At 39.4% G+C, this 72089-nt stretch overlaps 3 protein-coding genes across 3 annotated transcripts; 1 reads left to right on the forward strand and 2 right to left on the reverse strand.

Moving 5' to 3' along the window:
- Window positions 1-5119: 5119 nt before the first annotated feature.
- Window positions 5120-16138, reverse strand: LOC106649058. Its single transcript, XM_014366326.2, has 4 exons — window positions 15456-16138; window positions 6076-6196; window positions 5872-5983; window positions 5120-5797 (listed from the first exon to the last, which is right to left on the reverse strand). The coding sequence occupies exons 2-4, from the start codon at window positions 6179-6181 to the stop codon at window positions 5677-5679; spliced, it is 339 nt and encodes a 112-aa protein (XP_014221812.1). The 5' UTR covers window positions 6182-6196; window positions 15456-16138; the 3' UTR covers window positions 5120-5676.
- Window positions 9343-11116, forward strand: LOC106649232 (zinc finger protein OZF-like). The gene is made up of 4 exons (XM_014366535.2): window positions 9343-9504; window positions 9576-9656; window positions 9726-9840; window positions 9910-11116. The coding sequence occupies exons 1-4, from the start codon at window positions 9476-9478 to the stop codon at window positions 11011-11013; spliced, it is 1329 nt and encodes a 442-aa protein (XP_014222021.1). The 5' UTR covers window positions 9343-9475; the 3' UTR covers window positions 11014-11116.
- Window positions 16139-24607: 8469 nt separating the features above from the next.
- On the reverse strand, window positions 24608-29446 carry LOC106649192 (zinc finger protein 729-like). The gene is made up of 2 exons (XM_014366478.2): window positions 26772-29446; window positions 24608-26551 (listed from the first exon to the last, which is right to left on the reverse strand). Exons 1-2 carry the CDS (start codon window positions 29389-29391, stop codon window positions 24690-24692), a joined length of 4482 nt encoding a protein of 1493 aa, XP_014221964.2. The 5' UTR covers window positions 29392-29446; the 3' UTR covers window positions 24608-24689.
- Between the last annotated feature and the right edge of the window lie 42643 nt (window positions 29447-72089).

The following is a 72089-nucleotide window of genomic DNA, read 5'->3' on the forward strand; positions in this document are numbered from 1 at the left end:
TCGTGTCCATTCGAAGCCCCAACTTTGCCTACTAATGCATTCGTAAAAAGGTATTTGAGAGCTCGAACGACTACAATCGCGCGAAGAGGATGTGTCCTCGGTATATAACTGCCTTCTTTAACTTTTACGCACACACATATTTTATATTCAGAGATCTTCCTCTCGTTGAGCTTTAGCATATGCGTAGATTTTTTTTCTTTTTTATTCTCTCCCCAACGAAGGTACAAGAAACTTTTGAAACTCTGAATTGGTCCGCGCTCCTGACAGCGTAGTACAGCGTAGTATACTTTTTCTACCACCGAACGAGAGTACCCACTCGTACACATTATATTATATGCGTGTGCAGTCCGCGGCGCAGGTATATACAACAATATCGCCGAGCGCACGCCGAATCGGTGTTTCTGCTTTGCGTTTATATATGCAGCTGTCTTGTACTTTCTTTCTTCTTACGCGGACGGGGGGATACGTTGCGTAAAACGAAATTACCAAAATGCGCAGCGGAGGGTCGCTCGTTATTGGACTTTTCTTTATTTTGTTTTTGTTTTCGTTTTTTTTTTTTTTTTAGGTAGCTACCTACGTGCACATTTTTACAACCTCGAATTTCACGTGCGCGGGAGTCGTATATTTTAAGAGAGATTTTTAAGCGGTGAAATGGCTCTTTTACCGTAGTAGATATGCTCAAAATTAATAATGACTTTAAGGGGACCTTACACCTCCAAATTAGAAAAAAAAGTTTTTAACATAGCTCAATAAAACTTTTAGCGCATGCTTGATAGTTCTTATACTACATCAAAAAAATGTTGATTAATTTTGCTAAAAAATATTACAATAATTTAACTGAAATTATACTTAAAAATTTGTAAAAACTTTTAATAGCTTTATCTTTTTATATGCAATACACCAAATGAGCTGAAAATGTACTTTGAAAGATACCTACCTAGTAGCGCTTCAAGTATCAGAAGCCTTTCAAGTCGAACTAGCTTTTTTCATTTCTTCGTTTCGGATGTATGGAATAAATCTTGAAATCAATTGCTGCAATTAACTTACCAAGTTGAATTGGATTTCAATCAGGTCAACATATTTTTTATTATTAACAAACAGTTTGTAAACCATTTTTTTTAAACCAAGTTTTTTTTGTAAATAATTTTATTTTGTAAACAAAACTTTACTTCAGTATCATTTTTTATTTTATTCTTATTTCTTTATACTTTATACGATCGGCGAGAGCAACAGCAGCATCAGCATTAGGGCTTCACGATACGATACAATATCGATATTTACTTAAATATCGGTATCGTATCGAACTTTAAATTGTTGTATCGTATCGTATCGAAATCGACGATATTTTTTTTTAAATTTATTGTATTGTATATCGAAGTCGATACGATATCGATACGATAATCGATATTATATCGAGAAATATAAAAGATTTAGGATTTGATTTATTTTTAGTAGTAAAAAAAAACAATTATTTTCAAATAGCAATAAAGAATTTTTAATTATTCATTCAATAATTAGTAACTATTTTTCATATTAATCATAACATTTTTTAATTAAGTATTATGGAATATTTTAAGTTTAAATTAAAACAAGAAATTATTTGATTTCGCAAATTTCTTCTCTGTTATTGCTTCGCATCCACCTATTGATGCAAATCAATTCTCTAAGGCTATCGTCTTTAAGAGAACATCTTGTTTTAGTTAAAACCAGTGATGCCTCCGAAAATAATCGCTCTGCTGGCACAGAAGTGGCCGGTATGCACAGAATGTCTCGTGCCATGCGAGCTATGATTGGATACTCATTTGCATGTAATTTCCACCACAACAAAATATCTGTATCAGAGTCAGGTCTTGGATCCTCCAAATATTTATTAATTTCATTCATCCAAACTATAGATTTTTTCGGCTTAACAAATAGAATATCGAAATCAAGATCTTCTTCACTTTTTCGACATTTTTTTAAAGCTGGCTCTTCTGTACAATCATCTATAAAATACTTGTCATAATATATTTTAAATACTGATTTAAATTTGTCTAAAGTTTCATCGTGCAATTCTCGACTCCAGCCGGTTTTTTGCAAGCCAATGGCTTTCGATCGTGGATCTAATATCAAAGAAATGCAATAAATCCAATTGCATTTTTGATAATGATTGATCAACTTATCTCTACCTTTTTGGAACGCTAAAATGAGTATTCGGTCGATTTCGTTTAGGTGTTCTTGCTCGTCCAATTCAAAAGACTTTTTTTCAAGTCTGTCCAACAAACAATTAAAAGCTATAACTGCTCCTGGCAACGTTACATACTTCTCACCACTAATTCTTTCTGACACTCGCTTATAGTCACCTAAAAATTCTAATAATCTTCCAACGAGAATCCATTCTGACGGTTCTACACAAGTTAAGGTATCATATGTTTTACAAAGTTGATCCAGCGCATCTTTCATTTGGTAAGCATTATTTAACATATCAAAGGTACTATTCCACCTTGTCTTCGAGTCAGATAAAGGTACTTTGTACTTGATGTCAAAAACTTTGCAACATGCTTCAAGTCTTAAAGAAATCTTTTCTGAATTCCTTATTTTTTTTAGCAATTTACGTATTTTATTGACAACGTTAGAAATGAACTTTTGTTTCGATTCAAAATCCTCTATTTCATAATCTGGTATATTGTCTAAGTCATCATCATCATCTTCTTCTTCTTCTTCTTCTTTTTCTTCTTCTTCTTCTTCTTCTTCTTTGTCTGAACAATTTTCCCCATCACAACATTCAACTTCCATTAATTTTAGAATGTCTTGCACCGATAAATTAAGGACGTGGGCGAGGCATCGGAAGTGTTGATCATCTGGATCGAAATCAATTTTATCATTTTTTAAAATTTTGCTGAGTTCAGAAGTAAATTTAATATTAGCAGCAGCATTGTCCACCGTAATGCCAGCTATTTTATCATGGATATTATAAAATTTAGCAATTTCATAAAAGGTGTGTGCAATATCTAAACCGGAATGTTTTCCTTTAGATGGACTAAAATCAATAGCAAACGAGTTTAAAGTCCAATTTTTGTCTATGTAATGAACAGTCACTCCATAGTACGATTTCCTGGTTTTTCCAGACCAGGCATCGATTGTGAATGCAAATTTAGATTTATTTTTTTCTAATAAATTTTTAACATTTTTTTGCATTTTCTCAAATTCCTCTTTGATCATAATATTTGCTTGATTTTTACTGGGTACTGGAATATTTTTATTGAAGAAAGCAAAAAAATTTTGTGTTTCCCGGTCATCGAAAAAACTTTTGGGTAAGTTCTTGAAACATAGCCATGTTACTATTCGCCGTTCAGTAGTACATTTATTCTCAGAGACCTAAAAAATATTTCATTAAAAATAGTATTCTTGTGCAAAAAAATAATAGAAATTATATTACTCTATGGTTTATTCACAAAAAAAGTATAAGATTACATCAATTTGATTAATCAATGAAAAACTTATTTTCTCGCTAAGCCGATTATCTCTTCAGCATTGCAAAAGTGCCGAGCAAACTGTACAATAACAAGTTCTTTCTTGCACGACTGTGATCAAGTATGGCCATAGCTCTATATACTCGATCGCACGTGATTAATGAATGTATACAAATTAAATTATTAAAGTTACTCACTATTGAAAATCTATCCAAAGTTGATTGTAGTTTCGTATTGGATGATTTTTTTCTTGATGTTTCAAGAGGGAATAGTTTTTCATATTGCTTTCTGTGATGGTGCTGAAGATGTGATTTCAATCCAGTTGTGTTGCTCGCTTTCATTGGTATTTTTGTTTTATAATTACCACTTTCATCTTTTCCGCAAATCAAGCAAAAACCATGCTTCATATCTTCGACTTTTTCATAATGAAAAAAGTCCTTTAACGATTGTTTGTCATCGTCTTGTTGCACTGTCTGCTTTTCATTTTTTTCAACGACAGCAGTTTTCTCGGATTCGAAGCAATTAGAAGTAAAAATTTCTACGTTACCTGCAGAAATATTTATTTATATTGGATGTTATTTCACGCGAATGAATATTTACATTTGACAAACAACTTACGAAGATCACATTCTAGGCAGATTCTTTTTTCACTCGAACCTTCTTCTTCGCCATCAACTGATTTTGAACACTGTTCGTGTAAATGCACAAATTTACTGCATATAATACATGAGTGCTGAGATGGCTCATGTCCATTAACACATATAGGGCAGTTTGTCATGTTTTAAAATGTTTTTATAATTTTTATATGAATTATTTCACGAAACAACACACAATACGTTATCTTACACGAAACAGCAGCGACTGCTGTAGTCTAATTAAACAGTAGTGTAGTTCTGCTTTTTAGGTGCAAGTTCAAACGCGAAAAAACGACGACGATGTTGGAACGAGCAGCAGCATAGTTCTGCTGTTAGTGCGGATCTCCTTAAGCAGCAGCATAGTTCTGCTGTTAGTGCGGATTACAAGTCCGAACACGAAAAAACAAATGAACGTTGAGAGAGAGAGAGAGAGCGTAATGCAGTCGCACATTATACAACTGACAACATACGTACATATATAAATTTCATGTAGAAGGTCACGGCGACTACTCTAGCGGTAAACTGTGTTGTTATTATTTTTGGACATACAAATTTCCTATGATCGGTTGCTTCTCAAATGCGTCGAATAAGTTTGCATTGCAGAAAAAGTCGATATCAATAATTACGATATTATCGAGTAATTATTATCGACGATACAATATTATCGACACATTTTGTTAATGAAAATATCGTATTGATCTTGATATCGTAATATATAAGTATCGTATTGATATCGTCTCGTATTCGATACGATAACGATACGATATCGATATTTTTATCGAATATCGTGAAGCCCTAATCAGCATCAGCAGCTCGGCTCTGCTCAACTGTGTACACAGCTTCGCTGCCAACGAGCGCACCTACGCTAAATTGGTTTAATGTCAAGTCATTATCGGCCGAGAAACTCGGTCGGGCTCAGGCCCTTCGTGTTTTACCATAGTTAAGCGTCCAACTTCCGGTTTAACTGCGAGATGCGCGCAGATAGGACGACGTGTGGTGGCCCTTCGCTTTTCACCCTGTTGTCTGAGTTTCGCTCGGCTTCCAGGATCTCTTTCGTTACATTATCATACGTTAAAAACCATCGGCCGAAACTTTGTCGTCGTCGTCCTCGTGTACTGTCATCGTGTATCGCGTCTCGCGTCATCCTCGCCTGTGCAAGCGAGAAATGATGCGTCGCACGTTTACAATGGAACGTCTCCTGTATACACATTTTCATATTCGCTCGGCGACAGGTAGAATAATAATGATCGTATACACCGACGACGAACGACGATGTTTACACGAGCGCATTTTCATTCGATCGAGTCGGAATTACACGAAAGCATTAGATTTACATTTGTTTTTTTTCTTTTAACATCGAGACGAGTAGGCGTAGGAAAAATAAAACTTGAATTTTCCAACTGAATTTCCATTTCTCAATGACGAGTACGCCGCGCGCACGTCAACGAGTACTTTCATTCCGAACGCAGTCCCGTAAATATACATAAAAACGATGAGTTTGCGAAATATATATCGGTGAGATCGTACGAACATGACTAGCGTCGAACAGTCTTCTTTGGCGATTCTTAGAAATACTTAATTTTAATCGTTCATCCTCTGGTTATTTGGATGGCTCTCGGCCTTTCCTTCGATTCCTCGAAGGGATCGAAATTTTTTCCCATTTGGTGTCTTTTGTCTATTTTTTTGCGAAAATAAGTCACGTCTAAGAGTCTGCAAAAAATATATGCTATTGAACGAATTGTAGCCTTGAAATAACTTGAATTTAATTGGTAAAAAAATGTTACCTAATGGGTTTTTGTACGGGATTGCAGCTACATGACTTCTCGTAGGTCCATTTGCACTCGTAACTCTTTCTTATCATGCAAACTCTACCGATGGTTTGTGGGAAGATCAAACCTGTACATCAAATGAAAATATTAATTTTAAAAAAATGTTTCATTCGCCCATTCGTATGCGTGTTTCATTTATTTTTCTTTTGCGTCACTTACCAGGCACCGGCTCGATATCGGACTTTGGCGATCCTCCCCGGACTAGATCGTTGAAAAATACCACGATTAAAGCCAATAAAATATTGAACTTCGCCCTGTAATCCATTTGATCGGCAAATAACTGCAAAATCAGACAATCAATCACTGATCGGTACGAATAAAAAAAATTGAGTGGAAAATATTTCTTTCAACTCACTGTGCGGTATGTGAAAAATGCAAAGCATCACAGCAGCAGTGCTTCGTGCGTATGTGGAAGTGCAGTGCTCGGGTTCCAATCGGAACAAAAGTAATTAGAGCCGAAGTAAATTACAAAGCGCGTATCAATTTGTACCGACTGGATGTACGCGGTACAAACGTGTAATGCTCGATTCTTTTCGCTTTCCTCGACTAAATACCGAATTCGACGACAACACGTGCACTCGTCGTCGTCGTCCCACTCGTTCGCGATGATTTTCTCCGTTTTTTTTATTCATTAATAATCGTGAATCCCCTTAGTCATACGTACTTTGCGGAAAGATAAGGCGAGCAAAAGAGAGTGAGAGGTATCTGGGAATTGATTCCGAAGAAAAATATTTTATTTTACTCATTGTGTGTACACAAAGTGCGCAAAAAAAGGAAAAGCGTGGAGCATGTGTTACGATATACAGAAGAAGAAGAAGACACCACTGCTCGCTACACGTGACGATTCGTCACCGAGAATAACATAATATACGTTCGTACGAATTTTGCAACGCGTGATCAATGGTCAATTTTCTATTTTAAACCGAGATACAGCGTCGCGCGCCGAAGCTTTTTAAAAGTGCTATCTCGGTTCTTTGAACTTTTTTTTTCTTCTCGCAAACAATAACATCGACACGTTGCGTGTAGCAGCTCTGTTTATGTTTACGTTTTTATCGCACGTTTTTTCTGCAGCCGCTCGGCTACGCGCACACTTATCGCCGCGCGAGACACGGGCACTGGCAATTTGTGCGCCGCGGCGCGCGGAAAACGTTTAATTTAAAAATGAGTCAACCGATTCGCTGTTTTTTACCCCTTCCCTAACTCTTCGGGCAATCTTTCGGCTCATCGTTGCCGAAAAAGTTGATCATCAGCCTGCGCCTCTGCCTGCCTGCGATTATATACCGCCGAGGAAACAAAAAACGGAACGAAAACACAATCTTTATTGTGCCAATTTTTTTCCCCTTTCCCGAGAGTGAGCATGACTCGTGGTAATTTTAAGCCCATTAAACGGTACGCTCCGCGTTTTTTGAAGAAAAAAAGAAACAGAATAACGCGCAATATTGGCCTGCATATAATAACTCATTTGCGCCGCGCAAAGCTGCGTTACACAGCCAAGTGTCGAGCGATACGCGCTCGTTCTTATAGCGAGAATCATTCATCCGCGCGGCTAGAAAATATCACACGCACGCACACGTAGTTTGAGCAATATTCGCACATTAAAGAAGATTAAGTGGGACGTTCGCTTTAATTTCTCGGGGTTGAGCTGCGCGTCCATTACACGAAAGAAAGATATAAAGGGAGAGAGAGAGAGAGAGAGAGAGAAAAAAAATGGAATCAAAGGAGCGAACGCGAGAAATTGGCTGGTACTACATTTATACGAAGTTGATGTAATTCGCTTTGACTTGCGAAACACGCGGCTACTATACAGCCGAAGCTCGTGACGCCGCCGCTGCTGCTGCTGTTGTTTTATTCACAAGCTCCACGTGCAATATTTATGTAGTGTACAGGCACACACTTAATGCGAGTGATTACCGATGATGCGCCGCGTACATACGTATTTTATAATATACCCGCCAGCTCGCTTTGCAAATACACTCACGCGCGCGGGCAAGAGCCTCGAAACTCATGCTGCTGCTGCCGTTCGATCGGATTTTCCGATATGTCGACTCGCGAGACGTACCTCGAAGAGAGAGAGAGAGAAGCGTTCGAGAGCTTTCATCGAGCTAATTTTTTAATTATTGACCTATATTTCGAGGAGAGTAAAAAATTTAATTTTGAATGGTTCGGTTGTGTATAGCAGAGCGATTTTGACGCGCGCGGACATCGGATGCTTGACACACATTAATTTTGAGATCCGATGTAGCTCGAGACAAAAATTATGGAAGGCTGTGTATATTAAAAAATATACCGTATCGTTCGTCGCAATAAATGTAAAAAAAATAGTATTAATAACAATAATAATCTCGAGATCCTTTCAATTTGTAGTATTTATTGACTTTTTTTTTAATGACGTACTGCAGGAGCAATCGCTATTCGCTAGTATAGTTGAAATAACACACACGTGCGTCTCAAGAGCTCGAGTCCGATTGGCCTGGATATAAATCCAAACCAAAGCTCTATAAGGCAGCAGACATTATCCACTTTCGTATTATCCCGAACTTCTTTCGATTTTCCGCGCATAATTTCAAAGTCATCGATCGGCAAAAAAAAGAACGGCAATTACGCTTGTCTCGCGGGCGCGAGGATAATTCGTTCTGTCAACGCACATCCGCGCGGACACCAGCTGCTCGAGTTTAAAGAGAACACGCGATCGCCGCTATACACGCAGTGGAAGCCGTCAACTTGAATATATTTCCGCTCGTTGTCGTCGGCGATTATGCGCTTATTTTTCACCGAAAAACGTGCGCGCGAGCCGAGTCGACGCTTTTTGATTGTATCCGCGCGACCGTAGATTGCAGCCTTAAATTTTAAAAGAGCTCGCTTGAATTACTTTTTCGTGTGTACGTAGTTTGCTTTAACGCGCAGGATTGAAGCGTGATTTTTTTGCATGCCTCGCATTTGCTGCGCGATGAAGTATCAAATATTATATCGTTACAGCACCGACTTTTATCTACACTATACCACGCCGATGCATACGAGTTTATTTCGAAGCCACTTTTTAGAGTAAAGTACAGGAGATACTGTATTTTGTAAAATTATCAATGAGATAGTTATTTTACCATCACCTGTAGCTCCAATGACTAATTGAAAATCATTTTTGATACAATATACGTTGGCAGTGATACAATGCAATTATATACTGTGTTATATACTGTGTTATATACTGTGAATTGAGTTCAGAGATTTATTTCTTATTAGTCTAAACACACAAATTACATTGCAAGCAAATCGTGCGCCTGAATGACCGATATTTTCTTAACGACTTCGCTGTGAATTCTGCATATGGTTAGTCGACGGTAGAGGAGGGGATGTATCGACACGAAGTTATCACAATCGCGGGATAACCTCGCTAATACACGAGTACAGTGCGTTCAGTCGCTACCGAGGAGCTGCATTCCTATGTATAGCAAGCAAGTGTTTACAGTTTCGCAAAATCAGAGTACAGTGTTGGCGTATATAACCTCAAATATTTTCTCTGTGAAAATCGTGAAAATTGATAGTGAATCGTTTGATCAAGCGAATGATGGAAAACATAGAGGATACAGTTAGGTATGACATTTTTTTGAGCATTTTATGCTTTTTTTAAAGCGATTGTTTCATCAAAGTTTATTATTCTTCAGGGTGAAGCAAGAACGGATTGATACTCGGCCGGATGCAGGCGACGATTGTAATTTTAATTCGATGGGCTCTTGTGACATTGGGTAGCGTTTCTTTATATATGCTATGATATCTTTTCGAACGATCGCTTCATCAAAATTGATTATTTTCAGGATAAAGCAAGAACTGGATGATACTCGTCCGAATGCAGGCGACAATTATCATTCCGATCTGGATGACTCATGCGAAGTCAAAAACTTTGAAGCATTTACGTATTGCGAATCATCAGTGAGTATAACATTTAAATTATCTTTAGCTTTTCGACTAACTAAAACCATTATAAAATTTTAATTCTAGGCAAATCACGTGAATGATGATATGGTGCTACGAGAGAGATTAGATGAAAAAATATTTGTAGATTTCGAGTGCAAAAATGTTAAATTTGAACTGCCGTATTCATCGAGCAACGTCTGCAAATCTGAGTATCCAAATTATCTACCTATCGTAAAAGTAGAAAACGAAATTCAGACCAATTACTTGAGTGAATGCAAGGCGGTTGAAACCTTTAGAAAAAATACTGAACACAAATTATCATGCGAGTGCAAAATGTGTCGAAAAACTTATATTGAAAAATCAGATTTAAAAAGACATATCAATACAACACACAAGGATAGCAAGAGCCTTAGAACATATACATGTTTGATTTGCCACAAGTCATATAAACGCAAAGAACACCTCAAAAATCACAGAAAAGGAGTACATGATCGTAGTAAACCCTTCGAGTGCAAGATATGTCACAAATCATTTGGACACAAAGGCTATCTCAATATTCATGTGAATACAGTACATAATAGTAGCAAACCCTTCGAATGTGATGTTTGTCACAAATCATTTGGACAAAAATTTAACCTTAAATTTCACATAAATTCAATACATTCTCATAAAAAACCCTACGAGTGTGACATTTGTCAAAAATCATTTAGACAAAAAGGTAATCTCAATGCTCACGTAAAAGCAGTACACGATCGTAGCAAACCCTTTGAATGCGAGATTTGTCACAAATTATTTGGAAAAAAACCCACCCTCCAAACTCACGTACAAACAGTACATGATCAAAACAAACCCTTCGAATGTGAGATTTGTCACAAATCATTTGGACTTAAAGGTAACCTCAGATCGCATATAAAGGGAGTACATAGTAGTATCAAACCTTTTGAATGTGATATTTGTCACAAATCATTTGGACAAAAAGGTCACCTCATTTCTCACGTAAATGCTGTTCATAATTTTAGCAAACCCTTTGAGTGTGAAATTTGTCATAAATCATTTGGATACAAAACTAACATCAAAAGACACTTGAATTCAGTACATAATAAGATCAAACCATTTAAGTGTAAAATTTGTCAAAAATTATTTCGACAAAAAGCAAACCTTGGAAAACACGTTATGACAGTACATTAAAGTAGCTAAGTAGGAGCGTCTGATTTGTCTGTGGATACATCTGGGCGCAAAGACGATCTCTACCTTCGCATGAGTACACTATTTGATTTTTGTAAATCTTCACATACCCTTCTAAATTCTGATGGGCAATAAAATATATCAATCATTAAATCTTTTTTTTTTTCAATCACGTTTTTTTTTTCAAGAGAGCAGAACATTATATGCATTATAATACGATTGAGCCTGCACACGGCGCGATGTAGAAACCATGGGCGCGTGCACGAGACACAGAAGCGTAATTGACCCAGTTATATTAGTTCAACGTTCGCGCCTCTCTCTCTCTCTCTCTCTCAGTCAATGCTGTGTGTCGAGTACACCTACGCGTGAACGAGACGCGCGGCGCACACTCGTTGTATAGGCAGATGCGGCGCGCGACTCGAGTTGCTGCTGCTGCTACCGCTGCAGTGCACACAATATAATATCGCGCTCGTTGGCGCCGCCGCCGCACCGAACGCAAGTGAGAGTGAGCGCAGAATCTCTCTCCAGGCTATAAATTCTCTCGCCCGCGACCGAATGTTTCTATTTATTATTCAAAATTATGAATTATCTTTCGTTGCCGTTGCTGCTCGCGCGTTGTTGTTGATTGTTGATGATTGTTGCCGCCTGTGTATATATAAGCAATGTATATATATGTGTACAGTGGCCGCGAGAGATCTTCGCGCGCGAAATATTTCTGGAGAAAACTCGGCGCGCGCGCACTTTCAAACTGTTAAAATCGACTGCGTGCGCGCTGCAGTAATGCAGTTACGTTTATTTTTTTCCTTCTTATTCTTCGTCTTCGTCTCGGTTCGATAGTTATATTACAATGACACGTGGGTTAATAGAGCCTGATTAGGCGCGTTGGATCAATTGAACGTTGTGCAGAGGTCTCAGAGGGCGACCTATTTCACCCTGATAAAAAAATCATAAATTCCCACTTCGAAATAACACAATGTTGTAATATTGTAGTTTTAAATGAGCCGGCACACAATTACAGCTGTTATATTCTATCTACCACTTTGGTCGAACGAGCACATATTTTTGTTGTTTCAGCTCATTCGTTGATTAGGGTATACGCAATAATGACCCACGAACTTTTATACCTAACAATTTATTTTTCGATAACTTAACGGTCAATGAATTTATTTTTGCGGTCAAGCTTTTCGTTCAAATTTCCTATACGTACGTATTTTTTTTAAATCAATTGTTTTTTTCACATTATGTTTATGCAAATTGGAAGTCGAAAATTCGTGATTTCTCATAATAAATCACGTTAAAAGAGCAAATAATTTTTATTTTTTGCTTTTTCCACACAATTTTACGGTGAAAATTTGTATTTTAACATGAAAATTCATATGACAAAGTTTCAAGACGATTGACTTTGAAAAAAACTGATGCATTTCAAATGAAACCTCCGTACATTCTTAAACGAGAGAATAGAGATAGATGCAACAGCAAAAAAAAAACCAACAAACAATCGACGTATATAGTCGCGACTAATCATCGCGTGTCATCGAACTCTCATCTTTCTCTCTCTCATCTCCCTCTCCAGTACACGCAACGATTAATTACTCATTCGTATAATAATTTCCTCGTCGTCGTCGTCGTCGGTCGGGTGCGCGCACGGAAGCCAGATCTCGCGCGAGGCAAAGGTAAATAAAGTATACGCGCTCTTTTTAATAAAACAACAAACAATTATCAATGAAATCGAGGAAAAAAAAAAGAAGACGATGAATCCGTATACGCGGGTTCATTATGTACACCCGAACTTCCTGCAGCGATGCGAAACACAAAGCTCGCTCGCGCATAATACTTATAGTCGGATCGAGAGATTCTCTCTCTATATATATGGGTCAAAATAATACTTTTTTACAAAACCGTGCGCACGTATGTCACCGATCTTGACGCGCTTTTGGTATGTTATAGTACATGGTAAAAAGGTCCCAAAAAAAAATTTTTAGACCCCCTCCCCCCTCCTACCCCCCACTTCCGGTATAAACGTCCATTTTCGATCTATATTTTTTCTGAGGACATGAAGCAAGTAAAAAATCTGAAAAAATTCATAAAAATACTTTTCCACAATCCAAACAACCTTGAATTTTTTCAGATTTTTTGAGTGCTTCAGGCCTTCAGATAAAATCATTGAAAATTTCAAAAATCGAGATACGGCGGTATGAGCCGATGTAGTACTCGGAAATTTTTTCAGTTATTTTTCGCATTAAAAAACATAACCTCAATTTTTTTCAGATTTTTTCAGATTACCTAACGCACCTTTTGAAGCCAAAAACCGATTTTTTTGACGAAAATAATTTTTTTAGGACAGTACGGAGCCTCGAAAAATCTGAAAAAAATTTTTTCTTGTTTTTTTCATCAAAATACGTAATCTCAAATTTTTTCAGATTTTTTAATTGAAGGCGATAGCTTCTAGGGCCGAAAAATGCTATTTTTAACAAAAAATGGTTCCTAGAACCCGATGGTTCCGGTGAAAAAATTTGAAAATATTTTTTTTGAATTCCTTGTCAAATTTTAATAAATTTTGACCGTTTCAAAAGTTCGATTGAAGCTTCCTAGCTCATTTTAGAGCATCAAACGAGTTTTATCATTCCTTAATGTCTTCAGAAACGTCTTCAGATATTTTGCACTAATCTTTGTCCTGCTCTAAAATGAGCTAGGAAGCTTCAATCGAACTTTTGAAACGGTCAAAATTTATTAAAATTTGACAAGGAATTCAAAAAAAATATTTTCAAATTTTTTCACCGGAACCATCGGGTTCTAGGAACCATTTTTTGTTAAAAATAGCATTTTTCGGCCCTAGAAGCTATCGCCTTCAATTAAAAAATCTGAAAAAATTTGAGATTACGTATTTTGATGAAAAAAACAAGAAAAAATTTTTTTCAGATTTTTCGAGGCTCCGTACTGTCCTAAAAAAATTATTTTCGTCAAAAAAATCGGTTTTTGGCTTCAAAAGGTGCGTTAGGTAATCTGAAAAAATCTGAAAAAAATTGAGGTTATGTTTTTTAATGCGAAAAATAACTGAAAAAATTTCCGAGTACTACATCGGCTCATACCGCCGTATCTCGATTTTTGAAATTTTCAATGATTTTATCTGAAGGCCTGAAGCACTCAAAAAATCTGAAAAAATTCAAGGTTGTTTGGATTGTGGAAAAGTATTTTTATGAATTTTTTCAGATTTTTTACTTGCTTCATGTCCTCAGAAAAAATATAGATCGAAAATGGACGTTTATACCGGAAGTGGGGGGTAGGAGGGGGGAGGGGGTCTAAAAATTTTTTTTTGGGACCTTTTTACCATGTACTATAACATACCAAAAGCGCGTCAAGATCGGTGACATACGTGCGCACGGTTTTGTAAAAAAGTATTATTTTGACCCATATATAAAATGCATGATATAGCTCGATCCTCGCCGCCGACTCGGCGTGGTAAACCGAAGACTGCGCGCCGCGATCATGCCATTCTTCGCGGTCGAGTGTACTACTATTACTATATCTGCTATAGACTACAGAGCTCGGTGGCGATAATCGCTAAAATCATCAAGAAACTGCGTGTTTATACAAGTTGTATATACACATCGAGCTCGCGCGCGCCTCGCTTCGCTGTTTACGATCTCTCTCTCTCTCTCTGCAGCACGAGGTAATGCACATCGTACATATAGGCAGCATAGATATATAGATATACGAATAGGAGAGACAATAGGGCAGGAGCGGTTATGCTACGCGCTCAAAATTTGAATAATCCCGAGACTTATCTGTATCCATCTCAATTCTCTCTCTCTCTCTCTCTCCCTTCGTGTAAGTCGCGAATTTCTCCCACGCTATATATAGGTATATGTTATATATATACGGAAGCATGCGCGCGCGAGCGAGTATCACTCCCACGTGCGCGGAAAATCAACGGTGTGTCGCGGATACGCATTTTTTTCCATTTTTTTTTTTGTTTTTTTTTTTTTTCAGAAAAAAATTCATGTATAAATTGAGAATCCATTGTTCGCGTGCGTGTGTCTGTGTGCAACAAAGTATATGACGGGAGAGAGAGAGAGAGGACGAGGAGGAGGAAAAGGTTTAAGAAATGAAGCGCGGTTGCGACACATTTTGACTCGCGACTCTGGCGGATTGCGATCACGAGTTTTTCGCTCCTTTCTTTCTACTTTTCTTTCTCTCTCTCTCTGCCTTCCTTTTTTGGGCCAAAAAAAAAGTAGAAAAAAATCAAGAAGCGATCGCACGAGTGATATTTGCATGTTTCGCGGTCCAAGTTTCGTAAACGCAAGTTTCGCTCAAGAGCCTCATGTGTGTAGTAGTCCGCGAGCTGCCGAGCTCGTTGAGTAAGCGTCGTCCTATAAGTATACGTGCAAATAGGGATGCAAGTGCTCTCGTTTTCAATGAAATGCATAAACTGTAGTTGTACTTACGTTGCGTAGAGGTGGTACGTAAGAGCCGCCGATGCGCGTCGGGAATCATAGGTCCCCCCGTCCTGCGCGCAGAGAATCGAATCTCCCTCGGCGCGTCGATAAATAATTAAATCTTCGATCGGACTGCGCGGAAAGGGGGGGGGAGGGGATTAATTTGTTAATTTCACGCCGATTTTATGATATATCCGACGCGCGTATTATTAATTCGAGAGGACACTTATAAAATACATATCCTGCAGACCGCGCGGAGACGACCGGATCGGCTCGCGAATTATACGGAGGCTTACGCGCGAATATAAAAGAAATCCTGATCCGATCGCGCGCGGCGATGATCGTTGATCGAAATTCGATCGCGTGTACCGGATTCGAGAGTTATATGCAATTGACAACGCGCGAAATAAATACAATTTAAAAACGAAAATCGGCAAAGCGCGTCCGTTCAACCGAAAACTTTTACACGCACCAACCGCCTTTGAGATGCCTGTTTGGTTTTCTTTTCACTCTGCGTACTTTGAATTCTATACGACAGCTTTACGAAAAATATCACTCGACAAGTCTATACGCGGCGCGACGTAACATTGCACATATTACACATTTGTAATAAATAATATAAAAAACGCGTGCGTGCACCTACATATATATAAGTGCGGTGCAGTCGACGGCGCCCACGCAAACTCGCGCGCGTCTCGTTAACCGCTACCGACGACGACTACGACGACGATGATTCGTTTTTCTTTCATTTCAGCGCGCGAAACGGTCGCCTATATATAACTCGCGATTGCTCCGTGTCTACGAGTGTGTGAGTGTCCATTAATGTGTATCGCCGTCCGTGTGTGTGTACGGCGGCGCATCGCCGTGACGCAATCCCGGCGCATAAATGTATAGCTAGCTAGAACATCGCGCGCCACATCCGGAACAGTACTATAATGCAGCACAGCGCAGTATATAGTTGTAACATAAACGATGAGTCTCGAGCGCGACCTATAACGCCAAGATATTCGTATTGTGCGCCGGTGAATTAAATGATGAATCGAATCCGTGGCGGCGGCCCCGAAGTCCCCGAAGGATATGTTATAGGTACCATAAAACGCGCACGCACTACACATAGCTCCACAAATTATCGTTGCACCGTTCGAAGGGGAGGGGCTTCACATTAGTGCGTCGTTTATTATCTTGCCACTATTATGCATATAAAGCGCCGCGTTCGGTGATGAATCGCGAGTTGCTATACGGCGTCGGCGGCACTTACATACGTACATATAGTTACATAAACACCGAGCGCTCGCGCGCGCGACACAATATCTTGGATTAAATCGCGCGAGCCGTGCATTTAATATGAATGCCGAAAACAAAATTGATTGAGCTCGTTGCTCGGCTCCTCGTGATGCGTATACCGTTCGTCAAGTTCAACAATTAGATTACGTCGCGTATCTGCTCCGCGCGAGAATACACGCACGCATCGGGGATTTCTCTATATATGCTCGGGTGAAGAGGTGTGAACTTGGACGTGTATTTTAGGTTGCGGTAATTGAGCGACGACCCTCTCTACATGGCTCTTTCTGTTTGACACGAGCAGCAGTAAATCCCCCTCAGTATAGTATGCCCAAAAGTCTTGAGATATCCTTGAGCTTATTTTTTCTTTATGTACCTTACTCAATTATTTTCTGAAAAAAACGAATTTTCCAAGTTTTAACAATGGAGTATAAGAGTTAGTTCAATTTTAATACATATCTCATCTTTCATGCTGCCCATAATGGACCCATACGAAAACTCAGCCTCGCTTCAGCTATCCGATCCGTCGACGCCCGGCTCAGAGCTATCCAGCAGTGCCGTATGATATTGGTACTGTTTGCGCTTCACACCGCTAGGTGGCGCCTGCTCGTGAGCGTCGCTCCCATAAGCGACTGAGCGAAGAGAGGCCTATATACTTATAATTTAATTCCTTGCTTCGTAAAAATTTAACTCAGCAACGATGTAAAACATTGCTATGATGATCAACTGGATACGCCATAAGCGCTCGAAATTGGGAGCCGAGAAAGCCAACGAACTCGAAATATATCTCGCCAGAGATCTCTGACAAGAAATTTGGGAAAACTCATTGAGTAATTATCCACTTCAGAAGGAACAGTGGGGCAACACACTCCTGCATGTCATTATTGATTGCCATAAACACCGCTCGGACTACTTGGCGAAGGTACTTTTGGAGACTAGCAAAGAATGTCTTGAAGTGGATCTTAAAATTGAGCCGGTACAAGCCGATAAGCCAGATCGTTCGGGTAATACACCGTTGGGACAGCCATTTGGCATATTTAACATATTTGGGAAGCACCCGGACGAATTTGAGTCGACTTCGACTTCGAGATGGGTCTCGAATAACCAGTTAACTTGACTGTTTTTATAGCAGGTTTTCGGTTTCTACGCGGTTCGACACCTAGCGGCGCAATTCGTAATTGCTGAAATAACAGCTGATCTTTGTTTACGAGGCTAACCGAAGTTTTGGTTCATTATTTGCAAGACTTATAATAGTAGCTTACTTTTTTATTAAATTCAATAAATGTCTATTTTTTATGAAGTTCGGTTTGTAATAAATTTCAAACGTACATGTAGAAATGCAATGTAGTTAAAATACGAAGCTGGACAGATCAGCACCACGATCCAAGACCACATCGACGTTATTTAGCAAGACACTCGCAACGATCCATTGAAACGGCGCCCAGCCGAGAGAATTTCGCCAAACACAGCTATGGAAAAGAGGATCAGGAAAAATTTAACGCTCACTTGGCTAGGATTACATATAATTTTGATCCTGACCAAACCCTAATAGCACAATACGTTTTTATAACGTTACTGAAACGTTCAATTGGAAACCTTAGAACGTTTCAGAAAAAAGTCGAAAAAACGTTTGTAGAACCTACCAGAAACGTTTAAATGTCCGCCCCTGCATTTCGTTTCTGAATGTGTACAACGTGGTAGGAACGTTTAAAAAACGTTCTGCCTGGCAAACTGAACGGGTTATCCGATGTTACATTTCAACGAAGATAATTTATCAACGCGCTAATTTTTATCGATTTCCGAGTGAAATACTTAGCTTTATTTTCCTTGCGTAGCTGCGATGACCTTCGATCACATATGCCGATCTACCATACTACGATGCTTAGTTTAGGCTGCCGATGATCAGCGGTGGAAGATGCCGAATTTCCAATGATGCGGTGCCACAGTTTGCCGATGTCACAAACACTAGTTGATGTGTCCGATCAGCAGTAAACTCTTCGGATTAATCCGCCGACCTGATATGATTGGTAGTCGCGATGTCTCCGACGAACACCGATGTACGTTGCTGATCCGCACTGTACGAATAGGCCCACCTTTTTCGATCTCCTATGTTGCCGCTGTAGTTGTCGATTTCTGATGGCACTGCTCAACAAAATGTAAAGATTTATAATTAATAAAAAAGATAAATTTTTGATAGGTTACTTCTGTCAATGAAAACAAAATTTATTGAATCTGCTACGACTTGAATTTAGCAGGTATTATCATGCCAATGTTCAAGACGCATAGCATCATCTAAATTCAAGTCGTAACAGAATCAATAAATGTTGTTTTCATTGACAGAAGTAACCTATCAAAAATTTATCTTTTTTATTAATTATAAATCTTTACATTTTGTTGAGCAGTGCCATCAGAAATCGACAACTACAGCGGCAACATAGGAGATCGAAAAAGGTGGGCCTATTCGTACAGTGCGGATCAGCAACGTACATCGGTGTTCGTCGGAGACATCGCGACTACCAATCATATCAGGTCGGCGGATTAATCCGAAGAGTTTACTGCTGATCGGACACATCAACTAGTGTTTGTGACATCGGCAAACTGTGGCACCGCATCATTGGAAATTCAGCATCTTCCACCGCTGATCATCGGCAGCCTAAACTAAGCATCGTAGTATGGTAGATCGGCATATGTGATCGAAGGTCATCGCAGCTACGCAAGGAAAATAAAGCTAAGTATTTCACTCGGAAATCGATAAAAATTAGCGCGTTGATAAATTATCTTCGTTGAAATGTAACATCGGATAACCCGTTCAGTTTGCCAGGCAGAACGTTTTTTAAACGTTCCTACCGCGTTGTACACATTCAGAAACGAAATGCAGGGGCGGACATTTAAACGTTTCTGGTAGGTTCTACAAACGTTTTTTCGACTTTTTTCTGAAACGTTCTAAGGTTTCCAATTGAACGTTTCAGTAACGTTATAAAAACGTATTGTGCTATTAGGGAAGCAAGCGTTAACCCAAATAAATGAATAAATAAGTTAAGAGAGCTCCACACCAACGTTGCTTCGAAATTTCCTGACATTTGACAATGCTACAATCTCTAGATCCTGCCAATAATCCGCGCTATGCAGTTCGCTGTAAGTGACATTTCATAATGGCAAACGATCTCTGCGAGCTCCGCTGCGAAAATTGCCGCTCGCGCGTAATATTTCGGACGAGAGAAAAGAATCGCTGCCTCCTTTGAGCAGAAAAAAGCAAAAAAAATGAAAGAATAAAAAAGCAAAAAAAAAAAACAAAATAAGGCGCATAGTGTGCAGAGCATCGTCGTCGTCGTCGTCGTCTATACACGTACGCGTATATATGAAAAATACCTCTTATAAGCGGAACGAGGTTAATCGTCCTCAACGGAGCCGACACCTTTTTTGCAGCTGCAATTTCAGATTCTCTCTCGCTGCCTCGCGCGCTTGTTCGATCAAAAATAATCTCCTTCAATATTCGCAAGAGATTTCTTCGTCTGCTGCTGCTGCTGCGACGGTTCCTTATCACCACCTCGCTCGCGCGCGCGACGCGCATTCGGTATAAAAGAGAGGCAGAGAGAGAGAGCTGAGCTGAGCTGAGCGAGAGAAGGATAAAAAAAAATTTTTCTTTTCCTTTCCATCCCAAATCTTCGTATAACAGCAGCAGCAGCAGCAGTGGCAGTGCCAGAAGAAATCCCATCACGGGGAGTTTCTTTCCATGGCAAATCGAAATCTTTCTCTCTCTCTCACATACACACACACACACACACACACGACGATGTATAAGACGCCGAACAACCGCAGCGTAGAAAAAAAAAGAGGAAAAAGAGAAGCTAAGAAATGTGTCTCTCGCACACCAATATTATTCTATACATTTACCTGTACATATATGTACCAACCCCCTCACCCGTCGCGGGTTCGATCCGTGTGTGCGAGTCGCGCGTGTGTTATATACTTGGGGGGCTATAGGAGAGATCCAATCCTTGCGCCACCCACTCCTGCCCAAACGATTATGTATCGGAAAGACATTAGAAGCTGAACGGCGTGGCGTGCGCACGCGTATAGGTATACACACAGACGAGCGCGAAACGAGCAATAAAAATATTTCATTTCTGTGTATATAACTACCGATCGCTCGATCGAGAGCCGAGCTGGTGCTGCTGCTTCTCCATGTGTAAGTGGGTGTGTGTGGTACAGGAATCCACCGATGTTTCTGATTTGCCGTTTAAATTCTTAATTCCTTGCGGCTATATCCTCCCTCGACGCGCGCACACACACACGTGTATTATGCATTATATACATATAGGTAAACAGGTGTTTTATGCCACGAACGCGCGCGCGCGTGGAGCGATTTTTACGACCCGACCGTATTTTTTCTACCTTTAGATAGCTCGAGAGCGGAGCGAGCGTTTCAAAAGTTGATGCGCTCGAGGTACCGTGCATACAGGACCCGATGGTCCAACCTAAGGGGAAAAATTGACGACGAGTTGCCCGCGTAAAACATTCTTTTTTTATCATTCGGGGTAAGCTTTCGCTTTTGTTGTAAGTGTGTGTCTGTGTGTACGTTCCTGTCTCTCCATCTCTTTCTTTCGTTATTGGTAGCTATACGGAACAGAGTAGATTTTATTTAGACACGAGCGCGGCAAACATCGTGTAAGTTAAATTATCGTTGGTTGTTTATAACGCGCTTGCTTTGGCTTGACACACACACACGCACACAGTCACACACGTGTGCGAAAGTATAATACCACTCGGCTTGTAAATTTTTCAGTCATAATACATTCGTACACGAATGAAATAAAATTTTGGAACACGAAAAATACATTTCTCGATGCTCGAGCTCGTTTTTTTCTTTTTTTTTCTTCACGTACTGCGCGTCCATCGGAAAAAGCGACCAAGGCGTACATAGTCTTCTCTTTCACGGCCGAAAGTTTTCTTCAATCATTCTCGTTCGCGTCCCGAAGCACGAGCGAATTCCACAGCCGAGCAATCCCCTGAACTAAAACTACAACAACATACCGGCCTGGGCTAGCAGCAGCTGCTCCCGAGTATATAAACGAAAGAATGCAGAGTCAAATTTAATTGCTGCTGCTGTTACGTGGGTGGATGTATATACGAGCTTTTCTCGCCGCGGCGACTGCAGTGCAATAACGATCAATTAAAATATTATATACATACGATCGTAATATCTCGGAGACTCGAGCTGCGAATTCTATACGGTGCACACGTCGTATAGCGTACCGTTTCGGAAGCTTACGTGAAAGTCCGTCACGAGTGCTGACAGTGCGGCAGTATAGCGATGCTGCAACGCATATACTCGAAAGCACAAAGTCTCGGTGATGCTGAAAAAAAGTTACGGCGATGCTGAGAGAGAGAGAGAGAGAGAGAGAGAGAGCCATTGTCTCCGCTCGCGACTGCCAAACGACACATGTGCATGTAAATTTATTAAATTTTTTTTTTCCGACTTATTCTTCGTTTTCATCTTTCGCTCGCTTGTGCATCGCAGTCGCACTCGTGCGGCTTGTCGAACGCGCGGACTCTAGCGACGCGACTCTGTACGAGCTTTCCCCTGTGTCTCGCGGCGAGGCAACTTCATTATCATCGGATTAGATGTATCCGCACGTTCGACACTTCTCTTTCTCTCTCTCACATACACACACACACACACATATACACTAAGTCGTTGCATAGAGAAAAATACAGAAAGAGAGAGAGAGAGAGAGAGAGAGAGAGAATAGAGATGGAGAGAAAAAAAACAAGTTGCAGCCAACGTCAATGCGCTCGTTCGCTCGCATGAATATTTAAGATTTATATTGTCTTTGCCCCGGAATGGCCTTATGAGTGTGTGTGTGTGTGCCTGAACCGTGAAAGCTGCAGTGCAAAGCAGCTTATGTGGAGCGTCCTTGTCGCTTGAACTTGTCCATTATAAACGTGTGTGTGTGTGCGCGAGCTCCGACACAATCACTGCACGCGCCGGCATGCAGCAACTACTCGACGATCTGCGCTCGAGCCCACCTCGTGTGTGCGCGCACATTTATGCGATTTTCTCCATCCTATGCATAGAGCCTACGTATATACTGTAGAGAGAAGAAAAGTTTCTTCTTCTGTATATAAACTACGCGCGCAAATATTTGATATGTTTCATTGGGTCGGACGCGGTATATAACGTCGACTTGCATTCTGTGCGTAAACGCACGGCTTGGGATTTTCTTTTTTCTCGGAAAACGATATTAAATTCGTATACGTATGTGTCTCTCTCTCTGTCTGACTCTTACGCTCAATAAGCGTCTTATATGCGCGCGGCTCTCGATGGTCAAACTGGCTGATGATGTAGATAATGATGATGATGATGATGACGACGACGATGGCTGCGAGTGAGAGAGTCGAAAGCGCAAACGTGAAACAATAATACACATATCGCCGCGCGCCCGGAGAGAAATTCGTCTCGTTAAATGCGAAAAAGATTTTCGTGCGCTGATTTTCGTATTTCTCTGTACAAACAAACTCGACACCTTTTCCGCTTTGCTCGTCTTTTATCCATTAGAGATTTTTTCGTATGTATTGTAATATAAAAATTCATTGCATAAGTCGCCCTCGTTAGTGTCGCGGAGAAACCAACGACGATCTGCGCGGACATCACGCATGACGAAGGTACACGCGTCAAACCGCAAAATTTCGTCACGACGCGCGTCATCGATTTTTTTCCAATTAGAAGCGCAAAACGAGCGACCACACACACACACACATACGCCATATTATAGCTGCCGTAATAATTGAAAACGATTCGTCGAAAGACAGGCCGCGAATATCGTGAGAGTACGTATACGTTGAACAATTGTTTGGACACTAATTTTCGTGTGTATATAATCACCTGCTCTCTCTCTCTCTCTCTCTCTCTCTCTCTTTGGCTTTCTGCACGGTAATGATGCAATTAATTACCCGCATCGAGTCGCTCGCGACCGAAATTTACGTTTACGTAAAAAGTAAGAAGAAAAAAAGGGGATCAAAGAGTAAATAAGCACGCACGACGACGACGAGAAAAATGACTTATACCTGTGAAATTTTTCTTGACGCGGTAAAGAAAGAAACGACTCACGGGAGCGGCGCGAATCGATGTTAAATGATTCTTAAATTGCGCCTCGAGACGCGTTCATCCCCCTTTGAAAATTGAAATAATTAGTTATACCGCGCGGCGCCGCACCAAACTTTCTCGCATTAAACATAAGACGAACAAGAAGAAGAAGCTGACTGGGATCGCCGCCGCAGGATGACACGTGTATAATTATTCGATCGGATATTTTTTTGTCCTTAAAAATTAATCATAACTTCCTGGAAACGTCACGGTCGTGGCGTCGGTCGATGCATCATGCGTGAGCTGGGCGCAGGTGATCCTCGTGCCGCGACGACCGCAGGATTGACGAATCCAGCAACGAACCCTCCACGATGAGTCAAAAAAATGAAACATTTCTCGACTTGAGCTTACTAATTGCTAAGCAAAAATAATCAGTCAGTCAGCCAATTTTTGAAAATCTGTCACTGATGATCGAGTATTCGATCAATTCAGTATTAGGTATCACGTAGGAGATTAGTAATTAGTAGTACAAAAAGCTGAAAACACCACAAGTTCTGCTCATAAAGGTGTAATGATAGTTGAACTTCCAAGATTGTGGTAATACGCAATTATTTTAACACAATTTTCATTCATATTTTAGAAAAACATATGTATCAATACATATATTTATAATTTTATTCTTATACTATAATATTTAATTATTATATATTAAGCTTATGAGTATCAAAACATATTTATAATTATCAATCATTAGTTAATTTCTTAATTATGAGGTAGTAAGCCTAATTTTTGCAATATTCATAAACAGTTTTTTCGAGTTTGAGCAAATGCATTTTTTGTCTACATTGCTTCTCGCACTTGTCACATACATGATCTTAGTGACCTTGGTGGGCTCTTTTTATGTGCAATGTCAAATTACCTTTTACTCCAAATGTCTTGTCGCATTTATCACATTCATAATCTTTGCGACCATCGTGGACAGTTCTAATGTGCGAGAGCAAATAACATTTATATCCGAATACTTTTTGGCATTTCTCGCATTCGTAGCTACCTTCATGTACTGTCTTCTTGTGATAGTACCAACCCGATTTTTGTCCAAATCTCTTGTCGCACTGGTCACATGCATAATCTTTGCGACCCTCGTGTACTGACCTTTGATGGATGAGCAAATAACCTTTAGTTCCAAATTTCTTTGTGCACATGTCACACGCGTAATTTTTGCCACTTTCGTGGGCTGTTTTTTGGAAACTGGTCCAACTGCTACGATCCTCAAATGTCTCTCCGGAATCGTCACGCAATGAGTCTTTGCTATTCTCATGGCTCATTTTTTGGTGTTTGATCAAACTGCTTCGATCTTGAAATGTCTCCCCGGTATCGTCACATAAGTAAGCTTTGACCTCTTCGTGTATCGGCTTTTGGAGGATGAGAAAATGCTGTTTTTCTACAATCGTGTTCTCACAATTGACGTATACGAGATCTTTGGGATCTACGTGGTCTGTTTCTTGGTTTCTGGTAAAACTGCTTCTATCTTCCAATGCCTCCCCACACTTTTCGAACGAATAATCTTTGTCACATGCATGAGCTGTGGCTTGGTGTTCGGTCAAACTGCTCTGATCCTCGAATATTCGCATGCAATTGTCACATAAGAAGACTTTACTACTTTCGTGGGTTATTTTTTGACGTTTGATCGAACTCCTTTGATCCTCAAAAATCTCTTCGGAATCGTCACATAAGTAATGTTTGCCACCTTCGTGTATCATTTTTTGGTGTCTAATCAAAATGCTTAGATCCTCAAATGTTTCCCCGCAATTTTCACACAAATAATCTCTGCTACTTTCGTGGGTTGTTTCTTGATGTCTAGTCAAAGTTCTTAGATCCTTAAATGTCCCCCCGCAAATCTCACATAATAAGTCATCTTCGAGATTTTCTTGTTCTTCGTGAATTGTTTTTTGATGATTGGTCAAACTATTTAAATCTTCAAATGTCTCTCCACAATTTTCACATAATAAGCAATCGTTGCCATCTTCGTGTGATATTTCTTGGTGTCTAGTCAAACTGCTTGGATCCTCAAAAATTTCCCCGCAAATTTCACATAATGAGTAATCTTTGCCACCTTCATGAGCTGTTGTTTGGTGTTTGGTGAAATTGCTCTGATCCTCAAATGTTTGCCCACAATTGTCACATAAGAAATCTTTGTTACTTTCGTGGGTTACTTTTTGGCGTTCGATTAAACTTCTTTGATCTTCAAATGTCTCTCCGGAATTGTCACATAAGTAATGTATTTCATCATCGTGTACTATTTTTTGGTGTTTAGCCAAATCGCTCTGATCCTCAAATATTTTCCCGCAGTCGTCACATAAAAAATCTTTTTTAATTTCGTGGGCTGTTTCTTGATGTCTGCTCGAACTGCTTGGATTATCAGTCTCCGCGAAATTTTCACATGAGTATTCTTTCGGACCTTCGTGTACTGACTCTTGGGAGGTAAGCAATTGCAATTGCTGGTTTTGCTCAATTTCGTCCTCGCAATTGTCATATACGCAATCTTCAGGATTTTCTTGGGCTGTTTCTTGAGGGGTGAGAGATTGCTGTATTTTTTGACTTTTGTTCTCACAATTATCGAGTACGTCATCTTCGTGAACTTCTTGGACCGTTTCTTGGTGGGCGAGCGAACTGCTTGGAACCTCAAATATCTCCCCGGGATTATCACATAAGTCATCTTTATCAGTTTCCATCAAACCTTTGGAACCAAAAAAAATTGAATAAATTATTTTTTAAAATTCAAGGAAACAATAACTAGCAAATTTGAAAAAAATAAATATGAAATATTAAGTTAGCTGTGTATGGATAATTGAAAAGTACAAAATAGAAAGAAGAAAAATCTTGAGAATTTAAAAAAAAACATGAAGAATGAAAAATCAAACAAATGTTAAAATCATTGTAAATAAGTGAAGTTCAACCTTCGTGTACTATTTTTTCGTGTTTAATCAAACTGCTTGGATCCTCAAATGTCTCGCCGGAGTTATCACATAAGTAATGTTTAAACTCTTCATGTACCGACTTATGGAGGCTGAGCAATTGTTGTGTTTGTTCAAGGTTTTTTTCGACATTGTCGATTACGTCATCTTCGTGACTTTCTTGGGCTGTTTCTTGGTGGATGGGCAGTTTGGGAGCTTCGAGTACTATTTTTTGATGGGTGAGCAATGGTTGTGTTTGTTCAAGGTTTTTCTCGACATCGTCGATTACGTCATCTTCGTGACTTTCTTTGGCTGTTTCTTGGTGGATGAGCAATTCATGGTTTTGTTCAATTTTATTTTCGCAATTATCATACACATAATCTTCATGATTTTCTTGGGCTGTTTCTTGAGGGGGGAGCGATTGCTGTGTTTTTCCAATTTTGTTCTCACAATTGTTAAATACATCATCTTCGTGACCTTCTTGGGCTGTTTCTGGGTGGGTGATTAAATTGCTTCGAGCCTCGAATGTCTCCACGACATTTTCGCATATGCCATCTTTAGGATCTTCTTGTAACGTCTCTTGGCGGGTGAACGATTGCTGTTCTTGTCCAAGTTTACTCTCATTTTTGTCGCATACGTCATTTTTAGGACCTACTTGGATTGTTTCTTGGTAGATGATCAAATTGCTTCGAGCCTCGAATGTCTCTCCGACATTTTCACATATGATATCTTTGGGATCTTCGTGTGAGGTCTCGTGGTGGGTGAGCGATTGCTGTTTTTGTTCAAATTCGCTCTCGTTATTGGCGGCGTCATCTCTCTGTCCTTCTTGGGATGTTTCTTGGTGTATGATCAAACCGCTTAGAACCACAATCGTCTCCTCGAAACTTCCACATACGTCATCTTGGCGATTTTCTTGGCTTATTTTTTGGCGTTTGATCAAATGTCTTTGATCTTCAAATGTTTTCTCGACATTTTCACATATTTTATCTTTGGGATCTTCGTGTAACGACTCTTGGTGGGTGAGTGATTGCTGTTTTTGTTCAATTTTGTCCTCGCAATTGTCGTATACGTGATCTTTGTAACTTTCTTGAGCTGTTTCTTGATGGGTTATCAAATTGCTTGAAACCTCAAATGTCTCTCTGAAACTTGCAAATACGTAATTTTGGCGATTTTCATGGACTGTCTCCTGGTGGGCGAACGATTGCTGATTTTGTCTAAATCGGCTCTCGTAATTGTCATTCACGTAATCTCTGCGACATTTGTGGGCTGCTGCTTGATGTAGAAGCAAACTTTTTTTATATCCAAACTTCTTTCCACACATGTCACATTCGAAATCTCTGCGACCCTCGTGGGTTACTCTTTGGTGTCTTAACAAATTTCCTCGAAACGAAAATTTCTTATTGCACTGGTCGCAAACTGTATCATCGCGACCTTCGTGCACCCAATTCATGTGCCGGGTCAAATCATTACGATAACTAAATTTTCTACCGCAGACTTCGCAGGCAAAATTTTCGTGACTCTCATAGACCATTTCTTGGTGGCTACTCGAGTCCGATGGATTACTCTTTTTGGGTGCATAAACGATTCGACTTTCATGTATTTCTTTTTGGTGCCTGATCAAAAGCCTTTTGCGCTCGAATTTGAGCTCACAACTATCACATGCAAAATCTTTGCGGTCTTTGTGTACCATCATTTGGTGCCTATTCAAAGTACTTTCATACACAAATTTTTCTTCGCATTTGTCGCAAGCGAATTCTTTGTGGCCTTTGTGTACAATCATTTGGTGCCTATTCAAATGACTTTGATACGAAAATTTTTCTTCGCACTTGTCGCAAGCGAAATCTTTGCGGTCTCTGTGTACCATCATTTGGTGCCTATTTAAAGTACTTTGATACACAAATTTTTCTTCGCATTTGTCGCAAGCGAATTCTTTGCGGCCTTTGTGTACAATCATTTGATGTCTATTCAAATGACTTTGATACGAAAATTTTTCTTCGCACTTGTCGCAAGCGAAATTTTTGCGGCCTTTATGTACAATCATTTGGTGCCTACTCAAATGACTTTGATACGAAAATTTTTCTTCGCACTTGTTGCAAGCGAATTTTTTGTAGCCTTTGTGTACAATCATTTGGTGCCTATTCAAATGACTCTGATACACAAATTTTTCTTCGCACTTGTCGCAAGCGAAATCTTTACGGCCCTCGTGGACATTTTTTATGTGAAGGAGCAAACTATTTTTATTTCCGAATCTCTTCCCGCAATTGTTACATAAGTAATTATTGAAAACTTCGTGGAATATTCTTTTGTGCTTAAGTAAAGATGATTTATTTTCAAACTTTTTTTGGCACTTATGGCATGAGAAATCTTCACGATGTTTGTGTACCATTTTTTGGTGCGTAAACAAACTCGATTTTTTCGCAAATTTCTTGGCGCAATTGTCGCAGGCGAAATCATTTAGATCATTGTGAATTATGTCTCGGTGAGTTATCATGCTTGATTCTTGTTTAAATGCTTCTTGGCAAATATCGCAAACGTATTTTTCGTCGTCTGAAACGACAATGTCATGTTCACCCAGATTATCTTCAGAGACAACTTCTTGGGAGTTTTTCTCACTTTCATCCATTTTGGTGCTTAAAACAAACGATGGTCAGTAAAATTTATCGTTCGATGTTATTACGTGTTTCACCGGAAAAGACAAAATTTAAACTAATTTGTTTTTACTATGAACACGAGAAGTGAGTCGAAGGAATATCTTAAAATCGTTACTGATCATATTGTTTACAATCAATGTACCGATTTATCTGTTTATACATTGTACTTACATCTCGATTGAAACAAATTGAGATTCTAACTTGGCGACGATTCCTTCGAAGAATTTTTTGGCCTATGTAGATCCATATACCCATGTGTAATAAAAAAATCTAATATTCATTCAAAAATTTGCCGAATCCACACTATTATGTGATTGGCATGCTCCATAACCCGCCACTGATTTCAACGATACAAGCGTGCTGAAGTAACGATAAAGAATGAATGACGAGTAAGGAACTAATGGACATTGCTTTTGAAAGAGTCTCAGTGAAGACCAACCGTGTTGTTAGTTTAAGAAAAAAAATCTTCCCTATTAGTATTGGTTTTTAAATGATATTATTTTATAAATTATTTTAAAGTGATTGTATTTTTATCGAAATCAAACTTTTTCGAACTAAAGATCTAAGGTATGTGATACCTTAAATTCGAAAGATGGATTTTGCAATAGATGCAATTTTTATTTACAATTCGAAACACAATTGAATCAAGTGACGACAAAAAATATTAATCATAAATCTGTGATTGATTGGGATTGTATGAGATGTAAGAATCATCAAGTTTGTCAGGCGGTGAATAAAAATTGCATCTCGTTGCTCTTGGAAATTTTGGATAATATAATGGCATCATGTTAAGGCAGATTCTATTGAAAAATATGTACAAAACTTCTTTTTTTCATGTTCAGAATCCATAATGACATCTGGCGGTGAAATTCGAAGCTCATTGCTCGATTCTTGTGAAACTTGAATTCTCGAAAGAAGCTAACTGCTAATAAGGCAGATTCTATTGAAAAATATGTACAAAACTTAATTTTTTCATCTTCAGAATCGATAATGACATCTGGCGGTAAAATTCGAAGCTCGTCGCCCACCGAGCCCAATGATTCTGTGAAACTAAAAATCCCACAGGAAGTTAAAAGCGTAGCCATTTTTTCACCTCACATGAGCTACTCAATACTATATTGGTCCGAAGAAATTGCACAAATTTGCAACTCGCAAACGAAGTCTTCACATTCAAATTTAAATTCAAAAAATTTCAAGAACAATGTATGTTCAGTTTTGTATTCAAATCAAATGAAAATTGTATACTGTTGATTTTGCATTAAAAATATTTAAAGCGCATATTTTTTTCACACGAAGTGCACTTTCTAATTGAACTCGAGCAGCGTGTGTGTGCACTCGCGTACAGTCGATAATGATAATTACGCGAGCTGTGATGCTGCGTACGTTTCAGTCGCGCATAACATCCATAAATGCCCAAGACTAAAACCCGATCTTACATACTGCGATTTTCCAGTGATTTATCATGTTAATTTTTTATTCCTTCCTCTCCCTGCGTGTCAACTTTCGATACTTGTGCATACCTCGCGTGTATTGTATATGTGGTTTCGGAGAGCGACTCAGGTGCAAAAGTGTCGTCGCGATGTGCAGCCAATGTACGCACACGCGCGCGCAAGCATTATGCACTCTTTTTTGACACGTCGGTGATGAAAGTGAAATTGTTTATTCGCACTCCGGATAAACCGACTGGACGTTACAACGAGAGGTGAAACGAGACAGTCTTTTTTTCACGTAATGCGCATCATAAAAGCCATGTAAGAATCTCTTGATCCAGTCATCCAATGATAGTGAACGGCTGCTTCGCGAAGTGCACCCGAGAGGAAAATGAATCTTTAGCATTGATACGTTTATAGAATCGAATGAAGTGTCGAGCTTAATTATACGTCAATCGCCAATGTAATTCAACATTAACTAAGCAAATCCGTTCGTTCGATATGTTTTGTTCCTCCTGATTTAGTGGAAAAATTTCGACTTTTTAAATTTTTTTTTACCTAATATCCGATCGGGATCAACATGTAAAATGTTGCAATACCACTTCAGGGTTATCGATTATTCGATAATCCGTAGATCGTCTCAAATCGTACTTTCTAATTTAATATAAGATAGTAATATATTTTAAATGTAAACAAAGTTTTGACGACATTACGTAAAAGCTCAAATTAATTGATAACCACCCTTTAATATTAAGTCAAAGATCACACGTGCAAATAGAGTCCCAAGGTTTTTGGAAAAAATTATGAATTAAATAGATACATTGTAACAGCTCATGAAAAAAAAATTCATCACTAATGCGTAAAGTATGGCATATCATTTGGAATGAAGAGAAATCTAATGACACATAGATGCAATTCTTTGAAACTTAAATAATTCTGATGCAAAAAACGCGAAAAAATTTTGATTTGTAGAACAAATTTGACACGGAGATAGTCCATACAATTAAAATCGACGGTGCCTGGAGCGTGTAGGAAGTAATTTTAATATTGAATTTCGATAGTGCGAATATGTAAGTAATTCACAAAGGCTCACTATATTTTAGAAAGATCGGAACCCTCAAGTGGGGCAAGATTTTCTGACAACAAGTACATTTTTACTAAGCACGTGAATTCCCATCGTAGTGTAAAAAGAAATGATCGGAAAACCAATTAGTTGTATAAATCAAAAACACATTTTATTATCCAGGAGCAAAACGATATGTTCGCATTCACTTATGAAAATTGTAATTGAAACGAAGAATAAATAATTTTTCAAGCCGCAAATGACCAACTGCAAAATTGATGATAAATGTAATGTAATTTTTTCTTTCAATGTAAATTAATTACCGGGTAAATAGGAAATCTTGGTTTTCCTAATTTTAAATTGACAATAATTGAAATGATAGCACCGACTGACTCTATGGAGCATGGTTCATTTTCAATTATTTTGTTTCTCGAAAAAGTAAATGAAAAAATTGATTCGATTTTGAACGAGTGAAATGCACGCACAAACTACATCCGCTCTCGAGCGCGCGCGCCTTCATACTTAATATCATACGTTCGTATAAATATACATTTGCGCGCGCGCCAAGAAATACCTCGCAGGGTGAAGGATACGATATTTTGCGCCATTTCTCGAGCCACGCGCGAGTAGTAAAAATATGAGTGAGCTTTACACATCACGTGTGTGTGTGTGTGTGTGTGCATGCCCGTGCAGCACAGCATTTTTATGCATTATATTATGCACCAAGAGAGACTTTCATCACCTTTGCCGATCTGTTATAGGTGCACAATTTTGTAAGCGAGTTGCTAAACATTTCGGTATTTTTGTTTTTTTTTTTGGTTTCATTACTAGTATATAATACTCGTACATATACAGCGCAGAGATAAATTTAATAGACCCAGGGTGTGAAAAATTATCATCTCGCGTAGGCGCCTGGTTTTCATCGGTCGAGAAGTTCTTATAACGTGTAATATTATTACGAAATGTTATATAAAGTAGACGAAGTTATTATCTATGTAAGTCTCGCGATCGCTGCCCCACGGGTGTAACTGTGCCGCGGCCAAGAAACGACGTCGACGACGACGTGGCGAAACTTCACACACGATCGTATTAAATAAAGAGGTGCGCGAGATTTTATGGAGCAGCAGCGCATTGTATAATATGCGATGCGCGACGAAATGAGGCCTACGAAATTTATATTTACAATCGTAATGTAATGTATGAATCGCGACGACTTGGCTGAGGCCGCGACACTTTACGAATGATATAATAAGCCGCTCGAGCTGTGCGTGGGATGCGCCGCGCGGGGCTGCCTCGCTGCATCTAGGATGATGATAATTACGTGCATACCTGTTGACGTATACGCCGCGGCGAATTCGTTACGTTTTGGCGCGCGGCTCGGCTCGTTGGCCCCTGCAAGCGGAAATAGCATAAAACAAGAGAGAAGATCCGTACGCGGATGTGCGTCTAGAGAAAAGGACGAAAAATTGCATGCAAATAATGATAATGAAGCGACGACGACGACTTTTAAACTTTCGCGCCGCGGTTCTATTTATTATATGTGTGTGTGTATGTGTTGTATAGTGCAGTAATTCCGTAGCGAGGCGCGTCACGCGCGTATATATATATTTACAATAGTCGTATGTAGCTGCGCAAGGTTGTTGCACCGGCGTAAAGCAGCAGCAGCAGCAGCGGCTGCAGAAACTCGTCGTATTAGTCCGCCGAGTGGAGAAAGTGTCAAGATGCTCGTTTGAAAAGATCCTCTCTCTCGTTGTTGCCGACGCTGCTGCGTCGTCGTCGCTTTACACAAACACAAATATATAATATAAATACAAAAGGTCGACGAAAGCCGCGCTCGATCGACGATTTTTCTCCTCCGCTTCTTCTTCTTCTTTTTTTTTTGTTGCTCGCGTATCTCGAGTGCAGAGAGAAACGATGCATTTTCAGATAATTTGAATCGTCATCCGTTGGAAGCTTCTGTTTTACATTATATACGCGCGGCGCGATCTCGATGACGCGCGCCAAATATTCACGTTTATGTGGAATGTCGATCACGTATAATATTATAAAGATCGCGCGCGCGCGGATTTGGAGGATTTGTTGATATACGTAAACGACGGCTTTCCGAGGAAAATATCATTATACATATTTACGCGCGGGCCGATACGGATAAGACGTTTTCTAAAATACAACGACTTCTCGAGAGAGAGAAGGACGATTATGAACCGCAAAGAGCTCTGGAACGACAGAGAATTGGTGTCACACGGCAGATTTTATTTTTTTATCGCGCCAGCGAGCTCGATGCAAATCGCCCGCGCGCGCGAATGATTGAAAGTTTCGCCAAATATTATACGTAAAATACGCGCGACTCTCCTTCGCGACGAATATATTACGCGAATAAAATTTTTATAATACAATATAAACGCGTCGATGTGCGACCGTTTATATGCTCGCCAGGACCTCTGAATGCCCGCGCGTATCCTTATTTTTATCGTTTCGCGATGTTGTTGAGGCGCCCGCGAATGCACACCGCAGAAAGTATGAATACAAAATGATCGAGCCGATATTTTCTCGCCTGCGCGTATTATTGTATAGCGATTGCAGCGAGAACAAATTAACATAATCGTCATCGATGTAAAATTTTTCCCAGGCACAAGGGACTTTGCGCGCGTCAGCTCTTCTCTTTCTATATCCTCTGTCGAAGAAAGAAGAAATTTTCGTTTAGAATACATGAATTGAAAATAGTAGGTTTTTATATTTGATTATGGCCAGCTCAACTATTCGAAATATATACAATTATTTCGACTTCGTCACTTGCAGATTTTTACGGATCAAGATGCTCGCCATCTAGTGGCGAAGACTGAAAGTAGTGTTGTCACATTCAATTCGGTTGAAAACTGGTCGGACATTTTTTCGAAACAATTAAATTTCGACTGAATATTTTAAAAAAACTAAACGATTGTTTATAGTTTATTTTGCAACAAAGGTATTGGTATTTGATTTGACTATAGGTAGGTGGAAATCGGTGATACATACGTGTGGCCTCATGTATTTTTATCTGCTTCTAGTCGTGTTTGTATGCAGAGCAACGTTATTTTTTCAGCTAAATTACTCCAAATTATGCTCGCGGGAATATCCAATATGATCGATGTGGCTTTCATACATCACGTTAAATCTGCTCGACGGACGCAGCCGAAATGATTTGAGAAGAAAACTTGAGTTTTTTCGACCAACAAATTCCGTAGTTTAAACTTCGTCACCCAACTTGACCCAAAGGTCTTCGACATTTTTTTTTCACAGGGTTATTATTAACGCTAAGCGTTTCACGTATTTGCCGCATCTCCACGGCGCACGCGACCCGAATAATTACGTCGTCTTTCGCTCTTGCTCGCGAACGCGCATATTATCCATTTATGCGTCACGAGAGGTTATCGACACGGACCTGCACATATCTGTGTATAGCACCCAGACTTTTCTCTGTCGCTCTTCTTCTTCTTCATTTTTCGTTTCGAGAAATTTACTGATACATATGCTTAACGTGTGTGTTCGGGACACTTGCCGGGGCCCAATAATTCGTCGTATAGCGCATCGTATATAATGCACCGCGCGCAGAGAGATGCGAGATTCGAGATTGCGCCGAGCTTGCGTGTTTATACTACCTGCACGACGACGACGACGACGACGATGACGGAGGTCCATACGTATATACACACAGTGAAAGTTCTCGAGCTCACGCTCAAATGCGCGGAGCAAGTGGGCATATAAGCAGCAGCAGCAGCAGTTCACCGCACGCACGCGAGATACATCGTATTGAGTGACGATGAGAATGTGAAATTTTTGCAGTCGTGTGGCCCTGACCAAGGTTGTCAAAGAGAGCATTGACATTTTTGGGTCGTTTCTCTTTTTCGCTCTGTTTTTATTTTATTCTTCTCATTTTTATTTATTTTTATTCTTTTTTTCGTATACACCGAATACCTTACCTGCGCTATATTTGTGTTATGTATATCGAAATCCTTATGATACACGAATTTCACGTGTAAAGTGTTATACAGCGCACGTACGTGTCATTATACGTTTATGTTTATATGCGAGCGCGCGTCAAAATATCGTATATACTCGAGTGCTCGTCATCTCGAGTGCCCGAGCGCGGATCGTTTAAACAAAATCAGCCAACACTTTGTATACGTATAAAAACAAAAATTAATAACGTTTCGTACTCGCACGCGCGCATACGCACACTTTGATTCGTATACACGAGTGCGTCGGAGAGTTTTCTCACGCGTTCGCGTGATTTTCGGCCCGATAAAGTACTGCACTCGCGCAAAAGTATGCACGATCTCGATCGATCTCGGCGGCCGATATTAATTTGGCGAAATTTATCATTGCTTCATCCTGCAAGAGCGCGGCACGAGTGACGAAAGATAAATATATATAAAGGATCCCGAGACGATGATGCGCGCCAATTTTTCTTTTTTACTAATTTCGCTCGTCGCTGCCCGAGTAATCGAGTCATGAACGATCGAGCCCACGAACGTACAATAACGATCGAAATACTGCGAGACTGGAAAATCCTGAGAACCGCCAAGTTGTCAACGGCAATCGCGAGCGATAGCGATCGTGTTTTACGGAGTTTATAATTATTGCATAATGCGCGTATAGTGCAAGAGAAAGAGACAGATGGATCATACCGATTTCATACCGATCCTCCGTAGGCTTTCTGTGTCATTTCTATCATTTTCTCCAAAACTATTTTATCCATTCGTATACGACATCGATTATGACGGCGATCATAACTTATTTTTCTTTCATAATTTCTCATTGCTTTGTGCTACACACACACTGCACATATGCGCTCTGTGCGATAATTGTGATATCTCCTTACCGAGAGAGGAGCCGCGAGCCAGTGCACCCGAGTGCGTATGCGATTGCGTAACGCGTGTATAATATATATTGGGGGAAAAAAATCACCGCACTGTACCGAACGGATCAAGCGCGCGATGTTCGAACGCGATAGTAAATTTACTTTTTAATAATTTTACACGTCGGATTTACGTTCGACTCTCGCGATCGTGTGTGTGTGATCGGCAGCAGCAGGTAACGATTGGCACGAGGATATCGGATGATCGAGCGTCGCCGAGTGCGTTAAAACTTTTCGAAGATAATAAAGCATCCACGCGGCTTCGATTTCAGATTCTCGACTCGTCCGTATATACATATACCGGTATATATACACAGCGAGATCGCGAAAGAAAATCGTTAGGTAAGCGCGCCGCAGCGGAGCGACTCCGAGAGCAAAGGATCGCGCCCCTCGCGTGCAATAAAATATTGCGCAATTACGGATCCCGAAATCGATCCAGTTATAGCTCGAAAAGTGCGTATGTATAATAAGGCTTCCTCTCTCTCTCTCTCCTTACGAATAAATATTATGTATAAATAATTTCTCCGAGCTCTCCTCTCATTGTTCTCCAATGACACGTACGAACGCGTTATAAAATAACGAAGGTACTTTGCCTCCGAAAAATTCCGAGATATATATAAATAAAAACGTATATATACACATAATACGAAATTGCAGGTTGCGCGCCTCACCGCAAAAGCCGTCGCATAAAAGTACGCGAATACTCGCTCGTGTATTTCCCTCTCTATCTTTTGCGTGCGAGTACAGCCGCGCTTTACGCGCGATCTCCCGGTGCTCCTTACGTATATGTGTATACCTGTACCTACTCGTCCTTGTACTATGGAAAATGATGATCTAAATGTATAGTATATGTGTGTGTGTGTGTGTGTGTGTGTGTGTGTGTGTGTGTTGCGCGACTCGTGCGAGCTCGCGAGTTAAAATTCAGCACGATGCTAACGCACGTGCTCGTTCGTTCGTTCGCGCGCGCGCGAGGTAAACGGTAATTTGTCTGTACACACGCACACACATAAGTATGATAATGTTTGTGGAGCTGCCGTTTGGGCTTATGCAACTCGAGATGCGGTGATGGCAATACACCGAGTGTGTGTGTGTGTGTGTGTTTTTGTGCTTGCCCCACGCGTATTTTTTCGTACACTTATATACTACTTACCTATATATTACCACTATGATAATGACGTCTCGCGACCGTCGTGATGTTAACCCGTTCGGTTGTAACCTGTGCCATACGCTCCGCATGTTAAATAAAATGCCGGAGATACATATCCATTACGAGGAATTAGTTTCGTCTCGTTACTCAATGGCCCTCGTATGGCTTTGACAACGACAAAAAAATTGTCTCTATTATACAAAAAAGGTATACTCGTCCGGAGCTATGCGTAGGATTTCGTCAGTTAAAACGCGTTGAACGATAAGACATCGATTTCGCTCGAAAATCTGTCGCGCGTTTCTTTTATTAAAGACATGGATAGAGAATATATATTTCAAGTCGTTCGTCGACGATGTAATAAATATCATTACGAAATAAAGAGCTGTTATCAATCTCCCTTTAAGGATATCGTGGATCGAATCGTGCGTCAAACGTCTCAATGCGTACAGACACAATAATGCGTTTATATATAAACACTCGAACTATTTTCTACCGCGAGACACGCGAGCGCATATGAAGGAATTTTAGCTCGCATTGTGGGGCCGTTGCTGTGTGCTTTGGTCGCAAAATTGATTCCTCGATTCAACGTAATTTATCGCAAGGATTCGCACAAATACACACACATGCGTTCCTATATACAACGGGTGACAAATTTATCAAAGAAGAAGATGCTACCGCGTGTGTTCGTGTGAGTATATATAGTCTCGGTGATTTTTCTATAAAAGTCGCGTCGTATTGTTGTGCGATTTCAGAATGAGGAAAAGACAGGCGAGAAAGACGAAGAAAAGTCGCTGAGATTTTGCGCGAGCGACCGAAAGCTGGCCTGCAGTATATTCATTCGATGAGATTGATTTATAATATCTCTCTCAGTCTCAATGCGTATATTCGATAGAACGACTCGTTCGCCGAAAGAACGATGATCTGTCTGGAAAGTCGAGGAAAATTAATTAATTGAATGTGGCGAAAAATCCTTGTCATGATTAACATACATTATTAGTTGGGTTGACTTTTCAAACATTTTTTGGTATCTTTTAGATTCTTCCATACAAAGCTGCTACAATAAATTTACCCTTTTTCGTGAGTCAAGACAAATATAAATGATAGGGAAGAGGATAGAAGAGGATAGCAGCTTCGATTCATTTCACTCTTTTTTGGCTCTTCAAGCAATTCACAAGAAAAAAACAAAAAAAAATGGATCCTTACACAGCCTTCAAATCAAGTTTTACTCGACTCAGGACCGATTATTCAAGTTCGAGCCGAGAAAAATACTTTTTTGGTGTGTGTTTTAGTCTCGATATGATGACGAAGTAATAAAATCTATGATTTCTTACTTCAAAATGATTGGGTGCATATTACAACAACAACAAAAATAAAAACTTTTTATTTTAAATTATATAGAACTTTATTTATTTTAATGATACAGAAACTATTCAACGAGCTTTAGTCTTGAACCGCCAAACAAATATTATATAGATCTTTGAACGTGAACGAGTCATCGATAATCATTTCACAGCACTCGATTGGCAATCGGTAATGTATCAGTACCATGAACGATTCTCGGGCCCAATGGTGGATAAATCTTCTCAACATTATTTGGCTCAAACGCTGAACAAAATTTTCGATAATTCGGCTGGAGTTGGAGAGCGTCGACAATTTGTCCGAGCGCGCAAACTCGTAATAGTCCGTAAATGTGATTGATCTCGACGTCTGCACTTTTGGTGATGTAAACAAATCGTGGAGCGACAGGCTCGACTTTATCATTGCCCCTCGTGCTATCTTCACATCAACTCTTTTAAAAATTCGATCGAGACTTCGATCGAATTTTGACGGATTCTTGATGAAACCGAGCCTATCGAGAAATGCCATGATCGTCAGGGCCTCGCTCAGGTCCAGTTCGTATCCTCTGTTCTCGAGACGCTCGACGATGGCCAAAGCGCCGGACGCCGATCTGAATTTGAAAACCATCGGTTCATCGACATTTTTCGGCCGTAATTTCGCGGCAAAATAATCCTTGGTGGGAAAGGCGAAGCTGGACAGATCGGCGCCGTTGTCCAGGAGCGAATCGACCAGGTCCGGACGTACACACGCCACGGCCCATTGAAGCGGTGTTCGCTCCAACTCGTCCCGGGCGTCGATCTGCAACGGCTGATATTTTTTGTGGCAGAGCCTGCAAATCATCTTCACCAAAACAACTTCGTCCTTATCTTCTCTGCTTTCTTTACGCGGATGGCAAATAACGTGCAGAAAATTCCATCCTTTTGCATTGGCTATATTCGGATTGGCGCCGTTTGTCAGCAGCCAATCGGTTGCCCGTTTGCTGCGGTTGCGCAGAGCCAAGTGCAGCGGTGTGTTACCCTCGTTGTCCCGAGCGTTGATAGCCACCTGCAGATTTTCGTCGACGCCGAACTCGAAGATCATCCTCAACAATTCATTTTCACGGTGCCTCTTGTTTATAACCTGAAAATGTATTAATTCGTTCCCATCGGCCAAATTCCGCTTGACGATCTTGCTTTTCATCATCGTGTATCCAATCTTCGTGTATTCTTGCCTCAGAGCCACTGATAGTGGTGTTATTTTCTCGTTCTGGACTTCCATCGGTTTTTCATCGATGATATTGAAAAAAGTTCTTTCCAACTTGGGATGCGTGCATATATTATCGCAAATAATGTGCAACGGCGTCGATCCGTTTGTGGTGGCCAAATACGGATTGGCGCCTCTTCTCAGCAGTAATTTAACTGCCTCCTTGTTGCCACTGTAACATGCGCAGTGTAGCGGCGTCTCACCCAATTTATCCGAGGCGTCGATCTTCTCTTTCCAACGTTTGTCGTCACAGATCTCGAAGAACATCTTCAAAATGGATAAACAAGCCTGTTTCTCCTTGCATACAATGTGCAACGGGGTAGAACCTTGCTTGTTGGCCAAAAACGGATCGGCGCCATTTCTCAGCAGCAACTCGATTACTGCGTTTTGATTGCACTTCAGTGCCACATGTAGCGGCGAGTCGCCAGTTGTTTCATCTATGCAATTGAGATCAACCTGGCCGAGCTCGAGAAATTTTGTCACGCATTTGTCAAGGCCATATCTGCAGGCCACGTGGAGATGTGTACATCCGAATTCGTCGACATAGTTGACGTCGAATCTGTTATAAATTTTAAAAAGAATACGAACTATAGTCTTACTGCAGTTGATTGTAGACGCACGATGAACTGGGGTGGTGCGACGAGACAATGGCTTGCCGTCTATACCAACTATCGGCTCGTCTTTGTAGTCGGTGCGGACGGCAAACTGGAGGAATGAGTTTAGTTCTCCGTTGCTATTCGTGCAATTTATGGAATCGAAAAGGAGTTGGTCGATTTCTTCGGTCCGTAAAATTTCTCGTAGGTTTGGTAAGGTCCCCCTCCATTTGCTGAATGAGTAGAGCATTTGATATGAAAATTCAAATCGTTGTTTTCTGTCCTCCCAATTGACATTTTGATACAGCCTCTTTAAGTTTTCCAACTTCCAGTCATGGTTACTGATTCCATGAGGGTCGAACATTGCGCAATCGTTTATAACTTTAAATATTGGTTTAAAACACGTATTTGTTCACTTCGTAAACTTTTTTGTTCTCTTGATGCTTACAATTTGGCGTCGCAAAGTTCACTGGCTGTGCACACGCACGACACACACACACACACACAATCTATGTAGAGTGGAAAAAACACATGGTCGCATCTGCGCGAGATACGAGTAACCTAAATGCAACGAGTGAAAGTCGTAAAGTAATGGAGAACACTCGATATATAGAGCTACACAACGCTGCGTGAACGTTCTAATATTAGGCTTCTTTCACGTTACTATTGCGGCGGCGAACGATGTAACCATATGACGTGCATCGACCGTTCCAATTCCGAATCGACCAGTTCTTATTTTACAAAAATATTTTCATCTTCGCTCCGGATGCTGTAACAGGTTCTTATTGTCGACTGAGACCGAAATACTCGATTTCGAATATTGAAAGTATTTAACGTCTAAAGGCGAGAGTTTTTGGTTCGTCGTCGGATAGAGGTCGAATTTTATTTCTCTGCCGTGCATAAAATCTTTTTGCTTTTTACTCCACCGCTGGATGGCGAGTGTGCCTTTATCCACAAATCCGCAAGCTATAAAGGCGAAATAATTGTATCTAACGCGATTCACATTCACACGAGTCTCGATTGTTTGAGCACATAATTGGTGGAGCATTTCCACCGGGGCAAGCTCTGAAATATAGTTCATATACGTTATATACAAAAGATCTCGCGTACATGCGCAAATCCATGAATGAAATCGCATCGATGGCACGTAACTATATGTAACATACGAGCATTACAAAAGTATTCGCTCCCCCTCCTCGATTTTCTCAATTTAACGATCGACATATAATAATGTACTTTTACATATGCACATTAAGGCACTCATCCGCGTATCATAGTCGAAGGCTCCCACATTATATACGACGCCACGCGTCTGCTCTTACATACCGCACACACCGGGCATAATCTTCATTATTATTACGCGCGCTCGCGATCGGTATTTTATACACATACACACATGAGTTAAACTTTGACGAAATCACACGCGCAGCAGCCCTCTAATACGCGTGCCGGGCAAAACATCTTGCGCAGCTTCGTTCGACCTACATTGCGCGCGCGATTCGATGTATATTATACACACACACATATATAGCGTACTTGCACTCTCGATTTCTCATCATCCTCTATATTATACGTATATACACGTGGGTATAATAACGAGAGCCATAGATGTGTTCGCAATTCACGCGTTTAGCAGCTGGTCGTTGTTTTTTTTTTTTTTCGGGGCTTTCGCTGTATACATACATATACGCGAGGCGCGCGCGCAATAACATATACGAAGGCAACGCAACAGCAGCTGAAGCAGCGGAGTAATTAGCGTCCGGCTCGTCGCGGTTATAAGTACGTGTATTTAGGTGTTAAAAAATCGCTCGACACACACTGGAGAGCTGTAAATGTAGCTTAAGTAGCCGATCTACATTCGCGCGGAGGCACGTGTAAGTTGCACAATTAATAAAAGAGCCCGCGTGTCGGTGTATAAGCTACTCGAACGACGTTATTGCCAAATTCTTTCTTTGTGCCTCGGAGAAGTTTTTGCGGGCATATAATACGCATAGAGACGATCGATCGCTCTACGCGATGTTGCTTATTATATGGGAACCGCGAAATATATTCGAGCCATTTTTTTCGCGTCATTGTTTTGAATGTAGACGCACGCGCGAGTTAGGTACAGATCGAAGTCAAAAATCGAGACCCACGCACTTGGAGCACACGCAATACACTCTAAGCGAAACTTTGCTCTATTACTGTATGTATACTAATGAGAAAAGCGATGGGCCTGCGAGAGCAAAGCATTTCCAAACACGACTTCGGATCGGTGAAACAATTTTTGACTCGAGTAAGCGATGGAAAATGACGACAATTTACGGTGAAGATTGAAACTTTGTACAAAAAAATTGAACTTAATTTGAAGGATTTTCTCCACTTTGAGTCTTTGCATTTTATATTGCGGTTGATCGTAATCGGATGTAGACACAGAAAAAGTATTGTGAGCAAACGCAGAGTAGATTTATAGAGTAGATTATCAGAAATAAATTTAGAAAAAAATGAGCTATTATCTCCTGAAAAAAATAAACCGATACAATTAAATTTTTTGCATCGTTAGGTGCCGTCATTATTAATTATTTAATTATATTATTTTACGGTAATTCATGCGCACCATCCAAAATATCTGCGCATACTGTAACTTCCATCGATACAATATATCGCATTGTGTACGGAAGAGCAGCTTTTTATTATAATATTTAGAAATTTTAAGAAGCGCATCCGAGATAATTCATACAAACAGACAATCGAAAATCAATAATAACGAAACGATCTCCCGATGCCATTGATTTCGTTTTTTTTCCTGAAAATATAATGGGTGCACGTATACGCACACGCACGCAATGCATTATATTATACAGTGCACCGCACCACCGACGCTCTTCGCTGCTGCGGCAACCGCGAGAGGAAGAAATAAATCTGGTCTATCGTTTGGAAATCCTGCGCGAACGAATCGTCATTGACGAAATTCCGCTTATGTACATTAACATTTACGCGAATTGATTTCGTACACACACTGTACGTGTACGGATCATTAATCGATCGGCACGTGATCTCCGCGGGCACACAGCAGATAATTTCATTGTATTAAAAGGCACACGATATATAATGTATATAATACACTCGAGTCACGCGACCGTGCAAAAATCGTCGTTTTACTGCGCGTATCATTGCACAATTAAATAATATCCGAGGCTCTGTATCTGCTCGGTTTCAGGAAGCTGCGCGACGTATACAATTATTGCCATTGTAATATTTATTTAATATGTATAATAATAGATGGCAATAAGAGCGCGGCTTTAACGGCCGCTTCACGAAAATACGTGCGTAGTGCTTTCTCCTTTCGCGGCCGAAAAATTTCTTCTTCGACGCGCGGGAGGGAAAATCCCGGCGCGCATATCATCGGTTAATTGTTAAGTCATAGACCAAAGCGTGACGTCTTCTTCTTACCCGACGGCTGCAGCTTCAATCGGGAGTTTCCCATGATGGAAAATTGTGTAGTTTTTTTTCGTGCTTCGGCACCGTGCAATTACGCTCGAATTATATCATATTTACAGCGATCGAAGATCGTAGTCGTCGTCGTCGTCGTCCCGGGTTGTGATCTTGCGCAACGATAACGAGAAACTACACACCGATCGACGCTAAAATTCAGCATCGTGGATGATTTTTTTTTCTCTCTTCCATCTTCTCTCGTTTGCGCGCATCTGCATAGAGCAGCGTCTAATGGATGGGTGGATACGACAAACATTTTTCTATGTATAAGTAATAAGTTTGTACGTGCTTATTTGCGCTTTCCCTCATCTTCGTAATACTCTGCGCGCGCGATCTTGCGCATTATCTCTTCGGGAGGCGACTTTTTTTTCCGTATATAACGCGAAAATCGCTGAAAAAAATGCACCTTTGCCGGCGCAGCACCGAATGTTTGCGAGGCCATAAATGATACTTTCTTTTTTACGCGCAGAAGAGCAGCTCGCACATGCATTCGAACTGCAGTATCCGTTTTACGTAACGCCGAGGTCCAGGCCTGATTTGTGTTTGTTTGCTTGCTTTTTTTTTGTCAATATATATAAGTTCACCTCTGGAATTATTAAATCTTCGTCCGAACGGTCAAAAATGCTTGATTGCACTTGGTATCAGCGGCGGCGGTGCACGCAAATTGGATTTTTATTCGACGCAAAAAAATATGAAATTTCATCGAGTGGAGCACTGCCTGCAACTGCCGCTGCGGTGCGTTTGGTCGGTGCAAAGATGACGTCTCGCGAGCCAAGTGCAAAATATTAAAACAAATAGAAAGTTTTTTAACTTTATCGGGCGAACGCTTCGTTTCGAGCGCGCGCCTGCACAGCTCGATCGGATTAATGTTTCTTTTCAGGTGTGGCCAAATAATTCGTAGCGTATACCATATTTCTTTTTTTAAATAAATGACTCTCCGTAAATTTTTACCCAATTATTTTCGTTGGTTGGATTTATAATTTATGCACGATAAATATCGTACGTGAAAATGATAATAATATTCGCTTTCGACCCTCTTCAAGCCGACACACTTTCGATGCGACATCGAAATTTCTTTTTGCAGTGGTTTGAAACAATGCGTCATTCGTCACGTGAGTATATCTCCCAGCTATGTATCCGGGGATGCTCTCGCAGTGTAACCAAAGTGTTATTTCGATCAAAGATGTCTAATAATTTGGAGCTCTTGAACCAAAAATGGTAGCTACGCAAGAGCAAATGTTGTAATTAAAACTTCAAAAATCGAATAAAATTAATAAGTTCAATTTAGAAGAATTAAAAATTATTATTTCGGTAACGCAATATTACTGAAATGTTTTATATTAATTTGTATAAATACCCCAAAATGCTTCTGCTACTTGCGGATTTACGATACTCCATCTGTCGATAGAATCAAAAACTTCATCAACTCAACATGACAACTTTTATAATCCTAAATCTTATTACAATAGAAAATCATTTTGTAATGTTAATCAAATTTTGAATACATGTATTTCGAATATTTTGAAATTTTGAAAATCCTTACTTTTTCCAACATTATATCCTAAATTTGAATATAAATCAACTTTTACTACGTCTCACAAAAATTTTTACAATAGCTATGTTAGATATTGTCAAAATGTAGAGTTACAAAAAAAAACTAACTTTACGCTGCATAGATATTTTATATTTTTATTTTAATTCCGTGCTTAAAATGATGATAAACTGAAATATCTTGGCACGCTGTCTAGGCGATTGGTCATTAGAATTAAGGACTAATAATTGACACACATACGCAAGAGCAAGTCGAAGGAGTAATCGCACCGATCCGAGGAGTCCGAGACATTCCTACGATTATCGCGTTGCGCTCCCGTTTCTCAAGGACCAAAGCCCGCCTACGAAATGCACCGTAAAGAAGTTTCGGCATTAAAAAATAACACCGAGGTCCGACAAAAGGCCCGTATAATCACTCCCTCTCGGACTGTAAAAAAAAAAAAATAAACAACAGCAGCAACGACCGAAAGTGAAAGTATAATCGGAAGGTGCAACGCAGCCGAGAGGTCTCTTCCACCCATAATCAGCGGCGGTGGCGGCGGCGGCGCAGAGCGAGCACAACGAGGAAAACCCTAGCTTTATACGTACACATCTACGGTGTGCTATATACAATATAATAATAGCAATGAGATAGTTCGCGAAGGCGAGCGCGCATCATCTCTCTCGAGAGAGAGAAAAAGAGAGGCATATATTATATGCCACGGAGTGCAACGCCACGCGCGATAGAGCCTTAAGAGCAGCAGCGGCAGTGGTCGCAAAAGGTGAAAGTGTATCTTATCTCGTCGTTATATTTGAAAGTACACATGCAGAGTCAGCTGCTGCTGCTGCTGCCGTAGTGCAGACATCGCGGCGCGTAATCGCTCCACTGCTGCTGCTGCTTCCTTTCCACTTTTCAATCGGCGGCGGGCTGCGCATCGAGAGCAATTTTCCGGATGCGCGCGCGGAACCTTAGACACACGCGTTGCTCTTCTTCGAGGCTCCGTCGCAATCATACAAGTTGTGTGATGTATTTGAAAAAGAGAGGAAAAAAAACTACGTTACGAGTATAGTGGATGCGACTCGAGACGTCCCACGTAATTAAAAAAAAAAAATAAAAAAAGGTCAAACGTCGCGTCGATAGATAGAGAAATTTGTGCGACGATCGCGCTGTGCACGAGACTTTTGCAACGATTTTCTGGAAGTTCGTTGGCGTGTAAAAAGTTTTCGTAACGAAAACTCCGTTTATACTCTGAACTAAGAATTTATATCGCGGGAACGTCTCTCTCTCTCTCACCGCGCGAGGCATTAGTAATTAGTCTTGATGAAATATTCATTATGACGTCGATATAATCATGCAGCCACATATATAGCCGAACGATTTTCGTGAGGTTCATTCATGATATCTTTCTCTGTCTCTCGCGCAAATAAGTAGCTGACTCCGGCACTATATATATAAACACAACAATGTATTATGTACGCGAGAGGGAGAGACTGCGAGCGAGCTTATCTAATGCATTACTCAATGCGAGCCTGTATAACTAATCAAAACTAATTGCATCGTGGGCGACGACGAGAAGCTCATAATACACGAGCGTTCTCGAGGCAAATAGCCGGGTAATTATTATTTCGGCTCTTCTCGAGAGGCCGCGGGTATGATATATACGTGACAAATAATTGGAAACTTTTTTCAAAAATCTTCGAGACCGCCTTTATTTTTTTTTAATCGATTTGCCGTTATTATAACTCTCCAAGAGTATTCACGTAGGCATACAAACAACACACGAGAAGTGATGGATTTCTTAATTAAGCTTAATCTCGAGATCACTTCCGATTGGCACTTACATACCTATATATACGGCTGTGTAAGGTGCTGCCGGGCGCAGATCTTATTCGCCCGATATACACACAGCAACGAGAGTTAATTTTCTGATTTAGTGGATCATTGTTTTCGTAATGGCCCGTGTGGAGTAGTATTACTACGTTACTGGCGTGGAATTCGAACAATCACGATTTCACCATTAAATAATCGGCAAATCTTCGGGACTTAGCCTCGTTAATCGATGTCAAGGTCGGAACTAAACCACCTCACCTAGTTTCGATTTCGAGGGGGTCTTGAAAATATTTGAACGAAAAAATTGTTTTTATATAATTGTTTAGAGAGTATTTTATTTGTACTATGAACGAACGATAATCTTTCAGAAGTTATTTTGTTTGTCGTTGAAGAATAAAAAAGGATAAAAGAAGAAAGTTTTTTTCGAACCCAGTGTGAAATAGCAATCAAAACAATAACGAGAAATAAACTGATCGATCAATATCGAGAACGAGGTTGACTTAAAATCGTCACTTTCGTAGCCCTGGTTTTCGTATTTTGATTGATCTGTGGACATGTGTACAGCGAACAACTAAATCGAAGGAAGTGAAATCCTTGTCAAAATTTTCTACGACAAAAAGGAAGATCCTGCCCGGTATACTCGATTGATAATAAATACCCATCTAATTACAGGAAGTATATTGGATCGACGAAAATTCGGAATCTTTTTTATGATCTCAACGCGTTCGACATCGCAACGGAGGCTTTCACCGAAGAAAATATATTAGAATAGCAAATCACACAGCCCCTCCGTTGCAGATTATATGCCCGAAATAAATGAGCGATCGTTATCGTTCGGTCGAGTCTCGGCAGCATCGGGAAAAAAAAGTCGCGTCGTTTACGATACGCTCGTATAACCCGATGAGTACCTTATAAGCTCGGGCTCTATTTCCCGAAAGAATCACCATGATTAACGACGAATTTGCTTTAAGACACTTTATAAATTCTTCATAATAATATAATATATAATACACTTGAAAGTGAAATTTAATGCGCGACCCTGTGCGTGCGCGAGTGTATACAGATTTTATTGCCTCTACTCATTCATTATTATTGGCTATATAAAAGCCATACGAATATTAGAAGAAAGCGAACCCATATCCCCCGGAGGAATATTACGTGTCCATCAATACCGCGCGTGATTGATGCATTTTTTATTATTTCTTTTTTTTTCATAGTCTACGGAACGTAAGGTGCTCGATGCTTTTTTTTGATTTTTTTTATTACAGGTGTAGTAATATAGTGCCTGGATCGATGTAAAAAAAAACGATTATGTATTTAACGGCGCGATTTAAAAAGTAAATTTCGTGTATCGACTACTGGTTGAAAGCCAGGCTCCATTGTCTGCGCGATTAAATGAATAATCAATTGGCGAAATGTCAATTTATCAGAATCGTACAGTTGTCACTATGCGGCAGCTCGAATCGAATTTCTTCCTATTATTCGTGAATATAATTTTCACCTCACGAACTTTCTTCGTAAATATTTTGATTACACAATTGCAATAATTAAAAACTACTTTTATATTATAGTTAACACGTCGTTTTTAAAATGTTTCCTTATGTCGGAGGAGATCGTTGTCAGCTGTGCAGCGAGATTTATCGAAAATTATTGTAATATTACCATTGCTTAATTGAATAATTTAAACGATTAATTTCTCCGCTATACACGGCAGATCAAATGCCCACAGGTATTGCTCGAGCTTTCGCGATCGAACGTTTTTTTTTCATCCATACAAGATCGCCAATAAGTTTAATTACTATAATTTCAGGATCGATCCCAATGGAGAAAAGTTTTCTATACATGCATCTTCGGGGGAAAAGTTCGCGGGTCAAAACGTTTCCTGCTTCACAGTTGCTGCAGCGCAGTGTACGAATCGATTCGTTCGATTGAAAATCGTTTTTATTGAAATCGAGATATAAATGCTCAACATTTTATGGATAGTTAATGACCAACGGAGTTCCTTGATTATAGAAGGGCCATTGAAAGTAAACGTGCACGAACAAAGAGATAATTATTTTTAAAAATCGCGCTTTGACTTATATACAATTATTTTGATTTCGCCACTTGGAGATTTCTGAATATAGGTACTCGCCATCTACTGGTGAAGATTAGAAGTGGTATCATTTCAAATAGATTAAAACATGATCGAGTGTTATTGAAACACTTGAGATTTTCAATTGACATTTTAAATACGCTTATTATTTTTAATATAATTGCAACAGAAACCTCACTAAAAATAAGCCAATTTTTGTACCTAAAAATATTTTAAATGTTAATTTTTTAACTATTAAGCCATCACGATCGTTAAATAATTTTTTGCCCAGCCGTATCTCGAATGAAAAGTAAAAAAAAAACGAATACTCGTCCTCGCCAACGGGTCGTACAAACATAAAAAAGTACGTACACTACGATGTCCGCACGCGAGTCGTCTCTTAACTGCCTCGTTCGAACCGCATAATATTAAATCATCATTGCGTCGGAGAAAAAGTGAATAGCGGCTATCTCGGAAAGATTAGACGATGCTCTCTCTCTCTTTCTGGGGACGCGTGTATACATATAAGCTAAATGCATGTACAGCAGCTTCGTTACAGTGTGGTCACGACGTTTTAGAAATGCAAATTCGATGCGCCGGCCGTTCGTTCGCGTTATGAAAGTTCTCGCACTCCTGGCACGAAACGTCTAATTTGCGCTAAGCGAGTGCAACAAAAAAAAAGAACGAGAGAAGAGAAGATATAGAAGATGAAGAAGTCGTCTTGTGCAAAAGTCAATATACATGTATACAGCTTTTAGACAATAGAAAGTTCACTTGGGTATATAGATAAGCGAGTTTAAGTGGCGAATATTATAATATATTGTGTTTGGACATCGATTTGCACGCCTGTCGAATGCAAATGAGCCGCTCGTCTTCTTCTTCTTCTTTTTCTTCGCGGGACAGGTACTCTACAACACGGACAAGTGTCGGAACGATATCGCGGGTAAAAGGATGCACTCGTAATGTACGCACAGCCGCAATAAATCAATGATTAAAGTAAAACTACAGGTTTTATCGAGCGAATTTCGCGAATGCATATAATTATATCTCGAGTTCTTAATAACTCCGAGTCTTTGCGCGCATAATGCAACACGTGCTTATACACACATAATATGTATGCGCCGTCGGGCCGCATCGAGCGAGAGAGAGAGAAAAAAAGGGGCGAAACATCAGAAGGCACGCCGATGAATTTATAATAACATAATGCGATCGCAAAAAAAGAAGAAGATCCGTACTTATTCGCAAAGTACACGTACAAGTGCCCAAATTATCGGCGCGCACTTTCACCCGAGGCATGCGCGCGCGCGTGTATCGTCGTATTTATATCAACCTGACCGCCCTTATAGTCGTACGATTCGCGGAGACCCGTGTCGCGCACACGAGGCAGAGATAGGCAATGATAAAGCCCAAAGGAGGAAAGAGGAACCCGATTTATATATATCGGCTGTAATAATAACGGTACATCGACGATAAGTTCCGCAGTAATGTTCAAGACGAGTACACGTGTCTCTCTCGTATACACACTTCGACTTTCCATTAAAAAAGCGCGAAAAAGTATGTTTTAGGTCGTTCAAGGTCAGAGCCAGCGAGAGAGCCTGCCGCATCACCTGTCCATGTGCAATGTATACGTCCTGCATGCACTGCATCATTGCGCCGAGGCCTGACAACGTCGCTGCCGCTGCACGTATGGGTACGTGAAAGTATGCGCTCGGCAGCAGCAGTAGCAGAGACGACGAGGACTGCTTTACGATCTCTCGCTCGTGGCCGTTGCCGAAAAACCTGGTACCTTATCGGTTCCGCAGACAGACACAGACAGACAGCTCGGTCGGGACGAGAAGGAACGAGAAGGAAGAGGAGAGATACTTTCCGAGAGGCCTCGATTGCTTATTTCGCTTCGTCGCGCGCTTAAAAAAAAAAAGTGCGGATTTTTCGCTGATTACATTTTCGACGACCTGTTGTACGCCGGGCACATATGCGCTCGCGCACATAACGCATTGTGTATCGCGAGAGAGAGGAAGAGAGGTATGCATGAGAAAGTCGCAATTTTCGTTTCAAGTGGATTATGTACGGGGATGGAATTTTTGTTTTGTTTTTGGACGTTCGCGGTGTACGAAAGACATATTATAAGTACAGGTGAATGAGCCGTGGCTACTCTCGTAGAACAATTTCCAGAACCGAGGCTGGTTACGATATCATTAATTACTTTTCTAACGCGAACGAGTCGCAGCGCGCGAGGACGAGATCAAGCGCGGCATGCAAATTGTGATACTTCGTCTGTCACGAAGACTTTCACTCCAGAGTCAAATTCCTGAGAGATGAATCAAACGATCTGTAAACGTATTCTGCAAGCATAATGATATGCATAAGAACAATATAACTTTTGTCGGGGATAGAGTCTTTTTCTCACGCGTGGCGATTTTTATAATGTACTCAAAAGCCCCACACGAGTGACCGAATGTAGCTGTGTTAACCACGTTTCAATTTATACTATTATTTTTACTTTTCCACTTGCAGATTTATAGATAACAGTTAATCGCCATCTAGCGGGGAAGCGAGGTATTATGCAATATCGATGAATTTTTTTTTTTTGTACGAATAATGCAAAAAGTAAATCGATATCAAAAATTCTCTCAAAGTGTTCCATCAAAATGTTTAAATTTGAGTAAGAATTTATTGTCTGATTTTGCATTATATCTGCATTAAAATTAAGGTTTTTTTTATAACACTCACATACGATCGCGAAACCGACGCTTGTCCATCGCGACCGCGCCTTGAAATAAAAAAATACATCGAAAATTTCAACGTTAACGAATCGCCCCGGAAGTACAAGGTAAAAGGTACAAGGATCGCGCATAAATAAATTTACGATCGGCGGCGCGCGCGTTACAAAACACATATCCCAATATAATACACGCTACGCCGATTTATGATATATTTCCGCGCGGACGTACACGCGCGCAATATAAACCGCGCGAATTGTTTGATCGACCTACGCGTATTATAATGTACTTACACGCACGCGCGTGTGTACATGTATAAAATAATTAAATTCAGTCGTCTATCCTCGGGCGCGCGCGTCTTTTCCTTTCTCAGCCGCGCACAAGCGTTGGGACACGCATCCGTTTGGATGTATTCCGTCACGAGACGATTTTTGCGAAGATAATGCGTAGCGATCGTAATGTTACACATGCAAGACTACGTTGTTCTGTATACGTGAAATAATAAGATCGTGAGAATCGATCTTTTATATATACGTTTACTTTTTCGTTTCCTCGACGACGTACATCGTATTATGCTCCGAAACTTTTTTACACGGATCGGCATCGTCGTTGTTATATTCAGATCGCTTTGCCTCGATTCGACCTTTGAAGCTGGATTGCTATATTCCTCTAGTGCATCTCGGCATTTTCACGATAGTAAAACATTTTTCCCCCTCCCCCCGCACCCACTTCAAATGAAGCAATGAAAAATGTAAACTCGTGCGTGCGTACACGCGTATACGTAAATCGGCACTCGCTACACGCGGCAACGGCGCAAACGAGTTACAAGGTCGATCGTTATATTGAAAAGGTAACGAAAGCTCCGAGCTACGAGAGAGGATCGTTTAGCAATTAACGTCCGTGCATTCGTTCTCTGTGTGTATGAAAAAAGGCAGAACAACAGCAACAAGCGAAAATCAGAGATGTATATTCCAGTCGCGTTTGGCGTATACATCTTTCTCTATGCCGCTCGTTACACATATATAGGCAGACGCGTTGTTTATTCTACAAAGGCCTTGAATCATGCGCGTATAGATCGGCCTCGTGTGCGTGTATCATTACGTATCGTGTATAAAAGTCGAAAATTAACTCGTCGCTTCTCCATTGTGGCAATGATTTCGTGGTTTTGCGTAGAAATGTATATACCAAACGTTCCTCGAAGTAAATACGGCAACAATTAACAATTCCGTAATAATCCTTATTTGAAAATTTCTCCATCGCTACCGAGCGCAAGTTTATAAACATAGCGATAATATACGTACTCGCTCGAGCGTTCATTGCAACGAAAACAAATGAATTTATGTCTTTTGGCCTCCCGCGCGCTCGATGTCCAGTTTCATTCGCAAATGGCAGAGAGAATACGCGGAGAGCAAAAAACTTGACAGCCACAGTGCAGCAGCAGCAATATATATTATATATATAAGGCATGACGCGACGGTTAGTCTCCCGATGCGTAACTAATAACGGCAAAAACGCCATTACATCCCCGTGCGCGAAATACATATATATGAAAGCTTCTCCGTCTGCGAGATATTTTACCCATCGAAAAGCGCCACGGACGTTCGGCGCATGTGTGCACGCATACTAGCGAAAGAGAACGGGACATTTATTTATGAAGTATTTGCGGTAGTCCGATTTAGAAGAAAACGAGACGATATCTAGGGATATATAGATGCGACTTTCTTGCTAAAGGGTCCGCGTGTAAGGTCGAGTCTCGGGTGTGTCGCGCCAATGGTTTTATAAACGTCCAGTCCTCCCAGGCTCGGTTACGCGCCGTGCTTTTATCCACCGACCCCGTGTGAATTATTATCGTCCGATAGATCATTTCGGGTCATGCGCGCTTGCCGAGTCGCCCTCTGTACTGCGCTACTCTGCGCTAACGAAGAATGGCTATAATATACCTACACTAGTGGAGAGGCTTTTTCAGATTTTGCCGGCCAAACAGTAGTGGTGATAGTTTCTCTAGTTGAAGTCGATCATATATACACGATCGAATACATCTCAACTCTTTTTGCGCCTTTATTAATTCGATAATATAGATCACATACAGCACGAAACACAAACAAATCATTTCATTTTTTTACTATTAATCGTAAAATTCGTCGCGCCGTACATTTTCTCTCTCGCAAACTACTCTCGCTTCATTCCAGCGTACTACTCTCCTCCTTTTTTTTTATTCGCCTGATTTATCGGTTTCATCGTTCGTAATCATTTTCTTCCTATAAATAAAAGCTCTCGGGCTCTAGGCGGCACAGCGCGCGGCTCTTTCATCGCATACGTATACTGCGTGGAAGCAGTAGCAGCGGCGTCGGCAGCGGAAAAAGCTCGCAGTCGCGCGCGCGTACGAGTATAAGAGGCCAAAGTCGTTCGTAAGGCTTTTAGGAAGCTGCAGTCGAGCTTTAACATAAAAATCCTATTAGCGTTTCCGCGCCTGTTCTCTCTCTCTCTCTTTCTCTCGTTCTCTCGCTCGCGCCGTATATGTATGTGTATGTGTGTGTGTGTGTGCGTGTGTACAGGCGCTTGCACGCGTGCCCGACACCGCCGCCGCCGCCGCGCTTGTAAGAGAAAGGCCAAAATTAACGAAGCGCGTCTCGTGCTGTGCGCTGCACTGCGCGACTCGACGCTCGGTGCGGTATAGTCGTACGCGATAAAAAGAAGTAAAAAGAAAAAAAAATTGAAAGAGGAAGAGAGAGAGAGAAAAAAGAAGAAGTGCAGTGCGCGCGGCAAAAGAAAAATTACACCCGTAGCGACCTGCAGGGGACTCTTTATGGTTGATTTGAGTGTTCATTATGCATATAATAACTCAATGCGCGCGCGCTTTTATGGCCCTTCGATCGGTGGATGTAATACCATAGTCCTGATATTGGCCCCGCCTCTTTATACTCATTGTACGAATTATGTAGCGAGTACGGAAATTACAGCTGCGTACGAAAAAAAAATGATAATATCGTTAAAGCTCGTGTGAGGACGTCGAGATTTTGCTTAATATATTACATGGACGATTCTCTGTCAACTGTATCTATCGAACGTTTTTTTTGTATCTGAGATGATGGACATATAATTTAATGCGTTAGAAATGTTTTAAAATATTGTTAACATTTTTGGGACCTACTATCATATCGTTCGTCAAAGTAAGCATTTTTCAAAAATGAATACTCATTGCTAATATTTCGAAAATTCCTAAGCTCAGTGTAGAATGATTTAGGAAAATAATTGCCAGAGTTTTGGATGGAAATTGCCAACATTTTCAGAAAAAAACATACTTCTGCTATAGAAGTTTGCTGCTATAGAAAAAAAAAATACACAACTCAATATCTAAACGAACGATCCGGACAGAAGGATTCATTTTTTCTGTAGTCACACAAATTATTTGCTGCAGCCGATGCGAGTTTACCTTATGAAACAAAATTTTAAAAACTCGAAAACGGTCCAATTTTCACGATACCGATACACCCTTCTTCATAGGACTGAGCAAGAAACTTTTCAGCCTTTAAATTTTAATATAATTTAAGCATTTGTACGTCAAGTTAATCATGCAAGCAGATAACAATTTTTTAAACATTTGATTTCACCGAGAATCGGCCATACATTATTATACATAACGCTTGTGTCGCAGCAGCAGAGAGCACACGGAGCCGAGGTTCAGTACTCGGTGCGGCGGTTACGCGATGCATCATTCGGTGAAATACCAGAGATACCCGGGAGCTCGTGGCTCAAGCACAGACCGAGAGTGAGAGAGAGAGAAGCACTGCTCGGCTGCTATATTCTGGCGATATACCTGTATATACGCGTGGAGTCGCACAATTACAACGACTATATACCTTTCGGCCCTACCTAAGGCTCGTATATCTTTGTAATAAACTCCGCTCCGCTTGCGCAGGCCTACGAGCGAACGAACGAGGCAGTGACTCTACTGCTGCTGCTGCTGCTGCTGCTGCTGTGACATTAATTACTGAACAATTGCACGCGCCACGAATCTGTGTGTGTGTGTGTGTGTACCGCACAGCGGATGTATATAGATATAATATATACACAGATCTCGCACCGTACCCCTAATATGCGCGTCGCCCTCTCGAAAATCCCTAGAATTCTCTGGTGAATGCGATGCTCGCGCGCATAGGCGCGCGATATACACGCGATATATAATATGTAGCGCACGCGGCCTCATTATTGTACCGAGCAATCGAAGATAAGGTGCGTCGTTTAATATAACGCTGTGTGTTAACTCGTAATGCCATCGAGGACTGCAGAGCCGAGGGAAAACGCGCGCGAATCGATTACGTATTTTTTCTTTTTCGTGGATCTTTCGATACACTTTTCTAGATCCGTGCATACAATACGCTGCTCGAATCGGAAAGAGAGATCATTGTTTTGTGCGGTTAAATCGTTTTAGCGTGGCTCGTTGCCGATCTGTATATATGCGCCCGAGCATAAGAGCGACTATTGTGTTTTGTACCCCCATAGACGTTATCGGCTGTGTCGATCGTTATTGAGGCAAGTAAGTAACGAGGTGAATCCTTTCGGGCACTTATATTATCAATCGATGCGTTTAGGCCTTCGTAAAAAATCCGTAAATACATAAAGAATAAAACTGTCTTAACTTGCTTTATTGCATTAATTTAATTGCAGTTATTTTTAATTTTTTAGAAATAAAATGAAAAACAGCGATTAAATAAAATTATTTTTAATGCTTTCGTTTAGAAATGGAACTAATTACTCCGTGTTCATTACCAGCCAAGGTATTGATTTTCAAAAATCGTCATCGAGGCTTAAAAATTTTTTAGATTCTATAAGAAGATTTTATTTATTAGAGAGATTTTCTAGATATCCATTTACTTTTATCAAAATATCATCAATTGAATTCAATGATAATTTATTCTTGCCTTTATTTTTCTGAAGGATAAGAATAGTACATAGTTAGATGTGCAGACGTACTAAAATTTTTGGAAACCATACTTGCACTTATACAATAATTTTGACTTTGCCACTTGCGAATTTACAGATTAAGATTTTCGCCATCTAGCGGTGGATGCGGGCTTTATTTATGTTTTAATGTTCACAAATTGTTTCTAGTATGTCAATCAAGCAGTTGAAATTTTAGTATGGAATTCAATTTTTCTTGTTCATCATTGCATCAAAAGTAATGTTGCACTTCCCTGTATTTTTCGTGCAGTTGATGCAAAAAATAATAATATTAAGCAGTACTGATCATTAATTTTCATCGAGGTTTTATGCAAAAGTATACCTTGAGTAAAATCAAAAATAAGATGTGTTAAAATTAAGATTTCACTCAACATTATAGGCTCCTTCGTATTGTGCACTTTGTTGTTAACAATCGCGATCTCTCGGCTAGGTTTACGGCCAGAACGCATCGATATCGCTCTTATTTATAGTTTCCGCTCTTGCGCTGGTCCTACTCTTCGTCGGTCTACAGCGATGTATCAGTCACTGTTGGTAATTTATAAAAATAAATATCGTGCATAACTATAACGACATTTCATTTAAAAAGATTTGCGACGCACCGTAATTAAAGTTATCGTCCTTTTTTGCCGATCGCTTTCTGTTACATTATCGCCGGAGATGGCCCGGGGTCGCGATCGTCCAATTTTGGAACTGTGCGCTGCAGCTGCACCGAGCGGCGAATATTATGCCTCGAATGGGCATCGAAATAAAAAAATAAGCATCAACGCAAAAGGAACAATCTCATTACACGGAAATGAATAAATAAACTTTCATCGTTATCAAAGGCGAGCGACAAAGGACTTTTTAATTTTCGATCCTTCGATACACGCTGTGCAGCCTGTACAACGGCCATATACGGCATCAAAAAAAAAAGGAAGATGTATGCAGCACGACGTTCGAAGAGAGAACAACGTTGCATGCGTTTTATAATAAATTTCGTTTTATAATATACTTTTACTTTTTCGGCTGCTCCGGACTCCGAGTGCACGTGCTTTTCTCTCACTCTCCAGTTTGCAACTCGCTCTTGCACATGTTACAATAACGCGCGCGAATGTCTGCTTTGCTTAAACGACAAAAAAAAAGGCAAAAGAGACGCAATATGTGCCCGCACGCGTAGGTTCCTATATACATGTATATTACAACTGGACAGACTCGCGACTGTCTCCCCGCAACGCATGCACGATGTACTGTAAAAATCTTGATAGAGAAAGAGAGAGAGAAGAAAAAAGGAGTATGTAAAAATCTCGCTTTCACTCGTCCCGGACCGAAAATTTGCGCACCGACACTCACGTAAACGCATAATCCAGTGGTAACGCGTTACAGTAATCATGCACACGCGTATAGTACACACCCAAAGATGCGTACGCACGATGAGATTATCATCAGAAAAAGCAGAGCCATTGTTTTGCGCTATTGCACTGCTGCGCCTCGGCCGCGTATCAGCGGGTCATCGTTTTTCCTCGGCGAGTCTCTCGCTCGCTCGTTCTTATGTATAATAGGTATGCTTACTTCGCGGCGCGACGACAACTGGGTTATACGAAGACGGAAGTTGGCTGCTGCATACTTTTGACTTGGCTAAACTTTTGATGCGCGCAACTCTACAGTACGCGTTAACGGACTTGCGTAAATTAGCGAAAGTTTTTTTTTTAATGTTAATTATGTCTCCACTCTTACATGTACTTCCGAAAACATGTACTCGATGATAGTAAGGAGTACTACTCACGATCACATTAATGTCCTAATCAATTTTTTTTCTAAAAACATGAAAAACTTGTTGTTTGTGATGCTATACATGTACCCAAATTTTATTAAAATTGTTGTAACTGTCTATAGACCCATCCATAGACGACCATCCATAGAGATATATACCCATTTTTTCTAAAATTTATGATTATTGCAAATATTAAAATAATCGATCTGAATGAATGAAAAGTCGCGAGCCGGCCGTCATTAAACAAACGATTTCCCATAGCAACGCGAGAACGCAACAACGATACTCTGATCTTTCTTTCTCCTTCTCATCGTTACATGGATAATAATTGATTGCTCAAACAAAATGTGTTCCGCGTTTTCTAACTGCAAACGTTCTTCCAGCTGCGAAAGACTTCAGTGGATTTATCAGGAGCATGGAGGAAAAAGGTGCTCATCGGGCTGGAATCGCAAAAATTATCCCGCCAGCGGAATGGGAACCGCGAAAGAGCGGATATAAAGACCTAGGCAACATTATAATTAAAAGGCCAATCACACAGAAAGTGGTAGGAAGCAAAGGTAAATACGATACTTATTCCAAACCAAGATAAGGAGTGAGTGTTGCAAAGTTTAAAGAGATGTGCAAGAGAAATGTTGGGAAAGAGCAGCTAAAGCTTCATCAGAATTTATAGGGGTTGAAATGGTCCAAACAGAGGACCGTTTTTGATTACTTATACACTGGAAACCCTCTTGAGGAACAGCAGCTCAACCAAATTTAGTTAATTGTATTGAGCTGTATGAGCCCAAAAACATAGCCCTCGAAACTAAATGTTATATCGTTGCTGATCGTTGAACTGTCAGATGTTGCTATGTTCATTTTAATGAACATTCTGGTTATGTTCACTTACAAACGCGTGATATTGACGTGACGTGGCTCAGTTCACGTTTGTTGACATGGAAAAATATGAATTGAGCTGTATCAACTCAAAAAATTGCGTTGGCAGAGCTAAACATCGAATCGAGCTCGTATAACCCGAGATTGAGCTCTGCCAACTCAACATGGTTTCCAGTGTACGGTTATTTTACTTTGCCACTTGCAGATTTACAGATAATGGCACATCGCCATCTGGCGGTAGAGGCTTCCTTTAAGTAAATTTTCGTACATACTTCGTACAATTGAAGAGAAATCTAAATCAGTATTAAAGCATTATTTCCCATGAAAATTGTTTAGTGCTTACGTATACCTTAAACTAAAAATGTTTTTATTCGTCTTTGAGTTTTGGGATTTTTCGTTTTTGAAATAACGCATACTGTCCCAAAAATTTAGAATTGTTTCCAACACACTGAGAGAAGGATTTCTTAAAAGGTCTTTATAATTAGAATACCCCATGTATATTAAATCATAGAACCGAAAAACGTCTAGAAGATTGGGAAGTTGTACATTCCATTCGTTGAATAGGTCGACGAAGAAGTTTAACTCGCTGTTTTTCAATGCCCTAATTAACTTTTCCGTAAGCTTTTCAATTTTAACAAATCGTCTTGGTTAAGATGATCCATGATACTCACGAAACACAATAACTTATGGTATAAAATAATTTTTACTTTTAATATCACTACTGCACTAGATGCGATCTTCTTTCGTTGCGTACACTTTCGAGTCGTAACTATGGCAACTGACTACACATGCGGCACTGCTGCTGTCTAGCACATGCCCGAAACGACCAGAAGCTTCGAGCACGTGATTTTCATTGGCTCCGAGCATTGGCCCAGTGTGGCGCTTTCTCGTGTTAATTCTCATAAGAAAAAATTTAGTTCGAGCGGCCGACGCATTTTTCCGGACGGCTCTTGTTTATTCTATAAGATTACTCGTAAATGGTGACTGCAGCGCCACTTCAAGTTCCGCCCCAACGCTCAGAGCTAATACCGCGTCTGTAACGCATCTGTGCATGTGTAGTCAGTTACATTACACGTTACTACTCGTATCGATCTTTTTTTGTTGTATACACTTTCAAGTCGTTACAAGTTACACGAATGGACAAGTCGTAACTTGAAACTGACTACTCATCGTGCACAAATGAAACACAGATACAGACTCGAGCAAAACACGTATAGCCAATTTTTAATCGAGAATCAAAATTAAGGGTCCTCTATACACACTCGGTCGGTAACTATATTCGCGTATTTTGTACCCATTTTTTTCATTTAGTATACAACCTATGGTCTTGATATTTTTTGGGAGTGATTATGAAACTAATACAAATGTGCCTATGAAGCTATTTTTTCAGATAATTGAAAAAAAAAATTGTTACAATATTTATATGAAAAAATAGCTTCATAGGCACATTTGTATTAGTTTCCTCATCACCCCCACAAAATTTTAAGACTAATGGTTGAATAGAATGTGAAAAAAATGAGTACAAAATACACGAATTAGTTACCGACTACAGTGTGCATAGAGAAGCCTTAAGTCTACAGTCGATCGGAATCGTTGCTACCGTATCGACTCCGTCATCTGGGCCTTGCAAGCAATTGCACGTGCTCGAAGTTGACTCATACCTTTCTAAAATACATGCCTAATAGTTAGATGTATGCATCATAAGAATCAGTCTGTACTCGTACACGGAGCTGCTCACATCTTTGGCTCAGTTTGTATCTTCTTCAATTGTTGGTGAGTCCACGTTTCGACCTCGTTTTAAAGTGATTATCAGTAGAATCCAAGTACAAATCCAATTAGGTATGAATAATTTTTTATTACGAATTTATGATACTACTTTATGCAAAGGGTGTAAATTGCTACAATATTTTATAGCAACTTACATAAAATATTTTACAGCATAAGAGCCTAAAACTAACGCCAAAGTTGCTATTTGAAGGTTATGGTGCTTTTTATATAATAAGAGTTTTTTAATAATTATTGGTTAAACATTAGCTAGAGTTAAATGAACGTGTTCGTTAGATGAAGAAATTGTTGCTGGGTATCTATAATATCTATATAATTTTCTCGCTTAATTAATATTTTAACTTATAATTGTAATCGTTGTTCAAAGTTTAGACTCAACTCGGCAGATGAACACGTGGCGATACAATTATTTGGAAAATTAATTATCGAAGGTCACTTTTGTGTTGTAGTTCCGCGAAAATTATTTAAAACCATTTTCTCTATGTTTTCATTAAGTCGAATAATTAAGAAGTTAAAAAGTATACTTAAACATTTATTTATTCAAGTTATTAAATTTTGACTGCTATTATAGAATCTCAATTCCTTGCAGCATTTGATTTTCAATTGTTCTTACTAATTTAGATGCTTACATGTTTAATTTAAACTAAGAATAAATTTTTTTATGAAAATTAAAGATAAAAGTTATAGTTAAATAAAAGATATTCAATTGATCAATCGATATATCAATCGATATATCGATTAATATATCGATTGATATATCGATATATCGATCGACTTGTTTCAGCTTGAATGAGTCAAACATACATTCTTTAAAGTTCAAAATGAAAAAATAAGTCTATAATTAATTTTATGATTCAAATTGTTCATGAATCAATTATGATACACAAATACATATACTCGGCCGATAATTACACGTGCTCCGCGGCCTGGTTTTCGCTCCCTCAGCACGTAATACTATTGTTTGTTGATTGTGGCGAAGTTCAGTTTATTTATACAATTCGCGGGATGCGAAAAACTCAATCGCGATGTATATATGAGGAAACGTACGCCGCTGCTCTCTCTCTACCATACTTGCCAGAGGTAGCGCGAAGCGCGCTGGTCAATCCCAAAACTTGACTCTTTCTTATTTATTTATTTAAAATATACTTTACGTGTTAATATGTTATGTATATTATTATATTTGTATTAAGCATATAATTATAAATAAATTTGAATTTTTTTCAGGGTTGCCAACACATTATTAGAGTTTACACGATTTTAAATCTTGCGCTGATAATATTGATTCGTACTAAGCGCAACTGTCAACGCTTTATCAAGAAAATACCACCACAGTCGATCGAAAGAGAGCCGCCTGTCTATATCAATCTGTCTATCATTTGCATAAGATAGACGCATTAACGATCTGAATCAACATGTCTGAATACAAATTAGCCAACGTTAACAGCGCATTTGAAGAAAAACATACTTCTCCGTTAGAACAAGCAGTGAGATCATGGAATTGTATAGCTGTGAAAGAACTTTTAAAACGAGGTGAAAAAGTAGCAGAAATCAGTTTAGATTTTGAACGAATTTTTGAGATATCACAGGATAGAGAATTAATCACAGCTGATACAACTCTCAATGTTTTCGAAATTATGCAAATCCTGAGAGAAGAAGGACTCAAGATAACCGTTGATCATCTGAAACGTATGTTAAAGTATTTAACTGCCAGTCCAAACATACACGACGCCGACATATTTGGATCTGTACTAGAAAAATGTTCAAAAACAGTGATCGAGTGTTACGTGCGTGATATGACATCGAATTTTACATATTACCCTGCAGAAATGCGATTGGAGCAGAGCAAAATTATGAAACAGGCTCTTCATAAATACCTCACAATTTTGCAAGCTGGCAATTTTTACATTGATGGAGTGGATACGGCTTATTTGTTCAATTTTATATTAGAAATTTTTGAAGACGTCGACGTCACTGCTTTATCACCAGATACAGTCGAAGAAATCGAACGTGAAATCATAGAATTGAAAAACACCGTCGTCTATAATAAAGTTTCTCTGCTTGATCTATGCAGAAAATCTCCAGAACAAAGCTTAAGACTGATGAATTTTTACAATGTATGGTCGATTGGACAGTTGCTCCGCTCTAAAAACATCGATTCCAAATTTCCTCACACAGCCGGATTCATCAAGGGTCACATCGCCAAAATGTTGATTAGTGGCATCACACAGCGTATAGAAGAAATTCGCGAGAGGAAAATGAATCAAACAGAACCTCGCACCCACGCAATCAAATGGTTCAGAAGCATCACCGAACGAGAAAAGCGAGAGATGCAAAAATATTAAATTTTAATCTGTATTGTTGAGCTATATTAAGTTGTAAATAAATGATAAGTTTTTATATTAATTAAATTTTTTAATTTAACCTTATATCTTATTTCCCAGAATCATTTCACTCTTTATATTATTTGAATTATGAATGAACAAAATAATCTTGAAAATTTAATCATTAAATTCATTTGACTGAATAGTAAATAATTTGTAAATTTAAAAGAAATATTTTTTTACTAAATTGAGCTTAAAGATAAATTACAAGAAATATAGGTGCGCTATACCTAGCGACATTTCTCAGCTAATTAAGGCTAATTTCATTGAATTTTTTGAAAATTGTTTTTTCAATATCAAAATTTTTTTTTCAAATTCTAACTAATTTTTTCTTTTTAAATAAATTTTTTTTAAATAATTTTTTAAAACTTTTTTTCTATACTTTGCCGGCTAGGTGCTACAGCACCTCTTGATATTCTTATTATTAAGATATTTCTTAATTGTTAAAATACTTCTTAATTGTTAAGAAACCCTTCTCTCAGTGCACTAATTGTCCCAGTGACTGTTACTGGAACGCAAAAGTTCAGTAGTTCTGATACGCATCATTATTAAACTAGTAAATTTGACTATTCAGTTGAAATGAAAACTAGTTATAATGTTTTAGTCTGGTGGTATGGTGGTATGATGGTATGATGCTACTGTTGCTGTCACTCGCTAGATTTAATAGAAGCGCTCCAGTAGACAATAATAATCACTTCACCCCAAAACCCCCCTGTTTGACTATGGTTTATCGCCACGTGAAGCGGCGAATCGCCCGATCTTCGCTCGATACAATCGAGATCGTGGCCGAGCTCGATAAATCGTCTCGAAATTGCGTCGATGCAGCCGGCCATGCAGGCCACGTGCAGATGCGTGAGGTTAGACTCGTCGGCGCAGTTCACCTCGAATCCGTCGTAAATCCTAAAGAGGTCCGGGACCAAGGTATCTCGCATACTGGGGCAGCGCTGTGGTGCGACGACGACGACGTGATGATGGCTCGCCATCGGCGCCAACCTCGGGCTCGTCCTTGTAGCCGATCGCGATCACGAATTCGACGAGTCGAGCTTCGCCTTTTTTGTACTTAATCAACTCCACGGATTTGACGTGCTCCGAGAATAGCAGATCGATTTCGTCGGGGTAAAAGATGTCTCTTCGAGGTAAAAGAATTCTTTCAAACTTTCTTGATCGTCTTCGGCCATCGGTTCTACTGTCGCACTCGCGCACCAATACAATAAAGCTTATGAGTTGAAATAATTGTTCTCTCGTGTACTGTCTATATGCACGTACACTAAGATCTCTATTACAGTGTAACTGACGCGTGAGCGGAACTAAAAAAGTACAGTAGTTTTCGATCGTAGAACTGCGCGCGCATCACGGCCCGATAGAACAAATGATGAAGTGATTGAGGAGGCTTCTGATTTACTTTTACTTTTATAGAGTTTATTCATTTGGATTTCTGGAGATCCTAGATATTTAACCGTTTTTATGGGTTCTATCTGTGTGTCATTCATGTTGATTGCTTTGATTTTCTTTTCTTTTTGGTGAATAGGATTAGTTCTGTTTTCTTCTCATTTATTTTAATTTTCCCTGTCTGGGAATATGACAAGGCTTCTTATTCTTACTCCGTTATTCTACTTATACAAACATTTTTACTTTGCCACTTGCAGATTTGAAGATAATAGGTTAGTCGCCATCTGTCGGTAGAGGTTGGTTTTGTGTTTGATTGAATTTTCATATATACTATTCAAGAAAACCAATGTATTATCATAAATCATAATAAAAATAAATAAAAATTAAAGTACTTTCTAAATTTATGAAATTTAAGTAATATTTTTGTGAAAAATCAATTATTAAAATATTAGTTTTCATTAAAAAAAATTGATTTGCTGAAATTTAAATAAATTTTAACTTAATTAGTTTTAATATACTAAAATATTAAAATTCATATAAAATTCATATAATTTTACACGAAAATAGTATTAATTTTTAAATAAAATTCAACTTCATAAATTTTCAATACACTAATTTTTTAATATTCATAAAAAAAAATGTATAAAAAGTGATTGAAATTTTAAAAAGTTTTATCAGTGTATTAAAATAGAAGGAAGCTCTTTACCAATGAATTCGTAGCGACTTTTAAAAACCAACATAATGCAGCGCAGGCGCAGTAATACCGAAAAAACTCTCTAGAGTTCAGTTTTCTAAGCATGCTGTCGACAAAGTCATAAGTAGCTTTCATTTCAGTGCACGTGCGTTGATCATAGTTAAGTGTATCGGTGTTTTGTGCTCAGCTAAAGTTGGTTCATCTCGAAAGTTAATTTTATTAACGATTCATTCCAAAATGTCATCGGAAAATAACTATAGTCGTACGTTGTATCCGCTCATACGGAGACAAGGCAATTTTTTGAGAAGCATAATAGAATTGAGCACCAGACGGGAAGAATTTTGTCGGTTGTATAGGGATGCCATTCAGAGCAATGACCTTGTTATGAGTGCAGTTTTAGAAAAGTTGATGTCTCAAAGTATCCTGTTTCCGAGCGACGAAGATAAAAAATTTTTCCTAAAATTCGCTGTCAACGAAAGCCACGTGGAAATAATAAAAGAGCTCGAGAGTGTGGAATTGACCGAGAAAACCAAGTTTAGTATACACAAGGTTAAATTCGAAGATGGAAAGTCCGCTCTACATTATTCAGCGGAGAAATACGCATCAATGGAATTTTTTGATACGAAAGATAAATCCAATCGAGTCTTTCAATATTTATCGGATTCTGTACGATGGCTGGTGGTTTACGATAAATTCGCGCAACCGGGAAGGTACGTCGTATGTATCAGCAATAACTGCGACGATCACGGTTTCACATACTTGCACGGAGCCTGCATATCCGGAGGAGCAGATTCAGTATGCCACTTGTTATCGGAAGGCGTGGACGTCAATCTCGACACGTACACGTGCTCGCCATTGCACTTGGCTGTCCAGTATCGGCGGGAAAAAATCGTCAAAATCTTATTGAAGCGCGGAGCCAATCCGAATCAGTTGGATTACGAACGATCGACGCCTCTGCACGCGCTCGCTCGGCCGTGTTTGTGCGATTGCGTTACCGGCTGGAACTACTGCGACTCTACGCGACCGGCCAATGACATCGTTAAAATGCTCATTGAAAAAGGGGCGAATGTCGAGGCACGTAATCGTCACGGGGACACTCCTCTGCAGACGTCGGTTTCGCGTTTTGACCTGGAGGTCACGAAGGCTCTTCTGGAACACGGCGCGAGTTTCGACAGTTTGAACAAGGATAGAATGTTTCGCATGGATTTCTCGTCGATCGAATTAAAGTGCTTTGCTCTCACTTTTAACATCATAGAGATGGTAAAATTATTGAAGTCAAAGGGCTACGAAATGGACTTTCTCGATAGACTCAGAGTGGTCAAGTATTGGATAAGAGCCCGAGAAAATGATATCGACCATCTGATTGCCGAAGATACTGGTATGTCACTTAATTTTTTCAATAGAGTGACTTAACTTGCTTGCAAGCAATTAATTTATTTTTATTCTTTCTTTTGTTTAGGGGATGCTAAACGAGATCGACTCATCTTCTTGGAGATTGTGAGAAAAATATCTTTTTACAGTCAATTTGGTTTTTATATTAAACCAGAAACTAAGGATTACTTGCATCAACGATGCGAGAATTTAAGACCAAGAGTGCCACAAGAAGACTGTAATTATCAGCCTCATGAAAACGAGATTGATAATTGGAGGAAGGAAGTTGAAAAAATAAAAGACATCAAGATAACCGAAGATATCTCACTGTATCAACTTTGTCAAATGAGCTATAAAAAAAGTTATTCGATAATAGAAAATATTAAGAATTGGAGTATGCCACCAATGGATCTTGTTTCAACGTGTGATGGTTTGTTTTTGAAAACCATCGTGAAAAGACACATTGCAAACATTTTAATAAGGCCATGGTTGGACTTGGAATTGCTCGCAGCTGATTTTTTTATGTCAGATTATTGCCAATTAGATTTGCCATATGTTGTTTGCCGCACTATTTCTAAGTATATGAGTGACGAGGAGCTATTATTTTTGTTTGAGAAGACAAATGTAAATAATTTAGAATAATTGTTGCAGACAACCATTGTGACAGAGTTAGCGCGCCTGTATAAATGATGAATATGATATCATACTTATAATGATACTTACTTGTAAGAAGCTAATTTTTAAACATGTGAATTCTTTAAAATAAAAATAATTTTTTAAGATAAAGATTTTCTACTTTTATGAATAACCTCGATTGAATTCATATTAACAATAAAATCTTCTCAAGTTGAGTCGAACTCGAAACGAGAAAAACCCGATGCCAAGACGTTGACAAATAACTCCCCCGAAAAATTGTAACAAAACCCCTAGGCATGGCTATGGCTTTTGCAACCGAAACTTTATGGATAAAAACTGTGCAGGTTTGTGCATGGAGTTCGTATAAAAATAAATAAATAAATCAATACCTCGATCCTATACATTATTTTCAACAATGATTTCATGTAAAATCATCTTAAAAAAAAAATTGAGTATCGATTAAATTAATTTCGACGTCTGATTTTATTTCACTAGATGATCATGTCTCAAAAATGAAAATAAATAAGAGCAACGTGCTAAACTTTTTTACAGCCATGAATAAAAATATAAAATTTGGTTATTGTGTATAACAGAGTATAGTCTTCGTGCACTCGAGTTGAATAATGCACATAGCGCTATTTTTTCTGAATCCTATATGGAAGCAACAATTTTGCCTCTTTTCAGCGAAACACTAAATTTCACTGGAGTAGTTCAATACAATAATCGATCGGCTATAATTAAGCAAAAAATGTATGTAATACCACGGTATACGTAAATACCAGTTTATCGTCCATACACACACGCGCGCGGAGCTGTAGCGCAAATTTCTCTCTCCCTCTCTCTTTCTCTCTCATTCGCAATTGAAACTACAAGTTTTTATTGAATTTTCCGCGGAAACTTCGAAAAGCTCCGGCGATGCGGCGGTGCCTGCGTCGAGTTACATACCGTATAATTTTCCGCATAGCCGGGTCGCGTCGTGCGCCGCAGCGCAACGTCAATAGTTTTGAGCTGGCGGAAAACGAATTAAGGTTCGCTGCTGCCGCGTCGCCGAGGCGTTGAAAATTCATCGTCTATTAATCCTAGTAGGCAAGCGAAGCAGCGATGACGACGACGACATCGTTCGTCCAGTTCTCACGCTTGAAATTCTGTCCCTGCGCACGCAATAGTCCATTTCGTCAAGGTTCCTCTAACGAGAGTTATAACAGCCCTTGGGAAATTCGGAATTTTGTTTCATTTACATTTATATATGCCTATGTGTGTGTGAGTGTAAGCGTAAGGTTGTACGAGAAGATGTATTTTATAAGTGAATTGCAGCGTTTACTTTTTGCCCCGTCACGAAGTTCAATTGTAATAAATTAAACGAATCTCGAAAGAATATTTAAGAAAAATATTACACTTATGGGACTTTACTTGTTTATGTGCACCGGGGTCGATCTGTATTTTTACAAAAGATTTTTATGGTACATCGCACTTCAGCTTGTCATCACCTATAAATTCACCGTATTTCGGGATTATTTCATTTATAATTTCTTTTATCTTGGATTGATTTATTAGACTTGATCCATGAACAATCCAGTCAAGTTTCGTCATGTTCACAAGTCAAGCTAAATATTCTTTTTGAGCTTCTCGTTCTTTTTTATTCCATTATTGAGATTTAGGCTAATTACCAGTGCAACCGTTTTCAAAACCGCAATTGATGCACGCTATAGCGTCGGACTGGTATATTTTGGAATAAACATTAGAATTTTTTATTATACATGTGCACATAAAAATCTCATTACTGAACAGTTTTTGTAAAAACTCAATATTGTCTGTTGAGTGTTTGTTTGAAAGTATTAAGTTTTAGAAGGCCAACAAATTTCTCTAAGGTATCGTTGTCAAGTAAAAATTTTTAATTTTATCAAGTATTGTAAGAATAATGAATAAACATATTAATCGGTACTTTAATTGTAAACAGTCGCTCAACACACTAATTATGTTTACGATAAAAACAAATTAGTTTTTTGGGATATTTAAAATTGTTTCCTAATTTATTTAAGAAAATATTCAAATAAATTAATTGAATATTAAAAATATAGAATAATTTTTTTGCGTGGAGTTTAGTATTGGCTCTAAAGTAGGCCAAAAAATTTCTTAAAGGGTTTATCGTCCAGTTAGAATTTTAAATTGTTTCAAGTATTATTAAAACTATGTACGAACAAAAGATCGCCACTTTGAATATAAACAATATAGTCAATAATGATTTTGATATAGTCCCTTGAACACCGATTGTACTTATAAGAAAAACAAATTAGTTTGAATGTTGTCTTTCCCAACGAAACAAGACATAATATCCAGAGCCGAATTTTTCTCATTTAATGTTTTAATTAAAATTGAGAGAGTAGTCGCTTAATTCAGATACTAAAATGGATAACAATGAGAAGAAATCTGAAGAAATTGTCTCAGAAAACAATTTAAGTGAACATGACACTGTTGTTTTAGACAAAAAAAAATACATTTGTGATATTTGCCAGAAGTTATATACCCAAGAATCAAGCATGCTAACACACCGAAACACAATTCACAACCAAGAGATAAAATATTCTGACAACTGCGAAAAAAAATGTGTGAAAAATTCAAGATTGTTTATGCAACAAAAATTGGTATACAAAGATCACGAAGATTTATCATGCAACAAGTGCAAGACAAAATTTAAAACTAAATTAACTTTACTTAAGCACAAAAAAATATTCCACGATTTTTTCAAAGATTACTTATGTGCTAAGTGCGCCAAGAGATTTGAAAATAAACATAGTTTGCTGAAGCACATAAAGACAGTACATGAAGGTCGGAAATCCTCCGGTGTCTTCAAAGATTTTTTATGTGGCAGTTGCGGGAAGAAATTTGGAATAAAATCCAATTTGATCAGACACATAAAAACAGTCCACGAGGGGCGAAAAGATTTTGCACGTGATCAGTGCTCAAAGAAAATTAAAAGTGAATCAAATTTGATTAAACAGCACAGAACAGTCCACGAGGGTCATAAAAATCATACATGCGATAAGTGTGAAAAAAAATTCAGGCATAGAAAGGTTTTGCTCGCCCACCTAAAGACAGTCCACGAGGGCCGCAAAGATTACGCATGCGACAAGTGCGAAAAGAAATTTGGAGATAAAAGTAATTTGAACAAACACCAAAAAACAGTCCACGAAGGTCTTAGAGACTATGCATGCCACGAATGCGAGAAAAAATTTGGACTAATATCGAATTTGATCAGACATAAAAAGACAGTTCATGAGGGTCGCAAAGATTACGGATGTGACAAGTGTGAGCAGAAATTTGGATTAAAATCAAATTTGCTAATCCACATAAAGACAATCCACGAAGGTCGCAAAGACTACACATGCGACAAATGCGAGAAAAAATTTGGACGAAAATCGCATTTGCTCTTTCACCAAAAAACAGTACACGATGGTCGTAAAGATTTTGCTTGCGACAAATGCGAAAAAAA

The sequence above is a fragment of the Trichogramma pretiosum genome, unplaced genomic scaffold, assembly GCF_000599845.2.
Source record: "Trichogramma pretiosum strain Unisexual culture from Peru unplaced genomic scaffold, Tpre_2.0 scaffold17, whole genome shotgun sequence".
Lineage (NCBI taxonomy): Eukaryota > Metazoa > Arthropoda > Insecta > Hymenoptera > Trichogrammatidae > Trichogramma > Trichogramma pretiosum.

Coding starts and splice junctions, on each gene's coding strand:
- LOC106649232 (XM_014366535.2), top strand. CDS start 9,476: ATGATGGAAAACATAGAGGATACAGTTAG. Junction 9,505..9,575: donor AACATAGAGGATACAGTTAG/GTATGACATTTT, acceptor ATTATTCTTCAG/GGTGAAGCAAGAACGGATTG. Junction 9,657..9,725: donor ATGGGCTCTTGTGACATTGG/GTAGCGTTTCTT, acceptor GATTATTTTCAG/GATAAAGCAAGAACTGGATG.
- LOC106649058 (XM_014366326.2), bottom strand. CDS start 6,181: ATGGATTACAGGGCGAAGTTCAATATTTTATTGGCTTTAATCGTGGTA. Junction 5,984..6,075: donor CGATATCGAGCCGGTGCCTG/GTAAGTGACGCA, acceptor TTTGATGTACAG/GTTTGATCTTCCCACAAACC. Junction 5,798..5,871: donor CCCGTACAAAAACCCATTAG/GTAACATTTTTT, acceptor TATTTTTTGCAG/ACTCTTAGACGTGACTTATT.
- LOC106649192 (XM_014366478.2), bottom strand. CDS start 29,391: ATGGATGAAAGTGAGAAAAACTCCCAAGAAGTTGTCTCTGAAGATAAT. Junction 26,552..26,771: donor CGAAAAAATAGTACACGAAG/GTTGAACTTCAC, acceptor TTGGTTCCAAAG/GTTTGATGGAAACTGATAAA.